General features: G+C 39.3%; 1 protein-coding gene across 2 annotated transcripts; it reads right to left on the bottom strand.

Moving 5' to 3' along the window:
• Positions 1 to 18,615: 18,615 nt before the first annotated feature.
• On the bottom strand, positions 18,616 to 45,044 carry DNAJC15 (DnaJ heat shock protein family (Hsp40) member C15). Of its 2 annotated transcripts, none has more exons than XM_026099194.2 (6): positions 44,784 to 45,044; positions 36,824 to 36,875; positions 34,811 to 34,884; positions 26,901 to 26,977; positions 22,127 to 22,197; positions 18,616 to 18,883 (listed from the first exon to the last, which is right to left on the bottom strand). In XM_026099194.2, exons 1-6 carry the CDS (start codon positions 44,883 to 44,885, stop codon positions 18,813 to 18,815), a joined length of 447 nt encoding a protein of 148 aa, XP_025954979.1. In that variant the 5' UTR covers positions 44,886 to 45,044; the 3' UTR covers positions 18,616 to 18,812. The 2 variants fall into 2 exon arrangements, with proteins under 2 accessions (XP_025954979.1, XP_025954980.1); XM_026099195.2 differs by lacking the exon at positions 44,784 to 45,044 and adding an exon at positions 44,100 to 44,607.
• Between the last annotated feature and the right edge of the window lie 8,127 nt (positions 45,045 to 53,171).

Here is a 53,171-nt window from a genome sequence, read left to right as displayed (position 1 = left end):
GTTAGCAATGCTTTGAAACAAGGAAGAACTTCAGCCCAGATGGGCAGTCAGGGACCAAGCAGTTGCCCATTTCTGTATATCTTTTAAAGATCCAAAGCAGGTCCAAACCCTCCCTACTCTGGGAACAGGACAGTACAAGCATCAAGCCAGCACTTTTCCTTCTTCTTCCTAGGGTGTCTGTTTTCTAGCAGAGGGAAAAATTAGTCTCTCTGCTTTTCTAGGAATAAACAGGTAGACTCTGAAAGAAAACCTCATGAATTTCCTGCACTACAGCTGACATCAAATAAAACATTCTCTAGCAAGTGAAGTGACAGACCGCAGGGAAGAAGGGAGTAAAAATGGTCCTAGCATCCATCCCTGCCAGGTCACTTTAGGACAGGCAGTTCGCATCAGCATGAACGAGGACAGAAGGCACTCAGCACCTTGCATGATTAGGCCCAAAATGAGAACATCCTTTCTCATCAAAATTGCACTGCCTTCCTCCCTCCCAAAAGGCATGTTAATTTGTAATAACTTACTATCCTTGGCAATTGTTTCCAACTGAGCTCTTTTGACCTCCCTTCTTATCATTTGATGGGAGAGTGCATGCTGGCTAAGAGCTTCAGGAGGCTCCAAAGGCAGCGCATGGGTACTGCTGTTGGCCCACACCACATTTTTCTCCTAAAGAAAGAGCTATTGGGGCAGGTATTGTGCAGAGCCAGGTGGCTACCTTCTCCCAGCACCTCCTTCCCCACCCCAGGGGGCTGTAGTGATTCCCACATCAGAGGTGCAGAGGGAGGAGGCAAAGGAACATCTCACCTTGGCCCAGCATCTTTTGCCAGAAGCAAAGCCTGGGAAGGTGCCAAGCAGGAGCACCTCCATCACAGCTTGCTGCTTTCCTCGCATGTCAGTTCAGGGTAGGCCAGGATGTCTGTGTCACACACTGTCCGAGTGCGGGAATGAGGGAGGTGGGAGGCCATCTGCATGGCTTGGAAGAGTCTGAGGGCTTCTCTATTTGTCCCTCTCCCTCTCCTTTTATTGTGTTTTTTTTAGGAATTTGTAACTCTGTAACAGCATTCATGTGGCATACAGCAGTATCTTTTTTTTTTCCCCACCAAATACCTTCCCCTTAAAAACATTTTCTTTCCTCTGCAGAAGAATACACAAAATATTTCTAAGGCATCAGGTCTGTTACCCAGCCTTTTTGGCACTATCTATATGCTGAAGTACTTCACAGCAGTAAAAATTACAAGGCAGCATCCAGGGTAATGTAAGGAAAGCTGCTGGAGAAAGACACCGCACAGTGTGAGTGGGAGAGGGAAGGAGGAGTCAGTCATGAGACCAACAACTGAAAGGGAAATAAATTAAGAGTCATAAAACAAGCTGCCATTCAAAACTCCCTTTCCACAGTGAGGCCATTACTGTGGTTTCTGACAGCTTTACAAAATAAGAATAATTTGGGAATGGTCCTGAGGATACATTTCGGCTCCTGTCCCATGGCACGCAGGACTTGTCAGAGCTCTCCCATACCCATGCTCTGAAATCCAGCCGAGCACTGCAATAGGACATCCATAAAGATAATGAGAACAGCCGTAGCTAGAGCAAATGAATGAAAAAAAAAAGGGATATAAAGTTTGGCTTGCAAAGCAAAGCCCTTTGCCAACGGTTATCCCACTGGAAGCCCGCTGCTTGGTTCCTCCATGCATGGCACACAGCTGTTGGATATGTGTGTGCCACCATTGAAAAGGGGGGCAGGCAGGACCACGGGCTTAATTTGGTGGGATGCCTGCCCTGTGAGCTCTCTGTCCTTCTGCATTCAGGAGCCTCAGGTGGATGTGCCAGTTTCCAAGAGTTCCCACCTACCTCGGACATGGCATAAAACGACACAGTTACAAGAAATCAAGCTATATGGAACAGCGCTGCAACGGCACAGGGCACCCTTGCGTATGCTGAGAGTGGTGAGCCTTAAAAAAGAAATGCAAACCAGTCAGTGAAACTCTTAACAAATAGCAGAAAACAGACACACTCCAGGCTATGTTTTTTACCATCTACTTGCAGATATAGAGGAAAATTAAGCTGTCCCAGGAACCCCACCTTTTAGCGATAACTATCTGCTTCAACATGTCCAGGTGCTTTCTTCACAAAGAGTTCATGTTTGCTACTGTCAGTGTTGCACCACAATATAACTCTATAAAAAAGTTTTTTTGTGATTTTGCTTTCCATCTTGATTGTGCTTGCATATAAACAAACATACACCGAAAGTACTGATCATTTTGTGTGAAGAAACTGTCAATGGAAAATATAAATTATATGTGCCATTAAGTGTTTTTGAAACAGAAAGAGCCTTTATTTGCTTACTGACCCATTACCCAAGTCTTAGAACAGCTCTTGAGACAATGAGCAAACAAAACATTATCTGTATCTCTCATCAAAACTCATTTCTTTTGGCTAGCTTTTCACTATGAGTTAAAAAAAGAAAAAGAAAAAAGAAAAAGGAAAAAAAAGAAAGAAATGCTATGCATAATAAGAAGCTAGAAAATCTTCTTCCGCTTCTAGAAAAAATTCTCTTCAGAAACAATTTTTTTTCTCTTTTTGCTGCTTACTTTTTGCACTCCCTCTTCTGCTTCTTATCCTGCCCACCTGTTGCTGTTTTGTCAACTAGCCGTCTTAGTTGGATTATAAACAATTACTTGCTTTTGCCCAAAAATACTGTGGATGCCAGCAGTCCTGTGTAAATAATGCTCTGCTTAATGCCTCCTCAGTGACTATGCCAGATACAACTTGAGTTCAAAAATTAAATGGGTAGTGGAAATGGATATGCAAAATACAGTGATACTTGGGGAAAAATGAAGGCACGCCTGTCTCATGTGCAGAGGTGAGAAACACCTCCGTTTTTAACTCTGACTAGATCTGTTGTGCTGCGTGACATTTCCAGAACAGCACTTGGGATGGGTGGAAGCAACGGGCACACTTCCCCATCCGCAGTTAACACATCTGCCTGTGGATATGACACATCTGTGTAGCCAGACACTGACGCAGCTCTTGCGCCTTACGCCAGTTATGATGCTTGCCTGTGCCACTGCTGCATGTGACTGTGCAGGGTGCCAAGACGTGGAAGGGAAAAACTGCATCACTGAGCCCAGTGGTTCTTTTGAACACTTTTTTACCCTCTCTGTGTCATGTCACAGAAAAGTTAGGCATGCTTTCCCTCTCCATATGTCCCTACTAGTAGGGTATTCCTGAGCAATCCAGATCCTCATGCATCTCCTGGTTCAGTAAGCATACTCTTACCATTTCTCTTGACAGGTTAAAATATAAAATCATTTGGATTTTGAAGCAGATGGCACACAAATTCAGATGCTGTAACCAGTCAGCTTTGATGCCTCTGCTGAAGCTGTCAACAAGATGATAATGACGTGCTTTATTTTAAGTGTGCAAAAGGTGAGAAGCTGTTTGTGCTTGAAGTGGAGTCAAAGCGGATGAGGCCTCTTGTGAAATGTACTTAGCCTACCTCATTGCATGCACATCACCCACTGGACTACAGATTGCTAGGTTTTGCTATTTCTGGTTAACCAAAGGTAATTTCACAAAATCAGTTGTGTGTCACTACAACCGAGTACTCCTCAGATGCATTCTACATGTAGCAGTGCCACAATCTCCTTGAAGACCTCCCTCACATATGGTGGGTTAAGCAGGGCTTCCCCATAGGCCCATGCCAAACAGAGAGATGCCCTGACGTGCAGATAAGAAATGCAAACAAGAGAGGCAAAACTTACTTAGCGTGGGGGAGGTTTAGCTTCCTGTTCTTGCTGCCAGGGTTGTTGCTGTGTTTTAAGCAACTAGTGTCTGGAGCAGAGAACAAAACCCAAGAGTTTCCACCCCTTTCCTCGAGTGCCCTAACTGTGAGGCTCATACTGGTTGCCCAACCACAGAATAACCCATACTCTGTGCGACCGTTCAAAGAAATGCAAGAGCTGGGTTTCAGTCCCTCTTCAAGGGAAGGGAGCTACATGCAGAAAGCCCAAGGTGACATTCTCATCGTGTTTTGAAAAGCACCTACACCTGTCCATACATTTTGCATCCACCTGTAGGAGGCAGTAGGCAGTCTCAGAGCACACCTACCAGCGGAGACCCTTGGTACCACAAAACACTTAACTTAGGGATGTTGTCAGAGGTTGGACAGGAACTTACAGGCCTCTAGTGGTATTTCTACAGGAATTTCTCTTCCTTCACAGGCAACAGAGCAAAGGGAAGTCTCAAATCACCTGCAAGTGGGGAAACATGACTACAGATGCTAGGTCATTTGAGGGGGAAAGAGGGGAAGGTTGTAGGGCACTCCTTTCTTTTTCTGCTGAGCTCCTGGTGAGCTGGTGCTAGTCTGCTAAGCTCTGCCAGGGTGGAGATGATTTTGGCTGTACCTGAATGCAGAGCCCCCAGCACCTGGAGAACTTTGGTGCTGGAAACCCACCACCTGCAGCCTCCTCATGCCATTGCAGAGCAGGATGGTAGCAGAGAGGAGATTTCTGGGATCTGAGCTTTGGATCATCTCAACACCATTCAACATGTCCACCTTGTAGGTACAAACCTTTGCTCACATTTAAACCAGCAATAGCCTCCTGGGATTTTTAACCTATTACATTAAAATGATTATTATGTCCTACTGACCCATTTGCCTCTTCTGGGAGGGAGAAGCTGTCCCTCTTCCTCTTAGTGTGACACAACCTGATCTTCTCTGACTGTTATTGATTTTATTTCTGTCTTTCCTTAAACATTCACATGTCAGCAGATGCCTGTGGTCTTTTAATTAAGTAACAACAGGCTTTACTGTAAGGACGAGTGACCTGAGAATATAAAAATACATACTCATAAAGGGTGAGTTGCAATTTTTTGCCACCAAGAGTTTTATGATATCTATTTCCAGAAAGTAGCTTGGTCTCCCACAATCTTTACCAATACAGTCATACCTGCTTTTTATATGCCTAAAGCTGTGTTAAACACCTACTTGCAGCTCCTCATGTAGGAGTTACTTGTGACACACAACATGAGTGACTTTCTCAAAGTCAGAGAAGGTGCATATCAGGCTGACGTTTTTGGTTCCTGGTGCCATGTTAACTCCACCTCCCTGAACTTTCTTTCCAAAACATAAAATAATCTTTGCAAAGACAGTATATCTAGAAGCCATGCCACATTAGGTAATCACAAGTTTACAGCACAAATTTCTTCCTGTTTCTAATCTGAGATTGGTTATAGTATTTCAGTCTCTGAAGATAAATTGCCATCCTTTTTACTGTTGTCTTTGGCTCAAGAAGTACAGTGTGTTTTTTAATTCAGCAAGCCACATAGCATCCTTTCCTCCCTAGTGCTCTGCTTCTCTAGATTCCTAAATCTTGCAAATAAAAAGCTACAGTTTTCTCCATCTGAACAGTTGTGTCGGAGAAGATAAGGAGGTTAAAATTCATAAGATAACTGTTTCATACTGGAGCCTTGAAAAAACTGCAGGAAAGGATTTGGGGTGGCAGGGGAGAAAAAGCTCTGGAGAATGATATTTCCTAAAGATTCATCTTAGCAGTTGCAATTAGCTTCCTCAATACACTTTTGGATAAAAGTTATCAGATAAGAGATCAGGAGAGAGAACATGATTTAGCTCTAGCAAGTCTCGATTTACAATCTGTCTTCCCTCATCTGAGTTCATTTCGTGCATCTCCTGTGTCATGTTCCTCTCTTGCAGAGATGGAAGAAAGAGTTTAAGTCAAAATAGATAAGTGTAGAGCCTCCAGAGGCCAAAATGAAATGTCTGTTAATGGCATCTTTATGGCACTTTGAGGATATCTCCATATCCTACAGGGCTATTGTGATGGGAATTTCATCAGCTTTACTCAAAAAGCTTTGGTGACCTTCTGAAAAAAAATGCATAATGCAGCAATTTAAAATACCTAAAATATTTGGTCCAAGTCTCCCGGATTTCAGCTCTGCCTGAGAAAAGTATGGGTTTGAGAGAGAAGTGGATCAGAAGAGAAAGGAGGGAATTAGAAATAACCTTCTCTCTTTTTGTTCCCTTTTCCCACCACTCTCAGGCTTTCAAAATCAGCTTGAGGATGAAAAAGGATGCTCCTCCTGTCTAAAAGCAGTAGCTACGAGGCTTGTCTGCGGAGAGGTCTGATTTTCATGAGAGTAAATGGGAGACCTTTCCTTACCCACTAGTGATCATGTTTCCAGGCCTGGATTATTAATGGGTGTATTTTCAGCTCTTTAATTGCTTCCATTTCTAGTCCTGTCTTTTTTTAGTCTTACTTCAGTTAATAAGTGCTCCATACATACTAAGTAATGAAAATGCACAATCAAGACACACATGCCTCGCAACTGCTGTTTATACTTAAGGATTTAAAACCAGTAACAGGGGAGGTTAATGTTATTCTTAGGAGATAACTCTCGTTGCTATGGTGAAGAAGTCCTCTGCCACTCACGGCGGGGAAGATGGTGCCTGCGTTATGAATGTCTGACTGTATTTTTGCTTCGGAGATTAGTGGTAGTAATTATCCTAATGGAGATACTAACCCGCCTTTTGCAGTACAGATTCTTCTATAGATGTCTTGTACTGAAACAGGCTAGTTTATACCTTCTTAGTGGGCTCAGCGTGCCAAAGTTGAAAGGGTTTTTCACGACTGAAGAAATAGTGGAAAACAGCAGTAGCTTGGGTCTGAAGACAGTGATGATTTTGTAACAAATAAAGTACCAGGCAACTTTTTTTTTTTAAATGTACGTTACTGTTTGTTCCATATCCTGGAGATCCTTTAGCTTTTTAAAATATATGTAATATTAGGCCTGACCTGCTGCTCACAACTTCATGATTTGCATTTCCCACTAAAATTTATTCAGGCAATAATCCACAAGAAATTGGTTGTTTTCAGCAGTTTATGACTTGTTATTTAACATTTAACAGAATGGCAGTTTATTTTGGTAACAACCAATTCTGAGAGGTTTATTGCCATTGTAAACCATAATCAACTGTTTGTATCATTACTAGTTTTTCAAGATATAAAAATGGCCAGCTGCATTGGAAAACTGTTTACCAGCTATAAACATTTGCATTGAAGATCATGTATGGGGTTATTTCACCTTAAAGGTCAAATCTGTTTAGAGAAGCCACCCACTTCAGTGTAAATTATTCAGCAGACTGGTAAAACCCAATTCCAGAAAAATAATACTGAAGCAATTCTCAATATTTTTTTTCAATTATGGGCATGAAAAAAGGGAATCTGTAGGAGATGGACAATACAGAAGATTGCATTTGCTTTATTGCAGCATCAGGCCAGAAACTGAGGCTTGCTGCCTTTATAGAAGTTGCAACTGCTTCACTGAATAATTTATTGTACTGCACTCACAAACAGCGTAATCAGCAAGGTTTCCCATTTGACTCTTAACATCAGGCAACTGGCCACAGAATTCATAACTGATATGTTAAAAAAAAAATCAAAATATTTCAGTTTTGATTGGAAGAGGTTTTAAATGAAAGCACATGCTCTATAACAGTATATATGTTCTTCATTTTAAAACACATGGTGGGCCAAATCTTCAGCAGAAATAAGTAATTCACAGTGAATAATTCAAGTGATCAAATTAGCTCCTATTTTTGCTCTCAGAACATGTCTGCAAGCAGACCACAATTTCCTTTACTTTATTTATTTCACTACTATTTCTTTTACTCCATGGTTGTACAAGAAGTTATTGTGGGACAGTTGAGCTGAGTTTAAGCACAGTTGCTCTTCTATTGCTGCTCTCTCAGTGGGTATATGCATTAGCACAGTTCATGCAAATGGTCACTTAAGAATAAAAGAAAAATCTCTTACTCTAATAGTTGTGCTTGGGTGTAAGTTCATTTTTCCAAACTGTTTGCACTAGCAAAATTTTCACTAGGTGGGAGAGGAAAAAGGGATGTAACAAGTCCATTTAAACCTTCAATCAGATAAGAGGAGTTTTGTTTTGTTTTGTTTTTTAATTATGTTTAGTAGTATTCATTCACCTCTTCTCTTCAAAGCTGATTAGAATTTCTGGCAGAAAGCTTCAACTCATTTTTCCCTCCAGTCTTCAAACATTATGAAGCAAATTAATCTCTACCATAATTCCATCGAATCTGAGGACATTATAGCAGAAATTTCTTCGGCCCTGTATTTCTTGTTTAAAGTGCTTACATGCTCACACACAGCTTTTATACAGTCAAGGACGGTTGCTGGTTTTCTTTATTCACATTCAAACAATGGGAAATACAGGAGACGCCATAGCTTTAATTCTCAGATAATTTTTGTGGGTTTACCTTCCCTAACTTGGAGTGGCTTATTAAGATTTTCAGGTATGTTCAGCTGTTGCCACCCGGCTTATTTGGAAACAGAAGTGTATTGAGTCTCCTTACAGGTACACAGCAGGCTGATGAAAAATAATAAATAGAAGAGACATCCTACCCGGCAGTGCAGGCCACCATGTCAATCCCTTTTGAAGGGAGAACAGAATTTCTCTTAAAAATAAATAAATAAAGAACAACAAGCACTTATTGCTGCCTCCCTTGTAAGCCCAGAAATAGCATATGACATGAAAGAAAGGGAAACAAAGTCCTCGGGAAAAAAATTCAAAACAAAACCCACCGCCTAATCACATTCAGGCTGTCTTTCATGCTGTTAAAAATTCCCTTCAGCCCTGGGCTCTGGTGGCAGAACAGTAGCAATGAGGATCAGGCAACCCTGCCTGCCAGTCACAAACACTAATTTGCTGGTTGCAGGAAGACTAAAATGAAAGTGGAGCGTTTCACAAAGCAACCAAAGGGAGGTGGCCACCGTTTGCAGGGAGCTACCAGGCATGGAAGTGATGAGCGTTTAGGCCTGTTCGGTGGCTTGTCACAAATGCAAGCAGGGATATGAAAGGAGGGCACAGAGGCTGACAGAAAAGCTGCAACTTTTTCCTTTTACCTCTGTCAACTGAAGCAAAACTAGATCGCCTTCAATCAGAATCATTAGCCACCTCTGTGGATTGATACAGCTGAGGAAAATGTAAATCAGAAGGTAGCTTTTCCAGGTATGGATGATTTAATTAATTCAAATAATGCCTTTGTGTTTTGCGAAGTCATTTTCCCTTCATAATTTTATGAGACACTGAGACATTCAAAAATTTGAAAGCAATTATTTCATAAATCTTGCTGAATTTGGGGAATTTTATAAACTTGTTGTCTTTTTTTTCCTCTCTCTCTTTTTTTTTTTTTTTTTTTTTTTTTTTGTAAGTGGCTATGGCTGCATTCAATGGGTTTTATCTCCTTCAGTCTGGAATCATGTTGGCTACCAGTTGGTATCATTAATAGCTTTTGTGTTGCTGTGTTTCAACTTTTAAATTGGGCTTTAAAAGACTATGCTTGCATGTTTATTACGAACCACCGTATTAAGAGACTCATTTTCAGGGCTGTCAGTCATTTGCTTGCAAGTTCTGCATCCTCATCTGGGGACATCCTGAAACCATGATGTCACCAGGCAGCAAGGACAGCTCAGCACTGTGGACATGTTATTCATGGACAGGCTTTTGAAATAAGACTTCAACTATATAGAATCAAATTATGTGCCCTCCCCACCTCTACTACCAATCGAACAAAAACTGGGCATCTGCCATTAAGCTTCAAGTCAACCTGAATAAACAGGTCAGCTTTCAAAAGCAGTGGCTGCTCAGCAGCTAACACTGAAGTAGCATAAGCTAATTTATATTCTGTAGGGTCACTTAAACTCTCGAGTGTTAAGCTAAAGTGTCAGCCAGGTCCCTGTGGGGCAAGTCTCTACAGCTCTCGGAGCACTTTTTCTTAAGAGGAGAGTTTGGTCCCTCATTAGAATTCTTTTCATATCGCAGATTCCTTCCTTCCTTACAGAATTGGAAGAAGTAATTAGGAATAGTTATCACTGCTGACATTCAAAGCATTATTAGAATTAAAACCCACTGAAACAAAAAGGAAGTTCTGCATCTATTGTATCAGATTCTGAAAATTCAGGCATTGTTACACAGACTCCAATAGGGTCACCTTTGAAGCTTTCCTTATCTCCAGCTCCAGAAACTTGACTTGTGTTACAAACCAGTGAGACTGGAGAATAACTGATGCTGTCTGAACCTCAGGGTTGGTGGCCTTTCTTTGTCCAGATTTTGCAGAAAGCTGTTTAAATGGGCAAAAATAGTCAAGGCAAATTTCTGTGTTTCAGAGTCTAATCCCTCCTGCTGCTTTTACTTCTGCTACTGCATTAACCTCTTCAGAGGTCCTTCATTTGCTTTGGTTAGTTGGCTTTTTTAAGGTGCTCTCTCCAGTTTTGTCACTTTGAAATTTCAGCTGAGCATAACTAGATTCAGCTGAGATAGGCACACATTGCTCGGGCAAGAGATTACACACTAGTGGTAAATCACTGCCGCGTGCCTGACCTGAAGCACACCGAGGATGTCAGCATGTGATTGGCATAAGCAGATCTAAGATGTGCCACTGGCGAAGGCTGCTCTTCTCCAGGGCTTGTGTGTGTGCTACTATTCATTAACATCAGTGCAAGCCAGGGACGGTGTAGCCATGTGATTCACTGAAATTATGGCCCCATCACTAGCACTCACACAAGAGGCAACATGTGCAAGGCAAGGGGGCCTTCAGTAGCTGTGTGCTATTAAACTGGTATAAGCAGGTCATGATATTCCAGTGTGTGTCCACAGAAAATCTGATACAGATTGCTAGTCTTTTAGAGACAGGCCTACCATTTTTATTCTGATTTCAGACTCTGATAGAGCCAAAAGATTCTACGAAGGATTTAATTATCAGCAGCTGGTACTGCTAACCTGCTTGCTAACTAAACTTCCTAACTAGTTTGACATATGCAAATTCAGTGCTTAGAGCTGCAGTAGATGGAGATTCACAAGTCTGAGGAAGAAAAAAAGGACCTAAAAGAAATCACATTCAGAGATTCCAGGCAGATTCCAATATCAAAATAGAAACGGATAGAGAGTCCAGAAGCTAAGGAGAAGAAAAACTTCTGAGTGTTGCTGAAAAAGATCTGCGGAGTCTACAGAAGTCTTCATTACAGCGTAATCATTCCTTCCATTCCCCATAACTTTTTTTAAACCATCTCCTCCATTTATGTTTGTCTTCATATTGTCATTGACATTGAGTCAATCTCTAATATTAGATGCAATTATGATATGTGACATTGAAATCCTGCTTAAAGTAAGATTCCACTTGAAGGAGTCACCTTAGATCTAAGGCTGTTTATTGCTTTTGTGATTGTGCTATCAAGTATTCTCTCTATACAAGTACCAAGGCGCTAACAGCCAGATCCAAAACAGATAAAAGGAATAGCTGAATAACTTGAATTCCAATGTGTATAGTCAAATAATTTGTGCTCTGGAAACCTCTCTACAGCTCTCTCCTTACCTCAGCTTTGAAATGTACTGCAACTTTTTATTTATTTATTCTGCTTGTTTTTAGCCTCAGGTTCCCCCAAACTCTGTTTTGCTTCTGCTTATTGGCAGAAATGAGCCGATTACTGCTAACTGCCTCCATGTTCAACAGATATCAAGTAATTAAGAAATTAGACTAACTGTGAATGCTTTTGGACTCAAAGTGGTTCTGGACACATCCACCAGTGGAAACACTTGCACCTATACTGTTGAGCCAAGTCAAGCGGAAAATAAGAGTTTAAATTATTTTGTGGATTTAGCTCAGGATTCTCAGTTTACCTTTTTTATTCCCATGCTTACAAATCGGGCCACAGCCTAGTTGTCTTCATCTCAAACATCACCGTCACTGAAAAAAGTTTCAGAGCTCAGATTGTGACACTTGTGACACTAACTTGTGCCTTCTGTCTTAAACTAATACCTGTAACACTGGCTTGCTCATCAGGGGCAACACACATGTGTAACTGACTGGCAATTAACTCCTCAGATCCAGCTAATTCAGGGTTAAACCTACAATCGCAGTACAGTTAACAGCAGAAAGCAAATTCAGAAGGAAAAAAAATCAACAAAAATAGGATGTGACAAGTGCTTATTTACGTAGTCATTTTTTCAGGAGTTGGGCTGCACTTTAATACATAAATGCATTGTACCTTCAGTGAAACCTTCCTCTTGAATAGCTAATAAGTTATACTTAAGTGCTTTCACCAATGAACTGACTTACTTTAGTTACTATTAAATCATTTTTATTATCCTTCTGTCCAAAAAAGTTAGAGGTAGCTAAAATCATTTTGGTGCACCTCCTGCAAGTTTATGAATTATTGAAGATTGGAGGTAAAGTGGTTGCACTGAGAAAAACATGGATAGAAAGCGCATTTTCACCATTACTGAGAAGATTGCTTGAAGGGAAGGCAGGAGTCCCAGAAACATCTGCAGGATTGTATTCTTAGTGAAGAGGGTGGAGGAAAAGACCTAAACTGACTTACCATAGAGTGAAATACTTAATTGTGTAACATCAGCATATGGAAATTCCAATTGAGCATGTAAGCAACTTGCAGATGTTGTTCTGTGGCACAGCACCTGGCTTTCAAGGTTAACCTCTCAGGTATTTAAGGCCCCTGTTGAAATGATATCTATGTACTGTTCAGAGCAATGTCAGCTGGTGGTTAAATAATATACTAAGACCAGGAGAAACATTACATATAGAAGCTTGCAAAGGGCTTTTTTTTAAATGGGAATCCCACTGCTTCTTCCCCACCTGTAGCTAAAGAAAATCTTACCCAGAATCTTGTATCCATCTATTTAATTCGGCAAACCTGAACTGCTGTCAGTAACCTAAGCACTCAGATCCTTAAACCTCTCTTAGTTGATCAATTTGTCCCCTCCAGCAATTTATACTGCAGTAATTCCCACTGACGCCAGTGAGGGAAGCACTAAACAATTACGAGCTGGCCTGCTGCTGAACTCCGCTAACTAGGTGCCCATGATTCGAGGAGATATTTCTGTCTGTTTAGGCCACTGGTAGTTTTACAAGCCAAATTGTCTTGTTCTCAGTCCAGTGGACACTAGAAAGCTTCCCACCACCTGATGTTAAGAACAAAAGACTTCAGCTGACCGGTGACACCAACACTGGACTCAGTCCTCTGGAGCACTGGCTCTATGCCACTAGCATCAAACTGTATTAAAATATTAAGCTTCAGTTCCTGTGCAGCTTTCCAAACATTTGAGGCTATTTCAACCATGGTTCAAAGTTCAGTGGAGGCCACAAACATTGTACTTCATAAAAAGCAAGCATTAGAGAATGCAAAACAACTATTACAAGATATTTCCCGGATACGACTGTGCTGCTATTATGCCTCTACCATCTGTCTTTCCCACTGGATTTCATAGGATAGGATAATTCAGGTCAGAAGGGATCTCAGGAGGTTTCTAGGCCAACCTTCTACTCAAAGCAGGGTCAGCTGTGGGGTCAGACCGGGTTGCTTGGGACTTTATCCAGTCGGGCCTCGAAAACCACCGAGGATTTGGGAACTGCACAACCTCTCTGGGCAACCAGTTTCACCACTGGACTGTCCTCTTGGGGGAAAAGCTTTCCCCTTGTGTCCAGCCTGAACTTCTTATTTCAATCTTTGTCCATTGCCTCTCATCCTCCTGCTGTGAACCCCTGTGTAAAGCTTGGCTCCACCTTCTCGGTCCCCTCCTGGTAGGTGCTGGTGGGGCTGCTACGAGGTTCCCCCAAAGCCATCTCTTCTCCAGCCTGAACAAGCCCAGCTCCCTCGGCCTCTCCTTGCAGGGCAAGTGCTCCAGCCCCCACCACCGTGATGGTCCTGGCTGAACCCCCGCCCGCTTGTCAATGTCTTTCCTGTGCTGGGGTCCCAAAACTGGATGCAGGATCTGGATGTGGTCTAACAAGTGCCAAGCAGAGGGAGAACAGTCCTGTCCCTCAACCTTCTGGTTAACACAGCGTGGGAGGCTGATGGCCACCTTTGCTGCTGGGCATGCTGCTCGCTCACGTTCTTGCTGTCCCCCAAGTGCCTTTCAGCAGAGTTGCTCCCCAGCCCAGTGGTTCCCAGCCTGTATCATTGCAGGGTTTCTTCCTCCACCGGTGCAGGGCTCTGCCTTTGTCCTAGATGAATTTCATGAGGTTCCTGTTGGCCCGTTTCTCCATTTCTCTGTCCAGGTGCTGCTGAACATCAGTGCTGCCCTTGATCGCATTTACTGGTTCCTACATCTGCAAACTTTATGAGAGTACAGTCAGTCTCCTTCTCTCAGTTACAGATAAAGATCTTAAACAGGACAGGTCCCAGAACACAACCCTGCAGTACTCCACTTACTACCAGCCTCCTGGTAAGCACAACCCATTAACCTTATGATCTTGATCATCCAGAAAGCTTTTTACTCATTGAGTTGTCCAGTAAATTTTATTTAGATTTTCTTTCATAACATTGCATTCCCTGCACTGGTCAGAATCTCTACTATTCTTTGCAATATAAACTGTTCACTCACCTATCAGCATGTGAGGAACATCCAAGGCATCCACGTCAATTCCATTAGTCAGTAGAAATCACTACATCCAGAACCAGGCTTTAAATTTTGTTTATAATGTTTAAATAATACAACCATTTTGGCGAGGAACTTTTGTACTGTTTAATATCTAGAGTTTATTACATGCAATAGCTACTATATTAAAAAAAAAATAATTAACCTCGCTGTATGAGTTAGTATATAAATAAGGAAACTATAATAGCACAGTAGGGGTGTTTTAATGTCATATGAAGCTGTAGAGCAATTAGTCTGTATACAGTTACTAACTCTTGAAAAATCTTAAGACTATTAATCAGATGATGCTACTGTTGTCAAAATGATATTCCTCATTCCAAAAGTACCTTTGTGATTTCCTAGTATTAAAGGAAGTAAGTTAATTGGTACCTTGGCTAATAATTCTAGTTATCTATAGCAGAGGTGTTTCCCACCCTGTGGTTCACAGATCACTGACAGTCAGTAAGACAATAAACAATAATCTGAAACCCCCTTCTTCCTATTTAGAGTCCTGAGCAAGTGAATAAACTTATAAAACAGGAAAGTAAAGTTAATGCAAAATTAATACAAAAGAGTATTTTAAATGTAGCTGAAATTTTAAATAATTTACAAATAGAAAATTTTGGGGGGCAACATGGCAAAAGGTAGCCCTGGCTCTTCCCCTCCCCTGCCAAGCAAATTTGAGATGTCCCTCATTTTAAAAAAGGTTGGAAAAACACACTTGTAAAGGTATAGGTTTGTGCAAGTATAGCAGGCTGATAGCAGTACTTACTATTTCTATAAAAGACTCCTAAGTATTTGCAGTTTGTAACTATGCCATATATATCCAGTCAGAGAAAAACTGGGCATAAAGAAACTGAATAAACAGCATAAACAGAAGGGAGTTTTTCAGTAGTGGGCTTCCTGCTAAATTAATTCCAATAATTAAATGGAGACTCATAATAACTTTGGCATTATTTTTTCCTGCCTTTGAAAGGGTGAGACATGTGCAAGAAATTGCACGTACTCACCAAGAGGATTTTTTCTCATAAGTTCTAATGATCTGAGATGGAAAATTGCTATTGACCCAAAAAATGCAAGAAAAAAGTTATTAAAAAGGTGAATTCCACTGCACATGAAAGATTCCTAATAGGATCTTGAGGAGTCACATGTATGCATATATACACACACACATTTTATACATACACATACGCACAATATGCACACATTCTGTTCCTTGACAGCAATAGCTGAAATGACAAAGCTCAACAGTCTCAAGATTGTGTTGACATCATTGATGATACTGATTCACAAACAAATATGCCTCAGCAAGCTACATGCCAAAAGCTGCTGCTGATGACCCAAGAACAACGTTAATTTTATCTCCATTCAAACCAAAAGTGCTGAAGGCTGTAGCTGGCACTTTGGTATCAGCCTATTGTGCTGCTTACCAAAGACAGACAGGCAGGCAGAAACTCACAGAAAAGTATGAATTAAAGAAAAGATGACATATAGAAAGCAATGCTCCTAAAGAAATTGTTAATGATTTTGATCATGACCTTTCTGTTAAGTTGTTTTGACACCGTTTAATGTTTTAAATAGCCTGAGGAGTGGGGACTGGAAGTTAATCCTTTGGCCCTTGATCTTCCACTCTATAGAAAGGCACAAGTTCAGCAAGAAGTGGTGGAAGTGCCATCCCCTCCTCATTCCCATTTAATCACCAGCCTCCTTAGGGCACTGTGACAGTAATGAGGATTTTAACACCAAGGCTGAAGAGGTATTGAACACTAGCATGCATCAGGTATACCATAAGCATAGCTACTGGATCAGGGTTTTCAGTCAGCGTGGACAGTGGACACTTAATTTGTGAATTTAAGGGTGGTTAAAGTGTTAAACTGAATAAAGACCTGGCAAAAAGGAAGCAATTTTGCGTATATGCTGAAGCAGAAATCTAAGCATACAGGAGTCTAAATTTTTACCTCTAAAATTCCTTAGGAGATCAGACAAAGATTTTGTCAACTGTGCCCTTGTGTTCACAGGTTTCAATTCCACCCAAGTCCCATTTTAGGCCAGCAAAGTTTTTGGAGGTTGCACTCCTGCAGTCAGATGATCAGACTCATCTGGTCATTCAGACTTAAGTCTACATCTGCAGAGGCACGTGCAAAGGAAAGAATCACATTTCAGAGAAAACTCACATAGCAAAAACTAGACAGAGGAGGAAGCCATGTTTCATTAAATAACCTGGGAATCGCCCACAGCAATGCCAAATGGATGCACTCAAGTCCTGTCTGAGAGTATACCTAGGCTTGGTTAGCATGCAAGTATAAAACTACCCGGAAATTCCTAATCTAAAGAGTTAGGGATGAACACTTACTGAATGTTAAAACACACTAAAAAAGATCAGTTCCCTTGTTGCTGGTGTGATGGATGGATAAAAATTGCACCAGAATAAATCAATTTCTATGCAGCTTTCCTACATAGAGAACTTTTGCACCTGGCAAGTAAAGAAAGTAGTCTCAAGAGGATGAATAAAGTTAAACTAATAGGTATGCTACTAAAAAAAAGTAGTAGACTGTTCTTCCCAGTCCAGTCGAGTGCAAACACTGAATTTGTGTGCTGTTCTGCAAGACAGTCGATACAAACACTCTCCAAAGACAGTCTTTAGCCTGCATAGCTTACAGTCAGTGACAACTGGGAACAACTAAATTGAACAGTATTTACATGATTTGCTTGACTACATCTTTGCTTTCACTGTCCTATCTTCATCCTTCCAAATATGATTTAGTAGGCAAAACATAAGCTTTGCCAGTGAAAAGAGAAAAACTAGTTGCTTCCAAGATTATACACACTTTACATACACATATTACATATGTGATGTTACAGTTCTGCACATACAATAATGATGCTTTCATGACCACTCTTCATCAGCCCCCCTCATTTTACAGCATCTTCCAGAGTTAATTTGTCAAAATTAACTCGGAGTTAATTTGGACGAAGTTAACTTGTCAGAGCATTTCAGATTCATGATTCTGATCTGAAAAGAGGAAGAAAGCAGGACTAGAACTTGGATTTTTTTTTTTTTTTCTTGAGAAAGATGATTTCTCTCATAACTAAGGCCAGAACACAATGTTTCTTCCAAAATAATCAAATATGAATAATCAGATCAGGAAGAAAACAAATCAACACTACCAAAAAAAAAAAACCCAAAAACAAACAAACAAAAAAACTACTTCCCAAAAGATATGGGAAGTTCATTCTCAGAACAGAACAAGATGAATTGTCTTTAATACATTAGTTACAGCTGACATGTTAGAAAAGCCTTTTTATACATTCATTTACTCAGCCACAAGGACAGGTGCTCTTGTGAACAGCTAGTCTGTTCAAAATCATTACAGGGCACATTTTGCTACCAGCAATGTTGTTTTTGAGCAATGATCCACATCACTTGCAGAATACACCCATAAAAATTAGGAATTCCCTGCATAGGAATAGAGTCTGTTATCTTTAAATTACGCCGTTTCTTGTATGAGAGCAGTAGTTAAATGGCAGAACTGTAGTACTCATACAGTGTATGTCCATTCCCTGGCAGGTTTTCTCCCTGTGGCCTCTGTGGCTTAATCCAGTCAAGATATGTCATACATGTCCTGCAACTCTCTCTAATTGTCACGAAGTCCCTAGATTATTTAAATTTAGCATTTTCTTTCAAGGTTTAATGTGTGTTCCACATAATTATTTGACAATTTCAGAGATCTTTTAATATGTAAAAGATCTAGGCAAAAATCAAGATTCTTCCTTTGTATCTCTGAGTCCCACACACAGAGCTAATGGAAACTGCAGCCTGTAGTCCCATTAGTCATTTTTGCTCCAAGTCACACCTCCAAAACTGCACTCATGAACAAACCCTACTATTTCACAAAAGAACAGAACTAATGTAAAGTGATGCTGAAAATTCACTTTAGGGGTCTGCCATACGTCCTGTGACTCATTGTCATAGATTCTGTGGCAATGGTCAAGACTTATGTATGAAGGAAAAGCCTGTAATTTAAGAATATTATTTCAATTTTAAAACATTCCAAAAGTTTCATGAAAGAAGCATCTACTGCTAAAAAAAAAAAAAAATTTCAAAGCTTGTAATGAGTCCCAATTCAGTAAAAATACAATAAAACTGACATGTCACATATAAAATATTTCAATTTACTTTTAAGTAGTCTTAAACCTTTAATTATGACAATAAATACAAACATTGAATGTAGTTCTAAGAAGCTGTGCAGAAGAAGTAGATATGAAAGCTGTTGCACAATGCATCCGCTCGATCTTCCACAGAATGAGACGTGTAAAAAGCTGTTTCTTTTTATTTAAGGCCTAGTATTTCAATTTTTGGCACTGGATTCCAACAAGTCTTTTGCTTCATTTATTTTTGTTGCTAAATAAGGTGATCCACCTGAAAAGAAAGGGCAAAGGAATACCATTTACATATTCGTATGAAATATCAGACTCCTCTTACAGCATCCTGATATTACTCAATTTTATTAGCCTCTCCTTCCTCAAAAAATCCTTTTCATAAGACTGCTTTAAAAATGTCATTGATATTAAGTAAAATAATGAGTAGGGAAATATGACAAAAATGCAATCAAAACTGAAGCAATTGAAGAATAATGCTGAACAATTTGTCTCAGAAGTCATTCTGATGAAGAAAAGTCTTAAAATGATCCTCTGAGTTCACTTTAAATAAGCTTGACTTAGATTTGCAGTGCAGTGTGTTGCTGCAAACGTATGCAAGGTCAGCTGTCTTGAATGTTCACGTAAAGCTGATGGCTATTATTCCCAACCACCCTGAAAACTGAGAGGCAAAATTTTATAAATATTTTTATCAAAGAAAAAAAAAAACTCTCCCCCAGCCTCTCCCATTCTAGACACCCAGAATCACCAGCCAGAAACTGTCACATTAAAGCTATTTAAACATGGTACGCCTTCTAACTTCTAGTCCTGAACACTGTCATTGCTTTACGCTCCATCTAACAATTTGATTACAGTTCAGTGGTCTTTTTGTGTTTTTTTTTTTACTCCCCCTTGAGTGCCAACCATCTGCCTACAGTCACTGAAAACAACATTACAAGGTCTATATCAGTAGCTTAACATTTACTAGAATACACCTCTGTGTGTGTGTGTGTGTGTGTGTGTGTGTGTGTGTGTGTGTGTGTGTGTGTGTGTGTGTGTGTGTGTGTGTGTGTGTGTGTGTGTGTGTGTGTGTGTGTATTTTTTTTTTTAAACATAAAAAGGTGATTTCAGTAATACCGTGTACTGAATGGCCTTTTCCAAGGCCTCTGTCATAATTTTTCATTCAGCAGAAAAGATAGTGATAGAAGAGACACACAGAAGAACAAACACTAAACATATGTAAATAAAAACAAAAATGCAAGGCTTTCTTTAAAGACTTCTTTAGGACATTCCTGCAGGAATCCAAATCATTATAAGGTTATTTCACGGTCTAATAAAACAACTGGAAGAAGTAATGGAGTTCAGTTTTCTTGTTCGTGTTTTGGTTTTGTTTGAATGTAGTCCTAATAGTTAAGACACATTTGAGGAAAGTGGAGCAGGGAAAGAACAGAGTAGAGAATTGACTACTGGAAGATACACGATGTTTGGTTTTAAAACCTATAAGCTTTTTAGCCAGGAATAGGATTTACTACCTGGAGCATAGCTTGCTTGGAAGAGTAGACAAGAGTATCAAACAATAAAGGCTAAACTGCAACAATGTATCCCAAGTAATTTTTAACTGTGCCTTGATTTTCTAAATGCCAAGAGTGCATGATCTTAAAAGTAAATTCAAATATGCTAGAAGTGTTTTCACTACACTTACATCCTTAACTGCCATATTAATTCTGTAGCCCTGCAATGAGAGAAAATTCAATCTCATCATTGCATAAGTGTTTGTTTATAATTAGGGAGGTCCAAAGGACTTATCTCTTCCTTTGTATCTGGGAAGAAGTATTCTTTCAAAAAATTAGTCACTGAAGAAATTAACATACAATGTATCACTATAAAAATACTTTTAAACAGAATTATGTAAAGATTAATGCACAACTGTTTTAATAGCCCTAACTGTGGATGTTATTATGACATCTTCTATATATTTCTTATTCCTAATAATTCTCTTTTCACAGTTTCAATTCTCAGCTAATTAATTACTGATTTGAAAAAGTTGCATATTTGTCCTTTCTTCTGTCTACCCAACTGATAAAATCTTTTAGAGTAACATTTGGCAGTTGAGTATTATTTTTAAAACCATGGCTTTGTTACTAGAGCCCTTAAGGAATCAAGATATTTATGTAAGCAAACAGGTCTCTGTTGCCACATGTTCAAGATTACTCCGGGCCCTAGCTCTGCAGCTAAAGACATTATACAAACTTTTTTTCTGTGGCTGTACCAACAGAGCCGCAGGGCGGCACAAAGGCACAAACTCCTTAAACTGGTGTTCCTACTGAGAAAATGGTCCATCTTGACAGCACACAGGAGGCCTCCAAAGCCTACGAGGTGTACAGCAAACCTTACACTGTGCCCAGCTGTAGGTGCATTACAGCTGTAAGCTTGGTCCCTTAAAATATATAGTCTTCGTTACAGGAATTGTCTCTCTAGGCCTACTCAGCATCCATGCTGAGATTCACGGTTCTGGCTTAAGTCTCTGGATACTGCTACACTAAAATTAAAAAATTCATTATCAAAAAAATTTAACCTACTATGCACTCTGCTGGTTAAGAGATCTCTGACAATCACAACATATTACAAATGCAGAAGAGAATTTCTCCAGCTTTTGTTTGTGGAGTTTATACATTACAAGAAGTGTAAAAAAAATGAAATGATGTGACATCAAATAAGCAGGACAGCTTTAGAATTAAGTTGAGGGGTAAGGACAGCAAAGAAAAGCATCAACTAAACACATGGCCAAGTTGTTTTTTCATTTTCTTAAGATGGGTGCAGGCAGGGAACCCTGTAGTCTTGTCAAAAATATAAAAAACTTCAATTCCCCCTTTTGACTTCTGAAATACAGTGCAACTCTTCACCATCTGTTATTTTAAAGTAGAAACAGCAATGAGCATATGGACTGTCTTTCTCAACCAGCTGTAGTGTAGTTAAAGTTATAATAATAGCCTTTCTGTAAGATAAATTTACATTAAAAACCTGGCCAGTAAAGCAACAGTGCCCAGCTTCACAGTTCTTCCAAAGGATTTCAAATTTCCTTGAATTCAATCACTGATGTAGTTAGTGACTGCAGAACACTTTCCCACAGAAAGTTACTTTCAAACATGTGACTGCTCCCTCCCAGTTCAAAACAGGAATGTTTAACACAAAAATATTATAGCTCATTTATTCTTACCTTTAAATAAGTTTCTTAAAGTGTAAAACAGTGGTCCATGAGCTCATGGTTTTAACTAAAGCAGCACATATCTAGGAAGCAACCTTAAATATAGCTGTACAACTTACTACAATTGTGGTTCATAAAGCCTGGGGGGTATCAGTCTGTTTTATCAGAGGGAAAGACGCACAAACTCAAGTCTAGTCTGTAAAAAATATCACATAGTTGCTCTGATTGTGTTCATTTACACAAACAGCAAACTGAAGGATGTCATTTAAGCCTCTTCTTTTTCAGCTTTAATTAACAACAGCAAAAAAAAGAATTATTTACCTTTATCAGGATGATTCAAAATCATGATTCTTCTATGGGCTGTTCTGATTTTGGCCTTGCCAGCAGACGGACTACAAAAATAAACTGAAGTGCTTATCATAAATTCCACCAAACCCAGGCTATAAATTAACAATTTATACTGACTTAAAAAACAATTAAAACTTGAGATTTTCACCATCTTGTGGGCAAAACACAAAACTGCATCTTTGAGGAAGTAACATATTAACAAAGGCATGAGAGACACATTGAGAAGGGTATTGTAAAAAAGCCTGTGTATTTGAGGCATACAAATATCTTTCAAGGTTTTTTTGAACTCAATACATCCACTGCTATGTAAATTAAACAAAACAAAACAAAAAGCTCTACAGTAAATCTACCTTGCAATCTTATCATTAAATGTGGAAAATATTTTTTCTCTCCTAGAAAATGGGTGTTTATATGACCAGTGACAAAACAACATATATTTAATATTACCATATTTTATTCTACTGTAAATATTATTATTGTTGCTATAAATAAAAATTCTTTCCACTGGGGCCTGAGAAAACTGTATTTGTTATGTTTGCAAAGCTGTTCAATGTGTTACATTCAGGGACATGTTGATTTACAAGTGCTACATAATGTTGTTTCCTTCAATGACAGATACGTAAAACATGTACTTCAACTAAATTAAATATGTACCTTACCAGACAAATAACCACTTATGGATGCAGCGTGCCAGCACAGTAGGTTATGGTATGCAAAAGAACAGTAATATTTAAATTTGAATGGTTTCATTTTTCTTAATTTGTTAGCATGGAGAAATGAAGCAGTGTTTTCCACTTCAGATCACTTCTTAATCAGTGATAATTCAATTAATTAATCTTTTTGTAGATACAGTTTGAATGCAAGGTATCAGCCTAACTACAGTTAGGAAGTAAACAACCTGTAATTATTATTCTGCCACAGGGAATTTAGAGTATATTGCAAAAATATTTCACAGAACTGCATAAGAAAAGAATACTTCAAGGGAACCAAGTAATCCAGAAAGGAAGAATTAAGAGAGGGTGAAAGGCCTTGAACTGTATAGCTCTAAAAATGAAATGATTTGTTCTCAGACAGCTAAGGATAACAATTATCCATGTTTTGATCTGTAAATCCCTTGTTTAATAGTGTAACGATATAAAGGAAAGTTGATATATCACATTTAGAAATTCAGACCACAAAAGTCAAATTATGGAAAAGCTGTAGTTGTATATTATGGCAAATCATGCAGGTGCAAACTGTGCATAAAGAAGAAAAGAAAAGCAATGCGAAATTGGTATTTAAAACCAAATTTGATCTAAAATACCATTCAAATTGAATAGTTCATAATATACTGCCTATTCTGCAGTCATGACTGGTCACTGAAGACTCCTAGTCAACTACCAAGAAAAAGTCTACTGTCAAATCATATTTAAACCTCATGACCTGAGTCACACTAACCTCATGACCTGAAACTTCTGTCGTCTTGGGCAACCAGTTGATACACTTGAGGGCAGCACTGCCATTTAGCAGCACCTAGACAGGCTGGAGGAATGGGCCAACAGGAACCTCATGAAATTCATCTAGGACAAAGGCAGAGCCCTGCACCGGTGGAGGAAGAAACCCTGCAATGATACAGGCTGGGAACCGCTGGGCTGGGGAGCAACTCTGCTGAAAGGCACTTGGGGGACAGCAAGAACGTGAGCCAGCAGCATGCCCAGCAGCAAAGGTGGCCATCAGCCTCCCACGCTGTGTTAACCAGAAGGTTGAGGGACAGGACTGTTCTCCCTCTGCTTGGCACTTGTTAGACCACATCCAGATCCTGCATCCAGTTTTGGGACCCCAGCACAGGAAAGACATTGACAAGCGGGCGGGGGTTCAGCCAGGACCATCACGGTGGTGGGGGCTGGAGCACTTGCCCTGCAAGGAGAGGCCGAGGGAGCTGGGCTTGTTCAGGCTGGAGAAGAGATGGCTTTGGGGGAACCTCGTAGCAGCCCCACCAGCACCTACCAGGAGGGGACCGAGAAGGTGGAGCCAAGCTTTACACAGGGGTTCACAGCAGGAGGATGAGAGGCAATGGACAAAGATTGAAATAAGAAGTTCAGGCTGGACACAAGGGGAAAGCTTTTCCCCCAAGAGGACAGTCCAGTGGTGAAACTGGTTGCCCAGAGAGGTTGTGCAGTTCCCAAATCCTCGGTGGTTTTCGAGGCCCGACTGGATAAAGTCCCAAGCAACCCGGTCTGACCCCACAGCTGACCCTGCTTTGAGTAGAAGGTTAGCTTAGAAACCTCCCGAGGTCCCTTCAACCGGAGTCATTTTATGATCAAATGGTATACCTACCTGAGCAGTAAATTGGCCTTTTTTGCCTTCTTTTTTTTTTTAAAAAAAAAAGGCCAAAAAAAAAAAAATGCATATTTGAAGCGTGACTTTCAAACCTAAAATATTTCCCTTCTGTTTGTACATTTATATGATGATTTTAATGTAATAGCCTGATGGTTTTTTTTTTTTTTTAATTTTTATACTCTTGCATTAAACAGTTTATAAACTAAAGTATATTTATTTAAATTCATTTTTATATTCACAAGCAATTAAGTATTTCCTACAGACAGAGAAACATTCCATCTTGTTTCATGGAGGAAATGGTACAAAGCTACATTCACTTTTATCTAGAATTTTAACTTACAATTTTCTTCAGACATATTATCTAACTCCAGAAAGTTCAGCATTAGGGATCTGATGGTAGCAAACCATTACATTTAATTTTGTCTATTAGCTGGAAAATATTCATAACATTTTCACCTCTTATGTCAGACATTCTCCCTCCTCTCCTACCAGCAGTTCCTTCTACAGCATATTCAATTGTTAAAATTAATGCTATGCTTATAGTGAACTTCAGTAGTCAGCTCTGCTTCATGACAACTAATGGAAGAACAGTAAAATTTAAAATTATTGAATATTTGCAATACAGTACTTTGTAGCTTTCGACACCTTTTATACAGTTTAAATGCAAACATTGCATGTACATGCTTTTACCAAAAATACTACAACCCTACCAGATGGTTATTAGCAAGTAATATTTGAAACATATAAAAAGTCAGTACATTTGAAATGTAAAAGCAATGGTTAAATGCTCACCTTTATCATACTCTGTATTTATTTTTAGGGTGCCCATGTATACTTGACACTCAAAATAATGAAGAGGGTCTCTGCCTAAAAACTTAACATAACTTGGAACTAATGACACAGAGGATAAAAGTTACAATAATAAGATCAGTGTCTAGTCAGATCTGGTTTATGCACACCCTAGTAGTTTTCTTAACACTCTAAAATTGACTTGCTTTTGTTTTGGTAGCACTATTAGAACACATGTAGCACTGTTTATAAGAGTATATTTATAATTTAGTAAACAGCAAGTTAAACTTGGTCTATAAAGGTGTTTTTAAACAATCTGAAAACTTCCTATAAAGAAGTTAGCCATGCTTCTATGCAACTAAAGACTCAATCTATTAAACAGTAAGGAAGAATTTCCCTCCAAATGTCATTTGCAAGACTAAGCCCAAACACACCAAGCAGTGTCATCATTCTAGGTGTGGACTCAAGCTATTAAAACCAAAAATAAAAGCAGATTCTGATTCAGCATGTGATGAAACTTCAGAGGTGAAGTAAAAGAGCAGTGTTCAGGCTAAACATAGCCAATGTAAACACACTTTGATAAGCTGCAATGTGCTGCTCTGGAATATCACTGAATCTGCCCTTATAAGTTAAAATGTTAATACGTTATCAAACTTAAAGATCAAAGGAAATATGTCTGAGTAGCACTCATTAATTTCCTGCTCAGTGTGCAAGCATGAAATATTTCAAATAAATGTAATCTTTTATTCTACAATTTCTTAAAATGAATGTTACATCTGCATAATCCCCATTACATTAGAAGTAAACATAAGTAGTACATTGAAACAGGATTTTAACTCCTAGTTGCCATCACCTGAAATAATTTACTTTGGAGATTATTAAAACCATCCTCCTCCACAATTTTAATCTTAAATTTAATCAATATTTTTAATCTTAAAATTCAGAGCCAATCTGAACCAGAACTACTACTTATAGCCAGATCTGTCTGTCTCATCTGAAAAGCCTTCAAACTCACTGTTCATGTTTATAGAAAACACTAAGATGGATGCTACCACTAGCCATCCAGATATTGCAGAAAAAAATCTATTGATTCCTCAGCCTGGAAATGATTTCCTATACCTGCTCTAAATTACAAGTCTCCCTGAGTATTTTTGTTTGGAGTATGCTCCAACTCTTTAAACTCAAACAAATCAAAAAGTGTGTGGGGGGGGAAATAGTGACTTGAAAAAAAAAAAAAGAGCAAAATTGATTTGCTTTCCTCATTTATTAATACAATCTACAATATTGCTTATCTCAAGGGTTTGGGTTTTTTTCTTTTTTCTTCAGAACAGGCCATGTAATCACACTGATTAGCATAGTATGTGCTATTCTGATTATTTCTAGAGCACCAATTCTATTCTCCACTGCACTACGTTACCATGCCTTCAAGCTAAACACAAGTCTCACATTTTATTAGTATTTTATTGTTTGCTTTTTAGCTTAAAGAGAATATTAGTTTATGAGAATGGTTTATGAGCCATGAGAAGCCTTAAAAATGAGGCTAGGATTTTGGCCAGAGTATTCCACATTCTTGGGATATGGATTTTTTTTCATTCAAGATTCATCAAGAAACAAAAACATATTAACACAACACACCTACCTTACACCTAAAATAAGACTAGCTTCTCGCCTACTCATTTTCTGTTCAAACCCTCCTTTATAGTAAGATGAAAGACTCTATAAAGAAGAAAGGAAAAACAGAAAATAATTAGTTCCATGTGCAAGATGCCAGAACCTAAATCGTAATACATGAACCCATTCAGAGCATTATATTTGTCTGTAATTTATCTTAAAGATATGTAACCAGATAATATCAAAGGACTTCTCCTGTCACATATAAAAGCTAACTTAAAAATGACTGTGTTTTTACAATCTTCTACTACTAATAAGAGATATTAATAGCTAAAGCTATTAAATTCCTGTCTTCAGGCAAAATAGTCCATAATCAAAGTACATATGGGCATGAAGTGGCACACTGTGTGTGCAGGGTGGAAGGGTGGGGGTGTTTATCAAGGAAAAGGGATAAACAACAGCTTTGGTACCAGTGCAATGGAAAGTGACAAATGTGACAACATTTAGAAAGGATTCTGGCATCTAAGGAATTATGGACAATCACTCTGATGTCCAGATGCTTTTGCCAAGAAAGCAGGTATAAATTATAATAAAAGGATAAGAACAGATAAATATTTTACACTGATGAACAGTCAATGTGGTTTTTACAAGAAGTAATCTCAAAAACATATTAACAGTTCCTTGATGACTGTGCAGTCAAGAGTGACTTGGTTGATGTAATTTGCTTGCACTTCCAAAAGATTTTGACCTGGTCCCTCATCAAATTGTTCTTCAGAAAACCAAAAAAAGACAGAGTAGCCATGGTTTAGGAGAGAATGTCTTCACATGGGCAAACAAGTGATTAGAACACAAACAGCAAATGGCCAACTATCTCCATGAAAGAAGGTCACAAAAGGATTCCCAAGGGGGTCTGTGCCAATGCCATATTCAGTGATGGGGGAAAAGGGAGCTCAGAGTTGTAAAAGACATCCAGCACCAATAAATATAAAACAAGGCACACTGAGAAACAGCATTTGTAATTTCAGCTTTAAAATCATCTCAATGTACGTAAGCTTTTACTACATAAGAAAAGCGTCCTAGAATTTTAATGAACAATTCTATGGAATCTTCAGTTCAATGCTTAGTATTTGTCAAGAGAGCACATAAATGCATAAAGATATAACCAACTAGTGAAGAACAGAATCAGACACCGGTATCGATCAATGGCCTGCCCTCCTGTCAATATTGTCCACAAATTTGCTCTGCCCCCATCTTAAAAGGAAACAGTAGGATTGAAAAAAAGAGAAACATAACAAAGACAACAAAAAGGAACAAAATAGCTTTCAGTTGAGGCACTAAGCAAATGAGGATATTCAGTCTGTAAAAAGTGAATGAGCAAAGATATGATAGAGGTCTGGGGGGGGAGGGAAACAAAGGGCATGAAGGTTAACAGCAGATCATTCACTGATTTACATAACAAGAGAACAAGGAGCATCACGTGGAAGAAGCAGACTCAAAAGGAGGTACTTTTCCACATAGTGTTCAGTTAAACCCTGGAAGTCACTGCCAGGGGATGTTTTGGATGGCTGAATTTACATGGGTTTAAAGAGTGATTAAACAAGTTTTTACCAAAAACAAACAACCCCCCCCCCAAAAAAAAAACAAACAAAAAAACAAACAAAAATTTAGCACAGAGCTACAACCTCTATTGTAGGAAGTCACTGGAAAGGAGCGGAGTATACAGGAAACCCTAGCCTACATTTGCCCTTATGTCCTTTCCTCGACACCCATTACTGATGAGGATGAGAAATAGGATTTTGGGTTTTTGTTTTGTTTCGTTTTTTTTTTTTTTTAACTCGTTAGCGTATAAGACCTTAGCCACTGCTTTAAGGAGAGGAAAAAAAAAGAGAGGGAAAAGAAAATTTAAGAAGAATGAGCTGGATATGAGAGTAAATAATTATAACAATTAATAGTCATTAGAGGGAAAAGTAAAAGGGTTGAAAGCGTATTTGTCAACCCACAAATGCATTTTTAAATGAAAAAAGTTACTGAACCACCACTGACGGTTAGCTGCGATCTCCTCAATGCAAATGCTTCTAAAGAAGAATTAAGGACTAGCCTACTGCAACACAAACAATTCTCTAAGCTGCACAAGCCCCAGAGGCAGCAGATGTAGTTCCGAGACAGCCTGCCTTTGGGAACCGGCACACAGAAATCACTTGACAAGACTGAAGTTCTTTCCTCAATGAAAAATTTATCAGCTGGGGAAAAATAAGCTTCTTTTGTTGCTATCAAAGGGAGTCTGTCTTGAAAACTGAGATTTTTTTTTTCAAATGTTCCTTTTACCCCCAAGTAAAAATGTGCCTAGCCCTTAATGAAACATTTTTCCTACAAGCTACTGAATACATCTATTCACATCCAATGAGAATTTTGTCTTACATTTACACAAGCTCTCTCTCAGCTAACTTCAAAAGCATTGAAGTATTTATAAAGCTCTACTTATGATATCTAAACCTAGCCCTTAATTAAGATTAGGAGCAACATTCACCCAAAAGTATTGTTCAGAAACACTTCACCTGCTACCAATACACAATTAATTGTCCCTAGAGGCAGTGATCCCCTAGTGTAGCCATGAAATTGCACACAGCCACAGAGATTTCCTGATGTGGTGCTGTGATCTGAAACAAATTTTCTTCTTCTTCTCCCCTGCCACCATACATCAAGTATCCACTACTGTAACACTCCAGTTATCAAAAGGGAAGCAACTGCAGACATGCCATGCCTACAGCAAGAAACTGTTGAAGAACCATTGCTATAAGGTAACACAGAGCCAGTCTGTAATAGTGCGCATCAACATCACAGGTGAGAATGTGTGATACTCAGGGAACACACCGGGCCTTCTCCAGCCTTTAAAGAGGAAGTGATCCTAGTGACTTAAGGGTCACTGGGTAAGGTCCTTGAGCAGGCGAAGATACAGAAATTTGACAAGGACATGTAACAATTAAGGGCGGGAGAGAAAAGATAGCTTAATGTCTTGCAAAACATTTTCCAAAGCTTCCAAAAAAAAAAGGGGGGGGGGGGAAATAAACCACACAGATGGATCTCTGAAAAGGTTAATTCCTCTATGCTCTTTAATCCTAGCATACAACTCTAATACAGGAGGACACTGGTTCACTGCTCACGTAGAGAAGAGCAATATTTGAATCATCTCTGACATAGCTCTTCTCTAATCTTGGCAGTCTTCATCTGAAGTACTGACCATGCTAGCTCATTTGAAATCAGAGACTAGGGAAGGATGGCTGTAGGCTTAAATTCAGAAATACTTTTTCATGTTTTTAAAGCACACTTCCCTGACACTATTATAACCTTAAGACGCCTCAACTCAGTTAGCTTCCAAGAGGAATGAGAAAAGAAATCCTGTGGTCTATGCCTTTTGGCACAAAACCAAATCTGAACTAGAACCTTCAAAAACGTCATGTTGGTCATCAAGGAAAAGCACTTTCTTCTCGGAAGTGAAGCATGTGGCAAGAATAATCAATTTCTTCAATTAAGATCTTGCTCCTAAATGGAATATAAAGCAAACGGAAATTAGATATAAAAGCCATTTTTCCCCCTTGGTTAGAAGGAAGAGAAGAAACACCAAGTCTTACTATTAGGAAACATCTTGTCAAATTTCTAGTTCCCAAATAGAGCAACTTTTGCATGCTATTCATATTAAAGCAAATTTGTTTCTTACGTTTTAATTGTAAGTAATGGCCACAGCAAAATGCAACAATACTTTGATATTTTCTTGTTAAAAGAACTCCTCGATGAATGGGCAGTTCTATCACTTTATCATTTATTAATCCTGACTTGTCACAAACAATTTCTGTACTGGAAAAATCATTGAAAAGTGCTCTCCATTTCTTCATACTTTTTTTTTTGGGGGGGGGGGGGAGTCCATTTTGTTTACTTGACTTGCTAAACAGTAACAGCATGCAAAAGGAACTTACGTAAGCAAATTCTGCTTCCTGAACAAATTCTATTAAAGGGGGAGGGAGGTAGGAAATGCAAATAGGATTTGCTCTGTGAATGTGTATTCAGTCTTGCAAATTTTCAAAAAAGGCAGTCAACTAAGAAAATCCAATTCATTACTGCTGTGACATCTTCAAGATACCTTCCTGCACTGCACAGGGTAAATGTGATTGCTGTTTCCATGCCAGATGAGAGAGGGGCAAAAGACCACAACTGAGACCAGACATTACATCATATTATATGAAGCAGTGGGTTTTTTTCCTCCTGAAGACTGTGTGTTGCTCCACCAACAATATAGTCCCCCACTGAAAAGATGGCAAACACTGGAAAAGGGGAAGAAAAAAAAAAACAATATAATAACGGACTACTGAGAAGATGTGTTATAATATAATTTGTTAAGCCCATCTTTCACTTCCCTAACTTTACTTAGAAAAAATTTATAAAACAGATTGCAAATTATATTATTCTTTAGAAGCTTTATTTTCAGTGAATGACAAGACATGACTGCTACCCTGACCTCTCCTTCAGAACTCTAAGAGCCTGAGCAGAATCAGATCCAATCACAGAAAGGGAGTGCAAAAATCTCTAATGAAGTGCTGTAGAAGAGACCCTTTCCTTCTGGAATACAGGACTTTCAGGATTGTGGAATTTATGGATTTTAGGGGTTCATTTTGCCTAGAATTGCTATTTTTATAGCTCAGTCTTCAATATCATGGACCAAACAGGGAAAGCTAATGCCATTGAAATACTTTCTATTCCCCCCCCCCCCCCCCATTTTAAGATATCACTGACATTATGATTAATAGCATTAAGGCCTGTGTGAGGAAGAAAAGCCAGATGACTATTTAGGCTATGCTCCTTCTACTGCCAATAGAGTCACGTCACTACACAAAAAAGCAGAACAGCACCACTGGCATTAGCAACACCAGCAACAAAATTGGGTTCATACTAAAACAGCATTTCTCTGGAAACCAGCATGATACCTTGCTGTAGAGGGGAAATGATAACATTTCCTCTTATGTCTCCTTCCACTGAAATAACACAGTGGAAAACCTGAAGATTAAATTACAGCAGTATTTACAGTTCAAATTTAAGTCTATATATTTAATTGCCATAAATTAAAGTTAAATGGAAGGCAGAAATTCAGAGCAAAATATAACAAGTTTTACTTGCTATTTTTAATTAAAAGGTGAGCCTAATTGTTGACTATACATGTTATTTCTTTATATAAATAAATAGAAAGGGTCAGATACTCAAGATACAGCAGTACAGGCATTTAAAATGATTGCTTCTTAATTGCTCTGCTAGACTTTACCTAACTTATTAGTGAGCTGGAAGAAAGGATAAATAGCATCTGAATTATTTTCTGAGACTGCAGCCATTGTGAACTCTGACTCCTACTGCAAACAGGGGAAAAAGAAATTTCAAATGGGGGAGGGAGAATGGAAAAGGTCACAGAGAGAACCAGCTAGCTTAGAAATATAAGGCTCTTTCATACCCTCCCACAAAAGAAGGTCATGAGGGAAAGGGTTTGATTCTAGAAAGGTAGAGTAACCACTGAAAACTCTAGTGACTTAGGTGTCTCGAAGCACCACAGGAAACCAGAAGAGTAACACTAAACCTAGACATTAAATATCACAGCAAATGTTTTTTCCCCCCAATAATGCAGTTCTTGTAGAAGTACTAACTGCTTGATTTCCATTAGTCAGCATGGTTTAGAAGGCAATATGCTGTAAAGAGTGAAGGAGCTAACCCACAGATTATATTCAGCAGCTTCAAATTCCCCAAATAAAATCAGGTAAAGACATAAAGAATACATAGTTTGGGCAATAAGGACTTACACAGGTAAATAACTTACTCAGTAATTAATATTTTCTCTTTCTATTGCTTTAAAGAAAAATTACAAACAGGAAATAGTTGACTGTAGACGGCAGAAAAAAGTCCCAAAACATACAATCCAAGAAAGCAATTGTAGAGCAGAAAGCCTAAATACCTTGGTTGAGAATGAGACAAGAATCTTAAATTTGCACCATGCTTGCAGAAGTATAAGTATTATCATTACCCTCATAAATGTGAAGTTAACAAGTACATACAGTTAGTGGCAAATGAGAAGAGAAAAACAAAGTTTTGTTGTATTCAGCAGGTAAAAGATAGTGTGTTACACTGTAATCTTGTATTTTTTAGTTCAGAAATAGAACAGGAGAAGAAAGATACTGCACTTACGATCAACATAAAATTCTAGGCTCCAAGGAGGGGTTTGAAGGCAGGAAAAGAATGCAAGTCCATGGATTAGGAACACAGTGAAAATTTAGATGCTCCCAGGTTGCTCTTTTTGGTTGTTCATTAATTCTGTGGGGCTCAAAGTCATTAAGATTGAAAGGAGATAGGCCGTAGTGAGCTTGGCTCAGTGTACTGGTTCTGAGGGCTACAGTTTCCCCAGAACGGACACTTTCCCATGCAGTAGCATGTTATATTTCCATGTGTTAAAAAGTCCATATTCTTATGTGTGCATGTCTGCATTTAGACACTATAGCTTATATCCACGAATGGATGAAAAGAATACTGAAGTAAAACTTGTAGGGAGGAAGGATGAAAATTGAAGCCCACGCTACTCTGAAGCCACACGTTCTTATTGCTAACTACTTTTCAGGAAGGCCGTAGGTCAGGCTGTACACATTGTATAAAAGCAACAGAATTCACAGTACCTACAAGTCCCCTTTGCCTTTGTGGCAGGCAAGGTGGGAATCTCTCCAAAAGGGACGCTAAAAAAAAAAAAAAAATGTTGGCATTGGCCACACAATAGCAATGCAAGAAGAAATAGAACAGAGAGCAATAACTGATCCAGAAACACCATTCCTGGCTTATCTGCACCGCAATTAAAAACAAGTGTGGGCCAGTCCAAAAGGACAGTCCATGTTTCAAGTATCTTTCCCTTGCACAGAAGCTTGCATTTGATCAAGCTTGCACCTTCAGAATGTGTACAGATAGCCAACGAATCTGGACTCTAACTTCTGTCTGTTCTTGATATGCAGCATATAGGAAAGCCTGTGTTGCCATCAGTCTCACATAAATAGGTATGATGCTAATTAACACTTTTTTAAAAACCTACCTTATTATTTCCTGAAAAGCATATTAAACCTAAAACAACTACTCCCTCAACATCTTCCCCCACCAGCATCAAAAAGGGCACTATATCCTTTAAACAAGCAGACACCTATCTCAGTGGGAATTACTTTACTCAGACAGAATGGAACATATTTATTTACCAGAGAACAGTGTAATCAGCAAAGCCAAAAAGCAAATGCTCTGGAATATTCCCTGTACATGATCCTCTGACAACAGTCAACTTCCTGCCTCTTTATTATTATATTATTTATTATTATATTTTTAAATACATAGGGCAAAACAAAGAGTAGAAACTTGGTTAAAAGTTCCAGTTAGATGGGGAACACAAAACACAACTCATGTGAGCAAGAAAAGAAGCTTCCTCTCCTCCCCCCTCCCAGCTTTGGCAACCTTTCCTAGAAGTTTCCCTATCAGTTTGTTTTCTGGCTTTTTAAGACTGTATCCAAAGGACTAAACTTTTATTTTCAGCCTTTTAAGAGGAAGCTGCAGTAATCACTTTGTAATCTCTAGCCCACTTCAGCTCACTTTAATAATTTCTCATAAACTTACCAGCAAACAGTTCTGAAAAATGCAACATCACTTCGGGAAAATTAAAACTGCTTATCAGATCTCACAAACATCTTTTGATATAGCTTATAGCTTCATCTACAGGTGTTTAAAATATATTAGATTAATACTAGAACACACGGACTAAGGAACAGCCCTGTACTGGAAAAAAAACCAACTTGCACTTACTATATTCTACATCAAAGTGGCTCAATTTTTAAAAAATTGAAATACAGATTCATAAAATTAGCATCCAGTAGCTTCCAAACTTACAGAAGTTGAAATCCTCTTTGCTGTCTCTGTAATTGCTTGCTCCAATGGTTTCCAGAGGCGGAATGCATAACGACCTGAAAAAGATTGAAGTTAAAAGAAATTATAACCAATATTCACTAGAAGAAAAAAAAAAAAAAAAACCACACAACTTTGACATCTGTTCAGCAGCTTATAGCATGAATAATTTTGGCTTAAAAATCAAAATCCTTCTTCATTGTTAATCTTTTCATCTCATTTATTTGCTGTCCAACCCTGTTGCACTTTATTGCTTTCCAAGATGTTCCCTGAACAGCCAGTTTTGGAGGCCTGCCCAGCAGAAGTCCCATGGTGAACTTGCAATGGTTTATATTTTTTAATCTTTGTACTATGGGGAGGGAAAAAAGAAGTTTTATATATTTAATCTAAAAACCTAGCCATGGCCAGAAAAGATTGTTTCCTCACAGAATAAATAGATTCAAATGCAAATGACAAATGGAGACATCTGTCTAGTGACTTTAAGAAAGAGGACAATATGTAATTTTAGCTTTGGATATACATCATTTACTAAATACTGTTCAAAGGTTATATCTTAAGAAAAAAACTGTACGTACTACATGCTTCTTGCTGTGATTTTGTATGCTTACTCACACATTTTGCAAGTACTGCATTTTTTATTTAGTTACAAAGAAAGGATCTTCTGGGATTCACAATCATTCAACTCCCCAATGGCAATAAATATGTCTATAGCTTAGAAAGGCTATATGAACTCCGTAAAGGGACCTTAGATTAGACTGATCTTGGAAGCACAAAGTAGGTTTACCAAATTCAGAATCAAGATTTGTGCTATGCTACTGTCGGATTTTCCCTCTGAGTCCCACCCAATTTTTGTTTTGATTAACTATTCATTAGTAATGTAACTTACTATTATACATAATGTAAAACAATTTATTAAAAAGGCACTGCATTATTCAGATAGTATCTTGCTTTCATTCTCAAAATACAGGATGTCTACATAGGTTATTTTAGTCATCTAAACATATGCCTGTATTAACAAAGAAGTTAAAACCACAGTTGGAATATCATAGCTAAAAAGCTGTGGTTTATTAATATATTACCTCACCTTCTTCTTAAGGCTTTCTCTTACCACTTCTTTGCTAGCTGTCACTAATTCCACAACTCAGCTAGCAGAAGAAATTCTGAAACGCTCCTCTTCTGTGTCTATACAAACACATACATTAACCAACTGCTTAATGGGTGTGCATCCACCAAAGGGTTTGTCTTTCCTTCCCTTAATTAAAAAAATAGCAATACCCACAAAACATCTGCTGAAGCGTGATGTAACATGTTCATCTAATGCTTTTATTCTTGGAATGAATGTTTGTACATAGCCAAATATGCAAAATCTGACATCCTGAAAGTAATTAAAATCAATTTGCGCATTTCAAAACCAAAACAGACCACTGTTATCATCTAGTCTGAGTAACCCATCATGTAAGTCATATTAAACCCACACCTGTGGTCAAAGTAGAACCTATTTTTCAGAAGAACATGCAGCCTAGATGTAAAGAGTTCAGGTAACAGACAGTGTACTACAGGAACAGCTTACTATGATAAATCGCTATAGCTGCTAGAAATTTGTATTTTTCTCCATTAGAATTTGTTAAGTATCACCTTCCCACTAGAAGATCCTGTTGTGTTCTTTTATACTACAGAGCTTCCACTTTGCAGTATGCTAAAAAAAAGATAAAAGTCATCTTTTTACATTACATTTTGAAGGCAAAAACACAGATGGAAGTCCTTTAGCCAGTGCCCATAAAATAAGTTTCTCCAGCTGTGACTTCTTCAGAAAGAATTTTGGAAATGTGTCAAGGATGTTGACAGGACAGGACAGGAACTGGACACAATTCTCCAGCAGCACTCTCAGGCAACCTTTCTAATTCCCAATTTATTCATACTCCCAAGAACTCCATCAACCCTTTTCGAAACAGCATCTGACAAGTGCCAGTTCCACACACTGTTGGTAATTTAGCTTACCTGCAAATGCAATAGTTGCAACACCAAGTCCAACTGCTATCATAGTTCTGGCCTAAAACAGAAAAATGGAAGTCAGAATAAACTGCAAATTTGGATTTAAAATGTATTCAGCTCTTACTTTAGTGGCAAGTATTTCTGATGTGACTTCGACATTTAGTATGTAATCTATTTGGAAGACAAGGAAGTAGTTCTGTGTTCCACAGGATACATTTTTTTTTATTGTTCAGTCCCATTATTAACCCATACCAATGCTTCTGGATTTAACTTGGAAGTACTTATTAGCAACTTAGTGAATACACACTGGCAAAGAGCTAACATTATGCAATAAAATAAAATAAATTAATAAATAACCCAAGGCAGACAACTAATCAGCAGCACCTGAAATAAGTCCTGCAGACTAGTTCAACACATTTTGAAGTGACAATAACAGAGAGTATCAGTGTATTACAAAAACATCAAGAGTTCAAAAACTCTAAGGCACCAGATATTGTTTGACAAAGTCTTTTACTGGGAATATCATCATGACAGTGCTTAAAAATAAGAACAGAATATTAACTTAAACTCTGTAATGGGCTTGCCCATTAAGAAAAGAACCCTGATCCCAGCTGACTCATAGCACTCCTTCGAAGAAGTCAGTCCCATACCACAGTTAAGGCCACAAAGGTAAGTTGGGATCTCCCATTTTTCATTGTTTGACCCATGGAAGCCCCAGTGAAGACATGAAGCCCTGTAACATCTTTTCATTGCTTACTGTCAGTTTCTGGTTGGATTCTATCTTATAGTAGATATTTGTAAATAGAATTATGACACTCCTCAGGCAGTTTTCATCATCAGCTTAAGTGCACTTTAAGCCTAACATATAATTTAGGTCCCACTGAACATCTATCTGAACAATCTTTATGCCACAGTATCTCCTAGCTTTTGCTAAATCCAAAGGCCTGGAGTAGGTGTATATATTTTCCCTATACAGCACTTGAAGGAGGTCAGGTATCTCAAGAAGAACAATAAGAAGCATCTCCATGTTAAATGAGAAGCTGCTAAAAGACATCCAATAAAAAACCCTGAAGAAAGGACTGATTCCTCACATGTCTCCAGAACTCAGGGCAGCCAGCACCGAAATGGAAAGCCTATCAAATCCACTTCTGAAGAGCCTATATATTATCTGAAATGAATTCATTCATCTTGGAGTAGTATATGGCATTACCTGTCATGTCTTATCATATGATAGCTTAATAGTGCCTTGAACTTCTACTCAGGAAATGAGAGAAATCAGATGAGGCCTTTTCAGCCTGAACTCAAAATATATCTTCAGTAAAAATTCCTTTATCACCAGACTGATTCTTCTAAGTGTGGCTTTCTGCTCCTATGATTATTTCCGCATTTATCCAGTTACTGTTTTATATATTTTCTACCAACAAACCTGAGAGCAGAACTGGAATCCCAAATTTGAAGGTGTGTGCCCTAATAACTGGATTTGGAGCTACATTCCTGTCGCTTTTAAGATACCTTGGGCTAAAACAGTCTGTCCTTAATTGTACTCAACTTTTCTAACCCACTGTTTCTACACAGAGAAGGAATAGGGGAAGAGTTGGGAAATAGAGGCTTTAAAGCCTTCTAGATTTGGATTAGTAGGGGCTAGAACACATAATCAACTTTCTCAGCCTGTAGACAGCTGTAAAAAACATAGGCATAACCATTGCACCCAGTTACTCCCTACAGCTATGTATCTGAAGGAAGGTGATGGGGATTGCTGTCTGTAATATTGAGTTCAGGACAGAAAAAGTGGTAACCTGCTCAGAGCCTATATAAGAAGTTGTATTCCTCTACATATAGCTTCTGGATCCTAATGTGTTTTAGCTAGACACCTACATCCTACCTACTCAAATGGGGCTATTCTAACTATTTGCATAATGTAATATTGCCTTTTCCTGGAGAGGTTTCTGGTTTTACAGAAAAAAAAAAAAAAGCACCTCTCACTAAATATGCTGAAAGCAGAGATTAGGGAAGTTTTAGCCAGAGGTGCTTAAAAATCTACTTGTCCTTCCCATTTTAGGTATTTAACTCTCCCATTTCAGTGTAGCTTTCAGTCTCAATATTAGTATCCATTTCTGAATGATAAGCATGTAAAAATAATGTAATAGTTTTATGTCTGTTGTTCCTTTCTGCTCCACAAAATTTCCCTTCATCTTTAGACCGTGAAAAAACGTAAGTACGTTACCTTAAATGTTAGAGGATATAAAATAATGAAGCATACAGTTCATCTCCTCACTAAACTAATAATTCTTTCCACTTCTCACAAATCAGTTTTGTCAGGCTCTCAGTACTCAAAACCTACTACAAAATTCTAAACCCTATATTTAGACAGTAACCAGCAATGGCCACAATATTTCTGGAAATATTGTAGCACTACAGACATCATATATTATTCACTATCTTGTAGTTTGCGACCATGGGTTTATATTCACCAGAGACTTTCCATGACTTAGTAAAAGATTCTAGCTGTCACTCTGAACAAGTGGTTACAGTCAATTAAGAGCCCAACAATGTGTGAAATAGTTCACATTGGAAAAAAATAATATTTATTAGCTTCTGCTTGTCAAAATTAAGTTATACTTTACCACCATAAAGGTGGTTTAAGTCAGCAGTTTACAACAAGGCATGCTGTCACTGACAAGGTATTAGCAGCAGACATCTCATCTCAGGTAAGGTAAAGCACAGAGAACAGGCTAAAAAATAATACCCAGACTCTGTCAGCTCAATGTAGAAATAGCTTAAGTGTTTTGCAGAGCAGACTCGGAACACAATATAGAGACCCCTGAGGGCCCTACACAGAGTCAGCCATGTCCGCTGGGGTATATTATATCAATCTCAGTGGAAAGCGTTAGCAGCAGATTAAGAAAGAGTGGCAGCAGCTCTAGAACAGGAGTGGCAAGCAAGATCAACAGGAATCTGAAGACCAGCCAGAAAGCAAGGTAAAACTGATGGGGAGTTCAAGCCAGAGAAGCATGAAAGTTTGCCCACATTTCAGGTGAGGTAGAGCTACCAAAAAGGCTGAGAATCACTGGTTAAGGATAGCTTGCCTTATCTGTGTTACCAACAGGTTAGGAAACACTCGTGTGTCACAGCTTAGCCAAGAAATGGTAACTTGTGATGCTGAGGCATTTTGAATGTTTGCCATGGGATGAATATATAATAGCTAAAACCATGTGAAAAAACTGACTTTAAATCTAACAAAATGAAAAAAATATATATAGTCTATCTTTCACTGACACAGGCTCTCTTATAAAATTTATGATAATTTCAAGTAAACCCTTTAATTTCAGCTTGTCTCAGTTTCCTTATTTACACTCACTTATCTCAGATGATTTAGAATAATAAGTCAATGTTTGTCCAGTGCTCTGAAATATAAAGTACTAAATATTATTCTTACAATGAGTGCAGGCCTTCAATTAAATGCACTGATTTCTTGTCAACATTAAAGGAAGGCAATTCACTATCACTCTAGAAGGGACCAACTCATTTATGACATAATAAGACAACTATCATCATGACTATTTTTGGTTCTCATTGCTTGAAAATGCATTTTATTTCAGATTCATAAAGGCTCAATGAATTAATAAATATTCACTGACTTTCAGTTATGAGACAACTGACATTCATTTTTTTCAAAAAAAATGCTGTTAAGAAATTTCCAAGATATAAGTTTAAATGAAAGCATTCTTTTAAGATCCAAGAGGGAAAAATAAAGAAATAGAAGATTAAAAAGTAGCATCTGTCCCTTTCTTTATTCGAAGCATCATCTCCCAAAAGTTAGTCATCAACCCTATCCTATTCTGCTGATTTCAGTATTTTAATTTTACTATGTAGTTCAGTTTTCAGTAACAAACCCTCTTAGACACAAACAATACAGAAAGTTTTGCTAATCTGCAAAACAGAGTCACAGAATAGTTGAGGTTGGAAAGGATCTCTGGAGATTGTTTAGTCCAACCCTCCTGCTAATAGCAGGGCCAGCTACAGCAGCCTGGCCACTGGATTTTCCTTATTCCTTTGAGAAACATGTATAATAAAATATAAGCATTAGAGAAGCAACTCCAAGACCTGACTTACTGTGGTAACAAGTTACTCTTGGCAAACAAGAGGATAAAGCATATACCTCCAAAACACACAGTATGTTAATTAATATGTCATATACTGTTAGCATACAGAGATCTATGGCCAATCCTTTAACATATAATTTTCCAGGAGCCTTAACTTCTTAAGCACAAGAAACTGGGATGAATGAGATATTCTTTCTGCAAATTCCTAATTCACAGTGCTCTGCTAACCTAACCACACTCAAAAAAAAAAAAATGCAACAGCAACAACAGCGTTGTAGCCTTTCCTTCTATGTAACTGAAAAAAAGGGCAAGTTAAAACTCATAAAGAGAACTTCGGAAAATTATTTATTTTGAAATTTTAGCACAATGCTACTACATCTGACTACTAGCTACCAGAACCACCTTTATGAAGGTTAAGACATAGCTGCTTGATTTGAATTTTATATTCTGACTCTTCTATTACAATAAGGAAAAAATACCCTTCCTGGTCAAATGAAAAATATTTTGCTCTTTTCATAACTAGCTTTCAGACATACAACAAGAGCTCTGCTGTCTTTTTGGTGTCAGAAAGGTGCAGCATAATGAAATAAAAAGCACAGAGAAAATCATTTGTTCTGGGTTGGATAACAGGAAGAATTATTAGCCCGTGCTTAGTAATGGGTCAGCAAAATAGGAAATATGTATCTATATTTAAATAAATACACAAGTGTAAATTACTTGCTTAATTAAAAACATAGTTCTATAAAGTATTTTAAATGTTGGATATTGCCAAAAAATATGATTCACAAGTATCTTAAGGCAGAGTACAAAAATATTTCTAAAACTATTTTTTCCTCTAATAAAAATACTTGACTTGAAATAATCATTTGTATCTAGCCTTGAAGTCAGAATGTTTCTATTCTACAGAAGAATAGCTACAGCCTACTGGAAGGCTGTCTTAAAGCAAACCTCCTAATTAGCTTAATATGGAGCAAGATACATTTTACAGTTGGAATATCTTATGAGGCTATCTGCAACAGATTTGATTTCATAACCAGTTTCCTTCCAATCTTATCTTCCTATGAAATCTAATTCACTTTCCAAAAGCAAATTAAAAGTTGTTTCAGCTAGATGCTCTTTTCCATACTCACCCAACTCTCATGCCAATTAGTTTTATATATAAAACTATGCCTAATGTTTCTGACTTTTTCATATAAATGGTGACAGAGCTACAGATTCTCTAATAACAGTGTTAACATAAGGCATTCAAGCAAATCCTCTTGAATATACATTGATTAATTAACAATGTCCTCTTATGACTGTCCTCAAGAACAGACTCTGTATTGCTGTTGTTGTTCTTTCATCTCTCCAAACTCTCATGCTATAGCAAAACAACTATGAAAATAAAAGTGACCAAGATCAAGTGACATCACCCAACACCCTGGACACCTCACAGCCAAGATTCAGGGTAGGATATAGAACAGAGCTCTTTCAGCCCTAAGAGACAGATGCGGTTGTTGTCAGACTTTGCTTCTACTACAAATCTTTTCTTCTGGTTTGGATACTGCAGCAAAAAGGTATTGTTAATCCTGTATGACCTAAGAGGCCAGCTGCACAGCACTATGGTTATTCTTGCTATTTCTCTCTAGCAAAATTTTGGAATTTGGTTATATACAACTTGACCTCCTTCTCAAGTTATTAGCTAGGAATCAATGAGCATGCATATTGTCACCTCTTCCACTAACTATCTACACAAGAGCATCTACAGAAACTGTAGATATGTGTGAAATATGTTCCATTGCCAAGAGTACACTATCATATTCCCACATTCTGCTGAACAAATGTAGTCTCCAGGTATTATAGAAATAGTTAGTCTCTACCCATTTTATCCCTCGAAAAGCTTGGATGAGCTGGTACAGCTACACGTAAAAGGATGTCTTAGTACCTGGAGACTGAAAGTTGAATTATCTTCCATTTTTCCACAACACAGAGCTGACCACAGCAGTACAAGGATTTTGATTTAGAATTCTCACAGTTCATAGCACCTGAATCTGCATGTGAAAACACCACAGCTGGCTGAAATGGTTCAAGTCTGGCTGACTACTGGCACATGGTTTAGGCTACTGCAAACACAAAGCCCCTTTCGAAATCTTTCTCATCTCTTCTGCTGCAATGTCAGTTGCAACTATCATCTAAACAATTACTGGATCAACCTTCAATTTCACTAAAGCTAAACTTTAACCTTATGAATCACTGTGACAGCAACACAAAGCAATGTTGAACACTGCCCAGAAAGAAATGCTTAAAAGCAGAGGATATTGTATTCTTCATTGAAAGATCTGGCTAGAGAATAAACTTCAAGAGAAGATTGCAGTAATCCAGAATCTAGTCCTCTCTGAAAACCTACAACAGCCTCTAGACCATAGCAAAAATACTACAAAACAACTCACACTAACAAAGGAGCAAACCACACTAACCCCAGATGCAACTTTCATCCAAGTCAGGTAAGAAGTTCCAGAGACTCATAAAATTCACTAGAAATTTCACTGTTACCACTCCACAGGGAAAGCACACAGATGTGACAATGATGAGTTTCAAAGTAAATTTCTTAAGATTACACAACTTGCTGTCAAATACACAGAAAGACTGTCCTTGAAAAAAGACACTCTAGCCCTAGACTGTTGTATCAATGAATGAGTCACTCATAGGGAACTTTGATTCAAAAAAAATGCAGTGTTTTTTAAAAAGAAAAATAAATGTTATAGATGCAATAACATGCAAATCAAAGTAAGGCAAATACATAATTGAGATTGTTTTAAAAGCATGAAAGGTTTTTTCCCCTCGGTACACAATAAATGTTTAGTTCTAGTCACACAAACACCCATGAGTGCTTTAAGCATTGATCCACATATTTCCCCCCCCCCCTTTTTTTTTTTAAGCAGAACTCACTGTCTCATGAACTGGTTGAAGTGAACACAAAAAAGAAACGGGATAAAGCTAAAAAACCCTTCTCACTAGAGCCTGGCATCACATAGGGAACTCAGGAGATATTTTGCCTCCCCTTCCAGACCTGTTCAGCCTCTCCCACCTGACAAGCTGTCAGATGAGAATTCCTCTTTCCAGAGCTCTACAAAACCATTAATATTCAGATTTGCAGCAATAAAACTCAACAGGGTAAGTGAAAATTTCACAGATAACACCTTTTTATGGTAAGGTAACAGAATTTCAGGCCTTGTCCTCTCGTGCATGAGAAAGCTTGATCAATGCAACGCTGACCACAGGGGCAGACGAGCTCCTACTTTGGCTGGTACCAGGGGAGCTGAACTGGCGCTGGCAAGGCTGGGCGCTGTACGAGGCGCTTTCACTGCGTCAGTCAGCGCTGAGCACAGCTCAGGAGGGGTGAGACACCCCGCGGCCGCCCTCCGGCGCCCGCCCCCCCGCACAACCCGGCCTGCGCCACCCAGGGCCACGCTCGCCGCCGGAGCCGAGGGGACACGCAGCTTCTCCCCCAGCGACGCTACCGACCGGCCTCCCAGCCCGGAGGCAAGGAGAGCCGGGATCCTCCTATCCGCAACCCCGTCTCCTCCCAGCGGGTTAAAGCCCGGGACCGGGAAGGAGGGCAGGGCCCAACGGTCCGCCAGGCACCGAGGGGGGAGGGGTACAAGGGGTCCCCTCGCGGCCCAACGGTCCGTCAGGCACCGGGGGGGGGGGGGGCAAGCAGGGGCCCCCCCGCCGCCCGCGGACCCCTCAGAGGCTGGGGGGAGGGGCGGCCGGGCGCCCCCGCCCCTCGCCCCGGCTCCGCGGGCGGGGAGAGGAAGAGGAAGGGCAGAGCCCGCTATCCTTCTCCCCCCTCCCCGTCCCAACGCAGCCGTCACCGCGCTCACCAGCCCTCGGTCCAGCTCAGTTTGGCCCTTGCCGGCGCCGGTAGGGGCCCTGGCGTACTCGGCGTAGCGCAGGCCCTCCGATGGGGCCCCAGCTCCTTCCATGCCGGAGCGTGACAAGAAAAGGGCGGGGGAAAGGCGCTATAGGTCGTCTGCAGGGACAAACTAGTCGGAAGGACAGAAACCAAAACTCACACACAGCCTTCCCCCCCACACTCCCCCCCGCCAATAAACCCGGTGGATGGGCGGGGCTAACGCTGTCCGCGTCACGGCGGGGGCCTCGCGGGGCGGGGCGCGGGCGGCCGCCTGCACCGCGCCCTGTGGGGGCGGGCTCGCTCCTCCCCCCGCGCCGGCCGCCTTCGCACGCCCGGTGGGGCTGGAAGAGGGTGGCGAGCGCGCCTTTACCACCGTGAGGGCTGGCCGCCCCTCTCCCGCCCGGCCCCCGCCCCGCGGCCGTCGGGAGGCCCTGCCCTTTCCCTCACACGTCCCTGGGGAAGGGTGGGCGCCTGCTGGCGGCTCTTCACGGCGGGAGGGAGGCAGTAGCTGAAGGAGGCCACATTGGTGTTGCCATCTTCTGCCCTCCCGCCTGGCGTGAGGGGCCACAGGACGAGTGGCTGCCTGCTCTAAGTCCCAAGGCAACCGAGGATAGAAGCAGAGGGGAGGAAGAAAGGAAGTGATGAGAGTTAATTAACGTATAAGAATGAGAGGAAAGAGAGTAAATACTTGAGAGGATGAGAGGCCACCGGAAGTGATTCATGTCCTTCTTTGGATGGATTATAGGATTTTAGAAAGGGATAAACATCTACAGAGGAAAAGATAAAAATTGATCTGGAAAAACAAGCAGCAGAATATTTTTTGATACTTACATTTTGCGAGTTAGTTACGTGTGTATATGCTTCAATATATTTATATATGGATTTCCTGAAAACACTCAAAATTGTAGTTTGCCCTTTTGAAAATCTTCACGTGATATGTCAAATGCAGTTATCAATCAGCACGATTAGTCCGGTGTCACAGACTGATAAAATGTTCAATTTCTTTTCAATACTGCAACATAACAGATTTTCTTTTGCTCTTATCCTGTTTTTTTCTCCTTCTTACCTGATAGTACTGCCACTGGATCTGAATTGTCTGCAGATTGTTAATCAGTACGACTCGACAAAGAGAATTACTCTTTTTATCTCCTATTTCAAATGGTGTTTGTTCTTCTAAGGCATAATTCTGAGCACGTATCATGGTTTTATATATCTGATTGATATTCATCAATCTTCTATAACACCGAAATGCCACTGCTTTAATTCATCTCTCAGTATCTTTTTAAAGTACAGCTGCTATTAACCATAAAGGTGAGTTGACCATATATAGTATTTCATTAATCTTAGGCAGAAGTATAAATGTAACTTCCTACAGCACAGAACTCATTGGATGTTGTATGATGATCCATATATATTTGCTTTTACTTCTTCACTGAACATACAACATATGATCATATATGATTAACTTTTTAAACCTTCAGTGGAATTGAATTTCTTGTAATCTTAAAACCTATTTTAAAATCAATAAAAATGTCCCCAACTAATCATTTTTCTGTTCATTGATTTGCACAGAAGTCAGGGAAAATAGCACATCCCTTGCTACTTTTTCAATTAGTAAACTTAGATTAAAAAATACTAAATTAAAAGTACTAGAATTTGGGAGGGGGTTATTTCTTACTTCCCTTCTCTTGCATATATTGGTCTGGGTCTCTCCTGATGGCACAATGTTCTTTGTCAAAAGATAATCAGCCACAAGAGAAGAAATATTATATGTGTTTGTTTTAGGGAAAAAAACTGAAACAACAGGAAATAAAAAACCAAACAACTAAGTGTAGGAGAAAATGGGCAAATCTGTGAAGTGAAAGACTTCACAAAAGAACAATATTAATTTTTTTCAGCTTCCATAACATTTTCTTATATTGAAAAGTACCTACCCGTAGAAGTAGCCTCTTTTGAGTCCAGTGGGACAGTGAAGTGAATGGGAATTATTCATTTAACCACTGTGTCTGACTGGCAACTGTATGCCCACTCTATTTAGCTTTTTTTTTTTTTTTTTTTTTTTTGCAATAAAGCAAAGACGTCTGAGTCACTTCTGTGACATAAATCATAAGCATCAACTTAGACAAATCAGCCTATGCACTGTTGGAGTTTTGAAGCTCTCCCCAGCTCCTTGAATGTGGTCTGTGTTTTTGCTGTGTCTGGAAGAAAGCTGGGTGCAGGTCACACACACACTCCCCCTCCCCCCCCCCCCCATTTGGAAACAGGTATGTGGTAGAGGAGGGAGGTACAATAAGGATGTTATGCCTGTTATGTATTGCCTTGAGCTGCCTAGTGAAATATCTGGTTGGGGATCAACATCATACTAGTTCTGTACATCTTTATTAACCAACATAATTGTTTGCTGCTAATTGTTTTTTGCAACTGCTAATTGTTTTTTTCTCTTAATGCATATGTATATATTTGATACTTTGGGGCAGAGTCCACCACACCAAGTTTCAGTGGTGCAGATCTATGGCTATAGATAGCAGAGCAGCGAAGGTATTTGTGATATAGAGAACTGCCACATCAAATCTATTCCAAAATCCTTTAGGGTAAATACAAAACTCATTATTCTTGGAACATCGCTATTGATGTGCTATTCCAAGGCACTGTCACAAGAGTCATAGAATCACAGAAACATTGAGGTTTGAAGGCCCCTCAAGGAGTCATCTAGTCCACCCCCCTTGCTTAAAGCACAATCCACTAGAATAGGTTGTGCAGGACCATGTGCAATTGGGTTTTGAAGATCTCCAAGAAGAGACTCCACAACCTCTCTGGGCAACCTATTCCTGTCACTAGGTACTACTAAGAAGTGTCTGTCTCTGTCTTCTTTGCTTCCCATTAGGTATTTACACACAGATAGGATCCCCCAGCCTCTTCTTCAGGCTGAACGGTCCCAGCTCTCACCCTCTCCTCATATGACAGATGATCCAGTCCCCTAATCATCTTTGTGGCCCTCCTCTGAACTTGTTCCAGTATGTCCATGTCCTTCTTGTACTGGGGAGCCTAGAACTGGGCAAAGCATTCCATATGTGGTCTCACCAGTGCTGAGTAGAGGGGAATAGTTAACCCCCTTGACCTGCTGGCAGTGCTCTTCCCAATGCAGCCCAGGAGGCTGGCAGCCCTCTTTCTGCAAGAGCATATTGCTGGCTCATCTTCAACATTTTGTCTGCCAGGAAACCCAGGTGGTTCTCTGCAAAGCCACTTTTATTGGCCTGCAGGGTGTACTGGCACATGGGTTTATTCCTCCCCAAGTGCTAGACTTTGCATTTCCTTTTGTTGAATTTCATGAGGTTCTCACTGGCCCATTTCTCCAGCCTTTCAAGGTCCCTCTGAATGGCAGCACAACCATCTGAAGCATCAACTGCTCCTCCCAGTTTTGTAGCATCTGCAAACTTGCTCAGGGTGCATTCGATCCTATCATTCAAGTGGATAAAGAGGTACCTTCCCCAGTATTGATTCTTGGGGTACCCCACCAGTGAGTGCTGGAGTGCTGGTGAGTGCTGGAGTGAGACTCCAGCTAGATTTGTGCTGCTTATCACAACCCTTTGAGCCTGGCAGTTCAGCCAGTTTTCAGTCCACCTCACTGTCCACTTATCTAGTCCATGCTTCATCCATTTGTTAATGAGAATGTTTTGCACTCGCTGATGTATCGCATCAGGTTTCATGGACTTGTGTATGTCCAGGTTGTTTAAATGTTCCCTGACTTGATCCTCTTCTACTGAGGGTAAGTCTTCATCGCTCCAGACTTTCCCACTGGTCTCAGGAGCCTAGGATCGCTGAAGGCAAATCTTACCTGTAAAGACTATGGCAAAGAAGGCATTGAGTATCTCTGTCTTTTCTGTGACCTCTGCCTTTGGGTCCCCCACTCCATTCAGCCCTGGGCCTGCATTTCCCCTAGTTCCTTTTGCTGCTGGTATGCCTGTGGAAGTCCTTTGTGTTGCCCTTCCGATCCCTCGCCAAATTCAGCTCAGCTTTCCTAACTCCATCCCTGCATGCTCAGACAGTATCTCTGCATTTCTTGCAGAGGTCACCTGCCTCTACTCCCACCTCTTGTATGCATCCTTTGTATATCCGAGTTCAGTTAGGAGCTTCTTGTTGGTCCATACAGGGCTCCTGCTGCTCTTGGTCGACTCCCTGCAGGTTGGGACGGTCTGTTCTTGAGCTTGGACGAGGTGATCCTTGAAAATCAACTGGCCCTTCTGGTCCTTGCTTCTCTCCAGCACTGGGATCCTTCCAAGCAGATCCTTGAACAGGTCAAAGTCTACTTTCCTTAAGCCCAGGGTTGTTATCCTGCTATTTGCCTTAACTCCACTGTCTCGTGGTCACTGCAGCCAGGGCTACTCCTGACCTTCATACCCTGACCATTTCTTCCCCGTTTGTGTGTATCAGGTCCAGCAGAGCGTCTCCCCTTGTCATCTCCTTGATCACCTCTGCTAGGAAGTAATCATCAATGCACTCCAGAAACATCTTGTGTTATTGTAAGAGTAGCAAACTTTGGCCTTTAAGGACACTGGGCCACACTATAGCCTAGTCAGATACATCTAGGCAAGCTCTAAGACAGAAAATATTATTATGAATGTCTTCCTCATGTCACCAGCTATGGTATTATCACTTTCTGGATAGTGAGACTCAAGAAGAATGTAGATTAAACAGAGCCAAGCAAATAATCAACCTAAAGAAAATAAATCTGCAGGGAGTGGAAGGCACTATGTTGTTCCCCTTGTAAGCAAAGACAGGAGGGATGAAAGTAACCGGTTCGCTGGTTGTGGTTCTCACTCTAAGCTCCTCTAAGCAATCTGTGCATAGGAAGGGGCTGGCAGAGACAGGCTGTCCATTAGTATTTTAATTTAATCCTAATATGTGCCAGCATATTTTCACTATTCATGTGTAGCAATGTCATTCATGTTTGTTACATCATTTAAGTTAATTGTCTGTGCACTTTTCCTGTAAATAACTTTTGGAAACAGTCTGTGTTACAGTCCATGTTGCAGTCAGGGTCTATGTTTGCAAGAGTTTCTGTAAGGGGTGAAGGAGAACAAAGCTTGTGAAATTGAAAGCGGGAGGGAAGGTGAGCTTTTGGATTTACTCTTCACCACTGAAAATTTCCAAAGTCCCTGCAAATGTAGCTCCTGAACAATGATGTTAGAATGGCAGGAATGGAAGTTTGATGCTGGAGATGAAAGTGTCTGAGGTCAAGCAGGGAAGGAAGTGTAATTGAGAGTTATCAAGAAAATCATAAGGTGTATAATATGAAATTGGTAGTTAGTAGTTGAACCTTGCTGAATTGCTGTGTGCATATGAATGAATAAAGAATAAAACTTTCCAACCACTGTACCAGGATTAGAGGCTGGAAGAGCTGATTGCTCCTAAAAGCATTTGTACGTTTCTCTAATTACTGCAATATACTGTAAAAGCAAGAAGAGGCATGGGCTGTGGAATTCTACTACTTTCTTTAAGTAATCCTTTTGGTAACATTAAACAAAAAAAAAAGTAACATTCTTTCTGGATATCTTAATAATTGTCTGTATGACACCTTAGGTAGATTAGCTACCGCAGGGAAGTATATTATAGAAAATCCTAAACTGGAACTAATCATGGCCTTCAGGAATCACAACAGTACAATTATTCCTTGAAGAAGTGGTGGAAAAGATGGTACATACAGCAAAAGGCTAAAATATCTTTTGTGAAGAGTGTTAAAATAAGGTATGCACAAGTAAATCTTCTCCATTTTAAAAATTGTTCAGAAAAAGATATTTTTAGGATTTTACAAATATTATTTTAATATTGACAGACTTCTCAAGGACCTTTCCTTCTGGCCACAGTGCTGGAGCAATAGCTGGAAGAGTTCATTGTTTCTGATAGCATTTGTGTATTTTACCAGTTAATTTAGCAATTGTCTTTTCCAACAGATTTGTTGCAGGCATTTTTAATGGTATAAAACATTCATTTATTGTCCTAGTGTTTTTTTGTAACATCAGACCTTTAAAATAGCTCTGCTCTATTATTTAGTGTTATTTATGTAGCAGTATGGATATGCATAGTGCTCTCCAGGCATAAGAATACACTACTAAAATGTAGCAATAATTTTCAGATACTACTTCAGGACCTCAGTACAGAAAGTTCTGAACATCAGGTCAATTATATTTTCAACCTCCACTTGCTTTTAGTGAAGTAGTATTAGCTAAAGGAGAGGCAGACTTGGTCTAATGCTGAGGGATACTACAAAGAAAGCAAGGGTCAATTTTCTTTCAGAGCGTGAAACATAATAGTTTTTGACAGGTACTGTCAATTTCAGCTTTTTGCAAAAAAATGGGAAGTGCATGCAGCATTTTACATCTCCTAAACAGATTACCCAACAGAGACACACACACACTTGTCAAAGCTAATGACATTCTTTCTGCTGAGCCTGACAAATTTCAGTCCTAAATCTAAACAAGAATAAATCTTGGCCGAATGTAACATTTCACCCTCCTTCTGGGGCTGCTTCTTCAGGGAGCAGTGAAATTTCTCTTCTTCAGCATCATGAGCTGATACAATTAGTGCTCTCAGCTCCACAGAGCGCATGGTCCTCACGACAGAACAATTTTGCTCCTAATGGAACATTTTATGTGAACTGCACAAAACTGACAGCATCCCAAAATCAAAGCGATACTACAGCATTAATTCATATTAATGTTTTGTGGGTTTGGTCTTTGTGAGTTCAGCTATTTTGTTTGCCATAAGTGTATGTTTCAAATTAAATATTTTAAAAGTAGAACAGAACATTACTGTGTTTTCCAGTTTAAGGTTTTCTGCTTGCAGAAAGATTTGTTCTGTACAACAAGCTATACTGTTCAAGCAGGAAAACCATGGTAAAGTAAAACAAATACATTAAAAAAAATTCAATTTACAATTTGCAATCACAGTATAAAAACACTATATGCAGTGCTAACTATAGACATGCTTCTATGTATATTCACCGTTCTTTGTCATTGTTCCTAAATACACAGAGATGTTTCCAATATGTGTAGTATATTTGGCTACGTGTATTATCTGCTTAGTGAAACCACCCAGGACAAAACCTATGTTTGTGAACCCTTGACCATCCTACTCAGCTGTAGGACTAAATATTTTAGCTGATGGCAAAGGAAAAAGCTGTTCTGAAATCGAGGCCTGCTGATACCATGTGCTGACTCCTTTAGCTAATCAGAGTGGGGCTGTAGGAAGTCTACTCTGTCCTGGCTGTCCTTCTCAAAACTATCCTGCAATCTGATGCTTTTCTTAAGGCTTTAGGCTCCTGATCTCGTTGGATTAAATCAAAATCTTAGTTTTCAATGAAAAGTGTCCATGATTATGGAAGAAACTTGAAAATGTGAAGCCTTAAAGCCCATGAATCAACAGTGAAATAAAAAAGAATGATCAGATATTTTCAAGGAGGGAGAGGTGGAGGACCTGAATTACAATCTCAAAGCCTATTTTGTTTGTCTTTTTTAATACTGTTCCTTTTGTAGGAAGGAGTTGTATCCCAGCTGACATTCCCAAAGAAAGGATGGAGTGGTTTACTGGGATTCTGAGTATCCCTTGGGCTGAGAAAATTGTACTGATATCTCTCATTTTTAGTATAGTTCACTCTGCTGCTGAGTTGAAAATACAGGTTCAGTGTAGCATGTTCCTCTCCAGAAATTATCTTGCTATATATATTACTAGAATTTAATGAAGAACTGCATGGAGGAGAGAGTATGGTGATTCTTAGTATTTCACACCTCCACTGCAGAAATTTCTCAAAGCAAAAGAAAGATCATTTTCTATTCTAAGGACCTTCCTCCTGCGAAATAGAAAAAAATTGTTGTTAATACCCAGAGGCAATAGAGTTTTACAGAGAAAAAATAACAGCATTTTTAAGTCAAGGTAAGTGATAGGAAGCTTAAATAGAGATACTCTCTATTCTGCTCTCACCTAACTGATTCTACATTTTGGTAAATTTTTTGTTCATGTGAGACAGCTGTCAATCTGACTGACACGTTAAGACTGTATCTAAGGTCGCCAGATTAAAGACTTGAGCCTAAGAGTCAAATCTCTGGGAAGTCTAATAGCATAGAGGGGAAATACAGCCATGGGTTACCCATAGTTACCAGCAGGACACATCTATGCAGTGTGTTAAGCAGTTCATGTTAAAAAGTAAAAGTGAAAAATTCTTTGTTTTGCTCTTCTCTATTAAGCATAGTCAGACCAAGTGTGCTTGGCACTGGTGTAAGCCATGTGCCATCAGGCCTTATGCAGCTAGTGAAAAGACTTTACAGAATAAACACAGATATTTTCTCCACCTCCACTAACA

The sequence above is a fragment of the Dromaius novaehollandiae genome, chromosome 1 (assembly GCF_036370855.1).
Source record: "Dromaius novaehollandiae isolate bDroNov1 chromosome 1, bDroNov1.hap1, whole genome shotgun sequence".
Taxonomy (NCBI): domain Eukaryota; kingdom Metazoa; phylum Chordata; class Aves; order Casuariiformes; family Dromaiidae; genus Dromaius; species Dromaius novaehollandiae.
Note: the sequence above shows the minus strand (reverse complement) of the source record. Positions and strands in the feature narration are given on the sequence as shown.

Excerpts from the sequence above, each read along its gene's own strand:
- DNAJC15 (XM_026099194.2), bottom strand. The coding sequence starts at position 44,885 with ATGGAAGGAGCTGGGGCCCCATCGGAGGGCCTGCGCTACGCCGAGTAC. Across the intron at positions 34,885-36,823 it reads TGCAACTATTGCATTTGCAG|GTCGTTATGCATTCCGCCTC; the intron begins GTAAGCTAAATT and ends AATCTTTTTCAG. Across the intron at positions 22,198-26,900 it reads AGTCTTATTTTAGGTGTAAG|TCCGTCTGCTGGCAAGGCCA; the intron begins GTAGGTGTGTTG and ends TTATTTTTGTAG.